This window comes from Chenopodium quinoa, unplaced genomic scaffold, assembly GCF_001683475.1.
Source record: "Chenopodium quinoa cultivar QQ74 unplaced genomic scaffold, ASM168347v1, whole genome shotgun sequence".
NCBI classification, from domain to species: domain Eukaryota; kingdom Viridiplantae; phylum Streptophyta; class Magnoliopsida; order Caryophyllales; family Amaranthaceae; genus Chenopodium; species Chenopodium quinoa.
The window spans coordinates 1,969,236-2,040,927 of NW_018742770.1; the positions used below are offsets into that span (position 1 = coordinate 1,969,236).

The following is a 71,692-nucleotide window of genomic DNA, read 5'->3' on the forward strand; positions in this document are numbered from 1 at the left end:
TAAAACAGTATGGAATAAACTAGGCGTTCGGGATGATGCGGAGAGACAAGGACTTGGTTTAGAATCATGGATTTTGTGGAACATTAGAAAAGGTAAAGCTGTTCGTGGGAATGAATGGTCAAGGGTATTTGGAGTGGCTTGTTGGTGGCATGGCGGTGGAGAAATGAGAGATGCTTTAGGGATAATCCGGAAATTCCAATCGACCAAGTTAGCTTTATTTTTGCAAGAGTGGGGCTGATAAAGCAAGCAGTGGAGAGGAAGCATACTCTAAAAGGCACTGGTACTGGAACTCGGGTACAAGTTTTCATAAGGTGGCAAGTTCCAAAGGTAGGATGGGTAAGATTAAATACGGATGGGGCTTCGAAGGGTAATCCGGTAAGAGCCGGAGCTGGGGGAATCATTAGGGGATGCAATAGAGAGGTTTTTGAAGCTTTTGCAATAAACTGCGGAGTGTGTACATGTACCAAAGCAGAGTTGCAAGGCGTGCTGAGAGGTCTGATCGTGGCTTGGGAAGCAGGGCACAGGAAGATACAAATCTTAGTAGACTCCGAGGTGGTAGTAAGATACAACTCACCATATATTCATATACTCCGGAAATGTAAGACACTCATTTTTGGAAGGGATTGGGAAGTGACGATTAGCCACTGCTATAGAGAAGCAAACCGCGCTGCGGATTGGCTTGCAAACTATGGGGTGGAATCGGTAGAGAAGGTTGTTATGTTTGAGGCAATCCCTTCGGATCTTCGTGTAGTTTTATTGGAGGATCTCAGTGGGGTGGCATGGTCGCGGATGGTGCCGAAAGAGGGAAGCAATTTCTAGCTGGAGAGATTGGCTTGATGGTCTATGAGTTGGAGTCTTTAGCCTTTTGTTTTTTATTTTAGCTTACTTTTACTGCTTTTTGTTTCATCTTTGTTTTAATCTTGGGGATTTTCCCCACTTGTCCACCAAAAAAAAAAAAAAAAAAAAAAAAATATCATTAATGTTACAAATGCTTTAAAAATGTTTTGGTCAACCTTGTTGCAGCCAGTTCGTTTTGGACTAGTACAAAATCCCAAATGAGACATCTTATTTGTAGATAAACTAGATACTAAAATCAATTAGAACATAGATAGAGTTATCCTTTTATAGAAGATAATCTGTCAATTTTACAGCATATTTTATAACAAGTCAAAGTGTCAAATTTATCCAAATAGTTACAAAGATTAATAATAAAAAAACAATTAAATACCCAAGGGAAGCTCACTGTTATCTTATGGCACTCCCTAAAAATAAGGCGATATGTCCTCCCTTCCAAGTTCATGGTAAATTCCACAAGCACCAAAATTGTATGCATTTTCTTTGATACGTTGAAAATTTCTTTTTTTTTTTTTTTTTGTTATTTTGACATAGAAATTCAAAAAATTATTCTTTGAACATAATTGTCATTGATTCATTAAAATATCAAGATATCTAAGAGGGGAAACAAAAGATTAAACAGAGAGAAGCAACAAAGGAAGGAAAAGATGCTGCATAGGGCAGCAACAAGTGCATATTCATGGTGGTGGGCTAGCCATATTCGAACCAAACAGTCAAAATGGCTAGAGCAAAACCTTCAAGGCTAGTTTCTTTCGCTTTATTTTTTTCCTCTTTCAAATGGCCATATTTGATTTCGGGTCAACTTTGATCATAAAATTGTCAAAATTTTATTGTATTATAATGCGAAAATGATTTTATTGTATTATAATGCGAAAATGACATTAATAAATTTTTCATTTTTTCCGTAGTTAATGCTCCGTATATTTATGGGATTTAATGTTATTGCTAATAAAGTTTTACCATAAAAGTTGACGTGGCCTATTATTGTAAGACGTAGTTTGAAATTGTTTATGGTTAATCTTAATCATCAATAATTTTTACCTTTCTAACAACTAGTTGATTAATACTCCGTATAATTTATTATCATCAAGGATTGCCTAATTTATAATTTAATATTGTTTCTTTTGCTTATCAAGAAGTTATTTTGAATTGATTGAGAATTAAAGCGGGTTAATAAGATAATACAATATTGTTTATAGGGTAATAATGGTAAAATAAATAGATTTTTCGGAATTTTAATTCTCATTGCACGGAATATATGTTGTCAAGTCTTTCAATGTGCATCCATTTCATCCTATTCCATAATTCGACACAACCTAGGTATCAATTCAACCAATTCCATAATTCAACACAACCAAGCGACCTAGGTTTTTTATTTATGCATTCCTCCAGTCCACTTACATAGCATAAAATTTTCAAGGTATTGTGGGACTTAAAAAAATCAAGCAAATATTGTTTGTTCTTTATTTTTCTTTTTGGTTATGAACATTAATTTAGTTTTTACTTGTACACATCGAAATGCACATTAAAAAAGTTACAAATATAGAATAGGGAGGAAAATTTACTGACAAGTGACAACTTTGTTGTTGTTTCAGATATGGAGGAGAAGGTACAGTTCATGTTGAAGATCATAGATCAAGAGGGAGACTCATTCGCGAAAAGGGCCGAAATGTACTACAAAAAGAGGCCAGAGCTTGTAGGTTCTGTAGAAGAGTCATATAGAGCATATAGAGCTTTAGCAGAGAGGTTTGATCACTTATCAAAGGATCTACAATCTGCTAACAGAACCATTGCCACTGCTTTCCCGGAACAAGTCCAACTATCTATGGAAAGCGACGATGAAGACAGTTTAGCAGGCTCTACTTCTACTTCTCCTTCCCCTGATAGCTTATCGATGAGGAACTCATCCCCTAAAAATTTGCCAAAACCTCCAAAACTTCCCACTCCTAGGATGGCTAATGCCAAAGCACAAGCTATGTTGGCCACAAGGAGAGAGCAGCTTAGAAAAAATCTCACTACTTCAGGCACTGTATTGACTGCCAACTCAGGGCTAAGCAAGGAAGAAGCATTCAAAGAAATCGACACCTATGAAAAAGAGATTTTGATCATGCAAACAGAGAAGGAATTTATGAAGAGCTCGTACGAGAATGCTCTGGCAAAGTTCTTAGAGCTTGAGAGTAAGATCACTGATTCACAAACCAAGATTGGCAATTTGCAAGATGAGTTTGGGTTTGGCGCAGTCATTGAAGATTATGAGGCACGTAATCTGATGGAGGGATCTGCCCTAAGGTCATGCGCCAAGGCCTTAGCCAAGTTGCAAGAGGAACAAGAAAAGTCAATATACGAGGTGAAGGATGAGTACAACAGAATCAAAGAAGCTCATGACAGGATTGAGGCTCTAAAAAAATACTGTGGACAGAATGAAGAGAGCTCCAAAGAAGGTTCGATAATGGGATCAAGCTTGAAAGAAACAATTGTTAGTATTGAGATAGAGGATGGAACAGATAATGTGGATGCACTACGGGAGAATATAAGGGCGCAATTGAAACTGGATTCTAGCACAGCTTTCACTGAGCCAGAGATGGCTGAGAAGATTGATAATCTAGCAGATAAAGTAGTTAGTTTGGAGGCTACAGTTTGTTCCCAAAATGCCCTGGTGAAGAGATTAAGACAAGAGATAGATAGGCTTTTGGGGCATATTGAGAGCTTAGAAGAGCAAAAACAGCGACTGCAGGAAGATTCTGTCATGAGAAATAGGTTGAGAGAATTGGAAGAAGAGCTTATCAAAGTTAAAAACTATAACAAAGTAGTCGCAGATAAAAATAGCAGCATTGATGCAGAAATTACAGGGGCTAGTTGCAAACTTGATCATCTTCAGGAGAAATTGCACGATGTGAAGCCATATGAAGGGGCTGAGTACTCCAATGAAGGAAAATCTGAACAAGAAGCAGAAGAAGAACAAAAAGAGATCAGAGAAAACAATTCTGAAAAGGAGAGTTATAGTAGTGATACCGAGCCACAAAATGAGATGAAAGAGGTGGAAGAAGAGGAAGAGAAGCAAGACATATCAAGGACCGCAGAAAGTACCATTGAAACTGAAATACAAATAGGCGAAGAAGATGGACTTAATTGGAGGCAACTCTACATGAACAATATGGAGGAAAGAGAGAGGATTTTGGTAGAAGAATACAGTATAATCCTCAGGGACTACAAAGACATAAAGATTAAGCTTAGTGAAATGGAGAAAAAGCACAGAGACAATATTTTTGAATTGGCAAGTCATGTGAGGGAATTAAGAAATACAGTTGCAGCTAAGGATGAGGAAATTCAAATGCTACGAAATAAGCTTAGTGCTCTTAAAGGAAACGGAGATGGAAATACGGATTTATGGCTGGAAGAACATGGTGGCATGAAACCGGAAGATCAGAGTGAAAATAAGGAGTTTCATCATTTGGGACCTTCCTCCCATAGCACTGAACCAGAGAGAAAGCCACTTTTCTATCATTTGTACGGAGAAGATGTTGTTATCAATGAAACAGTTGAAGATAACGAAAATGAATATGAGAATATAGCTTCACCTAGTAATGAATTAGTAAAGAAAGTAAACATAAACCTTGTTACTAAGACAAGGTCAGTTTCAAGAACTGAAGGCAGGCTTCGTTCAGAGCTTGATAATTTACTAGAGGCAAACCTTGATTTTTGGTTAAGGTTCAGCACCGCATTTCACCAGATTCAAAAGTTCCAGACCACGATCACAGACCTGCAAGCAGAGATAGCAAAGTTAAAGCAAACTCAGGAAAACGGAGTATGCGATAAGGCCCAACATCAAGCGAAATCAGATGCTAGACCTCTATACAAACATTTGAGAGAAATACAGACTGAACTTACTTTATGGTTAGAACATAGTGGAGTATTTCAGGAGGAACTACGAAGTAGATTCTCCTCATTGAACAACATTCAGAATGAGATTACAAAACTATGGAAAACCAATTCCAAAGAAGAGAATGGGTTAAGTGATTATCAATCAGCCAAGTTCCAAGGAGAGATTCTTAATATGAAGCATGAAAACAGCAAGGTTGCTGAGGAACTACAAGCCGGTGTTAACCGTGTCAAAGCACTCAAGTTTGAGATTGGGAAAGCACTGGTGAAGTTAGACAAAGAGCTTCGTCTCTCTGATTCAAAGGGTTGTGTAACAAATCCACCGATCAAGCCAAGAATCCCACTGCACACATTTCTGTTCGGAACGAAGCTTAAAAAGTATAAGAAACCACCAACACAATCAATGTTTGCTTGTGTCACAAACCGATCATTATGTTAACGTTCAACATAGTCCATTGCTAGATAATTCACAATAGAATACTGTGTAATTTCTTCAACATTTACAAATATCGACAAAGGAATTTTATTAATCTTTAAAAATCGTCTCTTATACTGTAATTCGAGCTTAAGATACTCCCCCAAACCTTCTTATAGCAAGAAATTATGATTAGTGACTTTATGATCATACACCAATGTACTTACAATGTAATGTTTCACAGAGAAGTATAGAACAGTTGCCAAACAGAACTTGAACCACTATTTATAAACACTAACACAACAATAAGCAGAGAAAAATGGCAGACATTTACATATATAGACCTAACCACAGTACTATAAGTTTGTTTGGTTAGATATTTTGACACTAACCAATACTTCTTTTGAAACCTCCATCTTTTCAGCACCCTCATCAACGATCCTACTTGGTGGAACTTCAGGTGTTCCTTCCACACCTGAGGTACCACTTTGAAGATTCTGAACAGCAGAGAGCTTCTCATTATCACTTTTTAGGGCTGAACCTTCAAAGATCTGCTTGCAAGCATCATCTTTAACTTCATTCCTGGCTACATTTGCAGATTGAGAACTACCAATATTGACCATACATTTACTAAGACCCACATCTGCAACAGTAGATGTTGCCCGGCACTTATCAAGTGATGAGTCTGGCAAACATTGGGGATGGGAAGCATTATCTTCTTGGACTCTGGTCAATTTAGTATCTGAGCCTTGAACATCTACTGCAGTTGAAGTTCTATTTTCCATCTGTTGGGTAGCAGTAGTTCGCTCCAGTCCTACAGCAGATGGGGTTCTTGCCTTCGGAAGCTGAGATACTGCAGCTGGAGGAACAGGGGGCTTTATTGCACCATTACCCTTGGCTTGTTGCCCTGCAACACAGGATGCAGTTCCAGCAGAAGCCGTGAAAGTTGGTGTTGAAGATAACCCAGTGCGTATAAAATGTACATTGGGAGGCAGAGGGCTTGAACACCCCACAGCAGAAGTCTTGATTAAAGAATCATCTCCTCTTATATGCATTGCTTTTTTTGACTGTACAGCCTTGAACATAGATGCAGCAGCTGAGGGACTGACAATTCGGGCCCCTGCAGCTACTGCAGTAGCTTGAATGGAATCAGTACTGACACTTGGTTGAGTTACCTTTTTCTGAGGCTGAGCCTTTGGCACAGATGATGTTACGCAGGTGACCGGAGAGGACTGTGGCTGAGATGATGGAACAGAAGCTCCGGTAATAGTTAAGTCCGTTTTTGAGCCACTTATTTTAGGTGAAGTAGTTACAGCAGGTTCATTGCCAACTACAAAATGATAAAAAGTGAGCAAGTTATCACCAGTCGGATAATATAATAAAATAAACAAAAGGAAGGCTATGACAGGAAGAGGAGGGTGGGGAAAAAAAGAGGGGGGGGGGGGGAGGAACACACAGGAAAGAGCATCTTTAAGGCTTTAAAATCATAGAGGGAGAGCCTGTCAAAAAAAATTAAAATAAAATAATAGAGGGAGAGGACGGGGGGACAGGGAGAAAAGAGGAAGAGAGGGGGTGGGGTGGATACACAAAGAAAGAGTATCTTTAAGGCTTTGAAAATCATCTTGTTTAAAGCTTAAAGGATGTCCTGCAACTCTGCAGGCATTAATAGTTTCATTTTTCAGCACAAATTGTATACTGATCGATGATACCTTTATGAAACATAAGACCTTACCCCTACAAAAATAGAGAAAAAAAAATAATAATAAAATAAAATAAAATAAAATAAAATTATTAACTAATAAAATAAAATCTAGAGAGGATTATATTAACACACACGAAGATATTCAATATACATCCCACTGTGTTTCGCTTGTTGGACCTTGGGGAAAGAGTAAATTATTCATTAGAAAAACACAGCCAAAACCAAGATGAATAAGACAAGTTCACCTAACCTATTATCAATAAGGCCCTTGGACAGAGAATGACGAAACAATAGATCAAGCATGATTTTCCAAAGGTAGAATAAATGGGGAGCCTGCGCTATCAATCATATCCCACTAAATTTGATGAAATGCTTAATCGTACCCCATGATGAAAAACATATGAAACACTTTGAAAAGGCTTCAAAAGTTGTTGATAAAGGAAATGAGACTCAAACAACAACAAAAATGCGAAGGAAAACCCGCTTCCTAAATTAACATGATAACTGAATGCTCCATAAGTCTATAAGGGACTTCAAAAACATTGTCAGATTGTTCAAAGTCTTACATGATTATGGTATTAATATGTATGAACACAAAGTAGGAAATTAGTGATACTGAAATAGCTACATAAGAAGTTCTCATAAAAAACAGTAGTAGATAATATAACAACACAAAACTGGAAGTTCCATATACTTGAGCAAAATAAAATGCACAAAAACAATAAAGATCATACCAGTGCTACAACCAGTTGATAGCTTGTCCTTGAAAGCCATATCAAGAGCACGACGGGTAGCCAGCTGAGCCTCCGTAGGTTGTGGGCTAGCTATTTTGGCCCCTCCAATATTTAAGCTGCCCTGTTTCTTCCTTATAATATTCCACCTCTGCACACACAAGGCAACTCTGATATACAGCATTTCAAAAAGACATTTGCATAGACAACAATTTAAAAGCTTGTTTGAACTATCCAACCTAATGTAAACAAATCTAGCAAACTTAGCAATGAAAAAAAAAAAAAAAAAAAAAAAAAAACAGCCAAGGTATAAGTTCACCATCCCACCATGAATGTCAAGTTTCAAATATTCTGCGCTTTGCCTCATCCTAATATTTTTGCTCTACACCTTTAAGTCTGCCTATGTGCAAAACCACACTTGATGACTGATATTCCTTTGAGACAGAAATCTTCCCAAGATAAGGGCTAAACATTTAAGAACAAACATAAAATTTTCTTGACACAAAACTAAAATTAAAATTCATCATTACTACTGGCAAAGCATGAAACAAAGCAGTGTAAAATACATAAATAAAAACAGGGTAACATTAATAAGACCTGAGCTAGCTGAGTAGCGTTTCTATTCCCCTTGAATTCTCCTTTTAAGATAGCCGCCCAACTTCCCTCACCAAATTTTTGAACGGCAGTAATCAGTTCTAGATCTTCCTCCTCCGACCATGGTTTTCTTCGCTTCCGATTGATTGGTAATCCATTTGCATCCAGCCCTTCGCCAAAGTTTCCTGAAGCTTCATGTGATGAATTAATATTAAGTGTCCTACCCTCCACACTTGAGCCATTGGGGATACTAGACTCGATAGCCGATCCAGAAGCAAGCACCTAAGCAGGCAAACTAATCAGCATATAAGACAAGCAATATGGTAATAATTTATGCATCGGACTTAGATATAGAAGCAGCATTACATATATTGCAGCAGAGATTGATGTTGCAATTAGTGACCCAGAACAAATCCATGAACTAGTCAATGAAACCAGAAACATCATACTACAATAGTCCATCAATCCACCAATAATATTCTCCTGGTCAGAGCTGATTAAAAAGAAATTGGTTAAGCACCAACCACCAAGTCTTTCACTTCTCGTGCTCCTGCCACAGAACAATCAACTATCCTCTGGATCTTGGAGACAAGTCACTACAGCCACAGTGCCAGGTGAGTCGGCTTTCTGATTAGCCCCATATTTCAGCAATCTCTTTCAGGTGCAATACACTATTTTAAAAGATCAGGTTGCTTGACAAGCTCCAGTTCAATTAAGCAGTTATGGCTTGAGGAATGAGGATCACTGTGTGGTCCATATTCCTGAATCCAGAAAGTGTTGTTTTGATTTTAAGTATGGAATGCAAGTCCTATACTCCGCTTTTGTTGGATCCCATAATGACAAGGAGACAACAAGTTTGATGATGAGTGAATTCTAAATATTCTAGAAAGTTGAGATTGCCCAACGAATAGGAAGGGTGAGGTTGAGCGTCCCTACTCCATATATAATACAGTTAGTAAGTTATCATAAAGCATGCCATGAACATGGAGATTGAATCCCCGCAACCAAGTTACATAGTTTGGCCTTTTCTTTGAATCTTACTCATGCTGTTTCCACTCTGTAACTTCATGAAGCAGATTCAAGTGATCAAATTACATTCATTTGTATTAGATTTAGATCCAGGAAACATTAAAAAATGCTGATGCAGGAGGGCCTTTGCTTTCTAAAAATTAGATGATTCAGTTTCAGCTAGGAATAACAAGGTTAAGATTGCTAATGTCCAACTTTTTGGAATATGTTTAACAAAATTGAATATTAACAAGAATCAGTTGGGTGCAGTAGAAAAACATATCAACACAAACGCCATTATTGCGGCTCCAATGACCATGGCTCTATTCTTTAAAGCAATAAGAGGGAAGCAAAATAAGATATTATCTTTCAGGATGTTTGGTTTTAAAATCCTGTAAGGCTGAAGGTGGTATTGTAGCTTGGAGAGAGAAGATTAAGATTTCAAAAGCTAGAACTCCTAAATGGCAAAAGCCAATTCAAGTGGCACTGTAGTGGTGCATGCGGAGTAAAGAATGAGTGGATCTTTACCAGGCAAGCGCAAAGCTTGCTTACCTGACCTTCTCGCAGTTTTTTATTTTAGTCCAGTATTTGTGGTTTGGGCACTTGGGAGTAGAAGGGACTAAAGGAGGGTAAGGGAATCCCTACCCACAAGGCCACAACCACTCTTGCTTGGCAAGATATGAACCCCAAACCCCAAGGGTATGAGGTAAGAACTTTACCAAGTGAGCCAAGCCCTGGTTGATAAGCAAAGCTTGCTTGGCTTCAAGAATTTTTATATTCTATCTTCAAACAACGATGTATCCTAAGAGCATGAGCCAATCTCCATATTATATTCGAATCATTCATTAACACATGGCCAATCTCCAAACTTAACTACATAGAATAAAGTTTGCATCATCTGTTTTAATAAACTAGAGAGGAGAATAGGAGATCTAAATTCAGACAGCTAAGCAGACATCTAGAAAGTAGAAACAGACGGTTAATATGGCAAGCGAACTTCCACTCAGGCAAAGACTTAAAAAAAGAATCCATTACCAGCATATAAATAGCTAAAAAAGACTCAAATAAAATCAAATCTGACATTACTCTCTTAAAATATAAATTATGTTGAATCTAACCTTTACACAGTTCAAAGCCTCCGTGGCAGCTTCATTGCTAACTGGGGGACGTGCTTCCAATTCATATTCCAGGTCACTATCATCATCCTGTATGCATTGGCATCTACATTAAGCTATAAAATGTTCATCTGAAACCAGGAAAACATGAAAAAATAGAATGCTTATGATGCTACATAGGGCATGTCATGCAATGTTACGTCATTTATTATTAACGCTTGCTGCCCATACAAATTAGGCACCCAGACATTACACTTTCTTATTCCTTAATTTATTATTAATTCTTATTATGTTTCAATGATTGACATATATTGGAGGAGTGGCTAATACAAAGGATTCACCAATCTATTTTTCCATTCAGTAAATTATTAAGGGTAATTTACTTTGAGGGTGTTGTAAATAGTACTCCCAGCTACCCTCTTAGAGAGCTAACAACCCTTGGGAGGTAGAGAATGTATGCTTTTGTCCCTAACCCTCCTTTCGCAAATGGTTGATACTTAATTCCTGTCTTTCCACTACATATCTTTAACTTAGCCAATAATATATCCAAGTTAAACAACACTACATCATCTATAATTAATCATGTCAACAACAAAAACAAAAAATTTCAAATAGTCTAAACACACGATTCTACAAATACAAACAAAACCTTGTATAGATTGGCGAAAAAATAAACCAAATCAATCCAAGTAATTTCCTTTTCACTTCAACACAGGCTCAAATTTTGCATTTTTGCACGATGAAGTTTACAAAAAACCAAGCAATAACCCAATTTCCTTTCAAGTAAGAAACACGGAAAAGCAAAATAAATGAATTACTGAAACAATTAATGAGTCATTTTTCCTATAAAGTATCATTTCATAATTTCAAAAAGAGAGAACTGAGTTTCTAATTTTAAGAAACCCAAAAAAAAACCTCTCACAAGATTTTCTATCCATCAAAACTCAAATCAATTACAGGCAAGTTTCATGTCCTAATTAGTTATTACTATTGCTCAAAACTCGGCAAAAACGCAATCATGATTTCATTCAATTCATCTCAAGATCTCAGTGCCAGTGCACATTCACCAAAAATAAAATCATAATCCAAAATCAATATACAAATCAAAAACTAACCGAAGGTTGATCCTCAGAATCAATATTCTCAATCAAGGGTTTGCGATAAGCCAAATGACGCCATAACATCTGATACTCCCTTGCAGTTTGATTCCAGTTTTCGTCTTCTCCACTAACGCCTGCCAATCAATTTTCACCTCTGGAAATTGCGCAACTTCTCTAAGTAGCGACAAAACTGTCGTCGCTGAATACCTAATTTTTCACCAAAATCATCATCAGAATTTCATCAAATTCAACAAAAATCATACAATTATGAAGAATTAGAGGACAGAGAAAGAGAAAATATACCTCTGTAAGAGTGTGCAAACATCTTCTTCAGTGACGGCAACTTTCTTGAGCTTAATCTCTGTAGCATCAACCATGGCTTCCGATTAATCAAAATTCGAAGCTTACTGCAACATGATTTGGTGAAGATGATGAGATTATTTAGAAATTTTCCCCATATTGAAGCTAAAACCCTAAGCTAGGGTTTAAGGTACAGTAATGGCGATGGAATTTTGAATGACTTGTTGTGAAATTTCAACAATGGAAGGAGAAAGGGGGAGGTGAGGAGGTGGGAGGAGAGAGAAAGTATCTGAGTGACAATGACAGAGCATTGAAGAGCGTAGACAAAGATTAGTGAATAAACAAATTGCGTTAAGCACTTAAGCTTGTTTATTAAATGTGGAGTTAAGTTAATGAAAGTGATTGAACAATCTTTGAAACTTGTTTAATAAATGAGTTTAAATATGAACATAATATTCATTTATATATAATTTTATGAACTTCACTTGACAAAAAAAAATCATATTTTCATGAACTTTTTATTTTTGTTCATGAATAATTTATAGGAAATGTTATTCATAGCCCTAATGTTTTTTTTTTTTTTTGAGGGAAGCCTTAATGTATAAGTAACTTACAATTTGCACAAAAAAAATAAGTAACTTACAATTAATCAATACAAACGCCAACAAAAATCTAAAAAATAGAAAGAAAAAAAAAATCGCAAGAAAATAAAAGTTTAGAACCATTGCGAAGACCGATGCTAGCTTAGTTGCATGTTGTTGTTGTGGGGATGCAGGTTTTGGTGGCTGGAAATTCAAGGGTTGCTCTACTTGTGGTTGGTGGCGATTGGTGGTCGATTTCGGGTTGTGGTTGGAGATGTAGTGGCTAACTGGTGGTTCTGGTGGATAATTACGGCGAGGTAGAGTGTAATTCAGTTGCAATATGCTGGTGCGAGTCACATGAGAGGTGCAATTGCAGGTTGCGACTGATGGAGTTTGTTGGTTGATAGTGGCTGGTTAGGCAGTTCTCTAGTGGAGTTCAATTCGCTGGTTGATTGTGACAAATTGGGTGGTTCTCTGCTAGTGGAGTTCAATTCGCTGGTTGGGCGGTTCTCTACTAGTGGAGTTCAATTCGTTGTTGATGGTGGCAGGTTGGGCGGTTCTCTGCTAGTGGAGTTCAATTCGCTGGTTAATGCATGGTGGCTGGTTGGACAGCAGTTGGGGAGCAGCGGTAGTGCTCTTGTTGGTTAGGCAATTGGGGGTGCAGCGGTAGTGTTGTTGTTTAAGGGTGTCCATTCGATTTTCGGTTTGGATTTAGCCCAAATCCAATCCGAATCGAAATAAATTTTGATTTTTCGAATTCCTTACCAAATCCAATCCGATCCAATCTGAACTATAATTTAATTTGGTAATTTGGATCCAATCTGAAAATTCGAATTAAAATACATTTCTAACTTTTTTAGGCCTAATGCGATTATAAAAATAAAAATACAATAATAAAAATTCTTTTCTTGAAAGTATAGGTGTGCACAAATAATACAAGTTTTGAAAACATAGGTTTACATGATTAATATTAATATAATCATAAACATGATTAACAAGATTAATATTAGCAATACTCCCTCCATTTTTAAATACTTGCTCAACTTTTTTTTCGACCGTTTTTAAATACTTGCTTCATTTCTTTATTTGGAAAGTTTTAGAATATATACGGAGTAATTAATTTCTCTCACAAGGTGAACCCATCAATATTAATTACATATCCTTTCTCCTTCAATTCTCTTCACAACAATATTAATACGGAGTAATCCGAGTTTTTTTATAAAAAAAAAAAAGGAATCCGATTTAAACTTCAGATTCGATCCGAATTGATAATTCGTTTTGGATAGGATTGAATTTCGATTTTTATCTGAATAATGGACATCCCTACTGTTGTTGGTTGGCTCTTGTTTGTTGTTAATGAGAAGGGAAACCCCATTGAGAAAAAAGAAAGAAAGGAAGAAGGGGGAAGAGAAAAGAGAAGTAAATAAAATACTCCGTATATTGTATGTTGTTAGGGCCTGTTCATATTTACTGAACTGAGCTGAACTGATTGGAGCTGAACTGAACTGATTGGAACTGAACTAAACTGAACTGAACTAAGCTGAAATGAATATCTTATGAGAGAGGGAAATTAAGAGCTGAACTGAACTGAACTGAACTGATTGGAGCTGAACTGAACTGATTGGAGCTGAACTGAACTGAACTGAACTGAACTGAAAATAAGTAAATATGAACAAGCCCTTAATCATATAAGCCAATAAAATGATGCATATAATCAAATAAAAGAAACATATTAGCTAATTAGTGCTTGATACTCCCTCTATCTTATAATAAATGACACAGTCAAACATTGCACATATGTCAATACACTAGTTTGACTTTATTTTTATATAATTAAATATTAATGAAAATTATTTAAAAAATTATAAACTTTATAAAACCATCTAACAACATATTTATGACAAAATATATTTTTATTAGGATTATTTGACTTTTACCACAAAAAAAATTCACAAAATTGTTTTTTACCACTAAAACTTTTACACGTTTTATTTTACTACCAAAAATAAATTTAAAAGTTATTTTTTTTAAGACCTGTCGTCAAAAACCTAACACAATTTTTTGAATTCTGCGATTTTCGTGTCAAACGCATGATCTTTGGAGTTTTTTTAAGGGCATTTTGGCTCTTTGGGCCAAATTTGATGTCAGAATTGACAAAAAAGATTAGAAATACTTCCCTTTCCGTGTTGACAAAAAAAAATCGAAGAATTTTGTTTAAAGCCTTTAGATTTAACGGTTTTTTTGACGGTAGTTGTTAAAAAACAATTTTTAGAAATTTTATTGGTAATTAATTATGAAAAAAATATACTAAAAAGTAAGAACACACCAAAAATCAATTATTGAATTATTGATTATGATTATCCGACTCCCTCATATACCATCTTTAAAATAAACATGGATTGTGTGTAGACTCACGTATGCAAGAAAATACAACTGCAAAATATCAATCTTGAACGCCTTTACCAATCATCAAATAAACCAGAACAAGATGAAAAGCAAATTGGTGAAGAAAGATACATAAAACTAAATGCCTATATAAACATAAAATTATGAATTTATAAGCTTTATTCTTCATCTTACATTAAACAAATAGTGCAATAAATTTCAAGTGTTTCCTAATGACCTACAATCTCTTGCGAGTATACTTGATAACTTCTGCAACTGCCACACGGCCTTTGATTGTAGAAACAATAAATGTATATAGATTCGACAATGTTATATCCTCTAGTCAGCCAAAAACGGTGACAATAGATACAGAAAAGTGGAGTAAGCAATGGCTTACTTCCCACCATCCACTATCATCTGCTATAGGAATTTTGAGTTTGGTTGGAAAATGAAACGACTGTGCTCAAAAAGCCCTGTAATTACTGCTCAGACGAGATCAAGGTAACTCCTAGATACAGCTTACCACACATCCCGAAGGTATCGTCCATCTGTCTGCAATTTCTTCACAACAGATTCTGCTTTCGAGGAGTCTACATTCTCCTGAAAACATATCACAAATTTGTCAAATCTGTACAGGTGTTATACTTCGTAAATGACTGCCATACAAAATTGAGTCAGCCAACAGGAACAGAAGCCCCTGATCATCTTCATCCGTTCACTATAGGTTACACACTACAGTGTACAAAATAGTAGTTTTGACAGCACTACAGACATTGGACAGATGGTCACAAACCAATCATTATAGATTTTCGATCTAAGAGAAGCCAAATCAAATTTTGGGAGGTGCTGCATTACCAAGGCATCTAGTAACATGTTCAACATGACTTGATTTTGAATTACAAAGCTAAAGTTTTCACAAACAAAACTAGCTGAAGGAAAAAAGATCAGAGTAACAATGGTAATGATTTCTGCAGGGTTTTATTGCAGTTAACTTCAAACAGTACTTCGTATGATTGACATAGGTATAAACATAGCTAGACGGGATGAAAATATGAAACATAAACTGCAGTACTCAACTACTCTTGTACAATAATGATAACAGTCAGACAGCCACCAGTAATAATGATTAACATGTACGGATAGTATTGATAATGTCAGGCAATAGCCTGTGTCCATTAGCTGTTAAATGCTTTGGTGGTGGTGGGGTGGGGGGGGGGGGATGGTGTGAGTACCTGGTCCTGAACAATATTGTGCAAAGTTCGATGAACATCTTTAGCCATGCCCTTGGCATCACCACAGACATATAAATAACCACCAGAAGAAATCAAACTCCACAAGTACGAGGCCTGTAAATCACAATTTTAAGGTAAATCATTGCTTGTCAAGATTATAAAGGAAACTCACTATTGAATGTAAAGCACACACCTTGTCCATCATCTTATGCTGAACATACTCCTTTTGAGACCCCTCCCTTGAAAATGCAAGAATCAGCTCTGAAAGAGCTCCTTCTTCGACAAACTTGTTCAGCTCTTCCTCATAGATAAAATCCTACAAATGAAGCATTATATAAGCACTAATTTGGCCGGTAAGCTTTCACTAAATTTACGGGTTTCAGAATACCATTCTACGATTTCTACATCCAAAGAAGAGTATAGCAGGACCAAGTTGGACGCCGTCCTGTTTTAAAGCCAGTCTTTCCTGCAAAATAGATGCACAGTTATAATTTGAAAATTCAGCCGTCTAAATAACACAAATGTGTGCAGAATAATAAAGGAGCATAAACCTGTAAAAATCCTCGGAAAGGAGCCAAACCAGTTCCAGGTCCCACCATGATTATTGGAACTGAAGGGTCAGCAGGCAACTTGAAGTTAGATGCTCTGATAAAGATAGGAGCCCAGCTACAACTCTGGCTTTTCTCTAAAGGAACTGAATTCTGGCCATATAAGAGAAAAATTTCAGAAAACTATCATGGTTTGACATACAAGTATGCAACGGCATGCTGTCACAAAATCTGCAATACAACACATAAATAATGGGCTACAAATTATATAACTAGTATAACAACATTCTGACAAGCAATATGTGTGTAACTCAATACTAGCATAAGCAAAATTTGTTACTATTACCTTCATCCAAGTTGAACAAACCCCTTTGTGGATTCTCCCTGTAGGGGTAGGACCATAAACCAAGGCACATGTGACATGAACTCGGTTTGGATATAGTCTGCAGACACATGTTAAGCAGTTTAGAATCTCCATATTCTTAATGAGAATCAATAATTCAATACCACTATAAACTAATACAAGCCCAAAGTTGAGCCACCTTGGTGAGGATGAGATAGAATAGTAACGTGGTTGTAACCGAGGAGCCACGGAAGCGAAAAATACGCCAAGAGGAGGCTTTGCTGATGGAAATTCAGACATGACCTCCAAAAGACTCCTTTGACTAGCAACAATCCAAGCTGAATACTCATCCTAAACAGATATAATTTCCAAAGAGAAAGATTAAAAATGATCAGGAAGAACCAAAGTACAAAAAAACAAAAGTTAAATTAATTTTTTGCAGAAAGACCATATGAAACATGTAGATATATGAACCTTGCCCTCAGGTGATGCCAAATGCTTCAATCTCTCTGCCTCGCTGGGTTCTGATACATGAGCAGCCAAAGCAAGTAGTGCAGCCTGAGTATCACAGCTAAATAAGAATCCATAATGCAAATGCTAATTCCCCAGTATGTCACCATAATAAACAATAAGCTCAGTGTAAGGGAAAAGAAAGATAATAACCTTTCTAGGAGAGGTTAAAACATCAGCATATCGAGCCAGAGCAGAGCGAAGTGTACAAGGACCAGAAAAAGGTGGTGGTAGTGAGCCACCCAACGGTGTACCATCTTCTGCATCTGTGTGAATTGAGAAAAGCAAATCCAGTGGCTGACCCAATAGCTTTCCTGCTTCTTCCACAATTTCATCACAATTCTCAGCATAGACTCCAACATGATCTCCAGTTTCATAACTGAAACAATAATGATAAATTTTTAAGGCTTTTCTCCTTCAGAGACCAGGACGAATACAGAACAATTTGATAATAGCTTACAAGCAAAGTTTTTCTTTTAGGAAAAAAAAAGATGGAGAAAAGACTAGTAAAATCTCTTTGAGCACCAACTTCATTCCAACTAGACAATACATGAAGTAGCAATGGGCAATAAAGAATAGTCAAACTCTTATATAGTGCTCTTGCACACTTGAACACAAATAAAAAAGAACATAACAGCATGATGAAATGGAATACGGTAGAGATGACAAGAAGGGAATTTGCCATATATCTAAATATACAGCAAGGTTAGTCAGTCAAAGAAATACTTACGTTAATCCAGTGCCTGCTATATCAAACTCCAAGTGTATACAGGAGCGGTCAGATTGTGGTTTATGAAGCTCCTTTTGCACCGCCACATTAGCTCTTTTGGAATTTCAAAAGAAAAGAAACTAGTTAGCCAGACAGATTTAGCAAAAACAGGAAATACAATGTGTGTCATCTACTAGGCAACCCATAATGTCCACTTAGATAACAAGTGCTTTATAATTTTATAGTCCCAATACTCTAGGACTCTAGGTACACATAAATGTAAGTAATAAAAGTGTGATATCATAACTCAAAAAAAATGGGGAAAAAATGATCTAGTCTAAAAAAATTAAATTTCAAATTATCAGCTGCAAGTCCAGGCGGTATTTGAATATACCTGCATGGATGATGAATATCAAAAGCTGCATTGCCATTTGCCATAGTGTTGTACTGATTTTCTAAGGTTGTGACAGCAGATTCATGAATGACTACACGATATTCAAGAATAGCAGCTGTGTATGGTGTAGACACGGTATTTGTATCATCTGCATCTTTCAAAATCTTGTCCAACTCTGGCCACAAAGATTCCCGCCTATATGGAAGATAAACATGTAATCAATAAAAAAGCAAAGATCTACCAATGAGCATAATTGCAGAATACCAGCATTAGAGTAAAAACCAACTGATACACACCAAGCAGTAAAATCGTCCTCAATACATTGATCATCATCGCCAAGACCAACAGGGACCAGACGCTTTGCACCTGACACATGGAGCACATTAGAAGAATTCAATATATATTTGTTAGTAAGCCGACCATATAATGATATAAATAAAAAATATGAGATCAAGAGAAGATGATACTCTACATGAAGAGCGCAAAGAATTTCACATTAAGAAGAGTAAATGGGTTTAAGTACATGAGTTAGTATTTGGCCTAATTTAGCTACACTTAGGGCCTAACCTGATTGACTGAATGAACTGAGCTGAACTTATCTAATTGGAGCTGAACTAAACTGAACTGAATATTTTATAAGAGAAGGAAATTAATAACTGAACTGAACTTATTGGAGCTGAGCTAACTGAAAATAATCTGAAGAAAACAGACCCTTAGAGTTGAAGTGAGATTCTAAAAATAAGCTAAGCATAGCTACTTGCAAAACTTAGCTAAGTACATACCTATGTACCCAACCTTATCAATCTTTACAATAAGTATTACAAAAAGATAATTTTTTCAAATGGTACTTCTCAAATAAGCCAACAAGATAAGGACTCATATAAAGCTAAGAGTATTTCCCAACAATACAATATATATTCCATACATAAACAAAAATCTGCTCTTCATAATTTTAGTTACTCATCTTCTTATTCCAATTTGTAATAATAAGATGTTTTGTAATTTAGTTCACCCTATTTAATTAAATGGATAAAACTTGATGTAACTGTAACAAGAAAAACTCAACACATTAGCTAAACTGGTATAATTTAAATAGAAATTAAGTGTGGACGCTTAAATGGGTTACGCAACTTAGGTATGTGGACCCAGTTTATTATACAGGTCAAGTTTGTGTTGAAGGTTTATCGCCTGATTTTAAAAAGAGTCGTGTTGGTGTTGAAGGTTCTCCAACCAGTTAATCTTCAATCCAAACACGATCCAACACAGCCTGTTTTCTCTATAAAGTAAAAAGTACCCAAATTCTACTTGTGGACATCATTGCAAGTGCTAGTATAAATCAAAATATCCCTACTCAATATGGCAGTTTGTCAGTATATTATTGACCATATAGAAGTATGGAATAAATGTAACACGATTTTTTGGTACCTTGTTCGATGAGCTTTTCGTCTAGATCCTTTCCAATCTGTTACAGAAAAGGGCATACCATTAGTTAGTAAGCAAATGAGTAAGAAGTGGTTGGCCATAAAAGATAATTTACCTTATTGAAGTGTTCATACTGACGATTTCCCAAGCCGAAAACACCATATGTCAATTGCTGAAGCCATGGTTCCCTCTCATTACCCTATACAATTTTCAAAAAAAAGACCCACCATGTTACAGAATGCTGTAAATGAACTTACCACTAACTTCCCCAAAGATCTCCTTCCCACCCCCCCCCCCAAAAAAAATGGACGGGATGAAAATGGTACAAGTCAATTGGTGGCAAGAAGCCAATACCTCTGTGAACCATTTGCAAAACCGAGCAGCATTATCAGTAGGCTCCCCATCTCCATAACTACAATGTCAATGATGTCTGTTTATAAATTACTTAACAATTGATAAACAACAAATGTAAGATATATACTCACAAAATAAGTGATCTTACGTGGCAACCATGAAGAATGCTAAAGTTTCTTTTTTTAGTTTTTCTTCATATTGGTCATCGTCAGCAGCATAATCATCCTATTTTAATAGGTGGCAAACAACATTTTTAGACAAATTAAAGAAAAATAGATCTAAATAGAAACTTGAAAAGAACACTCTCAATCAACAAATAAAAGCAGTAGTTGCCTAACTTACCAGGTCAACAACCTTCACTAAAGCCTTATCATATCTTGCCTTGATCTCTTCTGCTAAAGCCTGCAGACAATCACAAAAAATAACGAAAAATGACACTGATACTTCATATGTACAAGTCTACAAGAGAAAGGTCACTGAAAATACAGCAACAAACAGAAACAAGTTCAATGCTATTGAAACTCTGTAAAACCATTCCACACCCACTCTTTTCCAGCCTAACTAGCTCTTCTTATTCCATACATCTGTTGCTTTTTTAATCCACGACTATTTGTCTACATAAAATGTGAATGCAATGTTACTCGTCAGCTTTCAATATCGAAGCAATAACTTAAAGTATCTTTAATGTGAGTCCATAACCTTAAAAAACAAAAAAAAAAAATTAAAAAAAAAACAAAAAAAACTTATGATAGAGATATAGAACGGAGTAATTACTATTAGGATCTATGATGAGCAGAGATATTAAAGAAAAACATTATATGTACCATAATGATTTAACAAATTATAATGATTAAATGTTTTTTTTCAAGTTTTATCTCGTACAAATAAAGACTTGCATTTCCAACCATATCGGACTTGGAAGGAACGAACGTAAAGTTTCCAAATTTGATGCCAAGTATGCATCTGGGAAGCACCAACCTTTCCAACCATTAAGCCAACAATATGAGGATTGGTATGAGTATGACCTCTTGTCTCAGTCTAATTTCTATTTATTTTTCTAGGCTATAACAATGTATGTAGGGATTTCCCAGCGCCTTAGCGCCCCTCATTGGAATAAGGCACACTTAATAAATAGCGAAAAAATCCTGCAAAATAGCTGTGCACCTCAAGACTAGTATCAGTGCGCCCCTTTGCGCCTCACTGAAATCGCCTTGCCTAGACCAAAAAAAAAAGTCTCAGCACCTAGAGGTGTCTATACAGTGGGTTATAAGGAATCATAAATAGGACACCAAGGGGACGTCAAACCAACACAAACAGGAAGGCTACAAGTAATCAGCCAACAGTTTTCATTGCTCCAAGACATGTACATATCTCCAAGTCAAAAGAGATGTACAAACAAAATTGAAATATCCCAATCCATAAACATGAAAATTCTTGTCTGCACAATCATAGAAAGATAAACGACTTTCATATCAAAGCGCTTGACTCCAACTATACAAGAACGTTTAAAATTAAAGCTTGGAGTAATAAGGATTTGTCTTCCCTTCAGAAATCCGCCAATTCTCTGTCCAAATACACCAAATAGCCAATAGAACTAGTTTCAACAATTTGAAATTCATTCATCCTTTAAACTCGCCTTTCCAAACTACTTAAATATCTTTGATTAATCTCTCACTCCAAAATCATGGTTCTTTTAATTTTATTGAGAGATAGCTGAACAATGCCATACCATATGCACGTCCCACATTAAGTTCAATTATTAGGAGGAATAAACCATGAGGCAAGGTTGTAATTTCTAATTTGTGTAGAGTTGTCATCAGCCATGTCATAAAAACACTTCACCCATGTAGGAGCTGAATAAAGCTGCTCAGAAACAAAGCCTCAAATAACAATGTAAGTGAGCAGTGAACATACTTGCCTGGTCAGTCATACTCCTTGTGCATTAATTGCAGAGCTAGTGAAAGGAAAAGCACAATCAGTTGTACTCTGCAAATAATTTCCAGGGACAATTGAAAACTTGTCTATTGAAATAAGTCAAGAACTTCTGTTAAATAGGAAGACTGCAGACTTGAAGGTCACAAATCTCATTTTTCCTTTCATTTTTCTCTCCGTCTTCTTTCTCGGAATTCAACATGTAATTGTCTGAATTCAATTATAAGTTTCCAGACTTAAGTATGTTCTGCAGCAATTATCAATCCATGATTCCATGGTAGTTTTCATTATAGCTTAGTAGCTTACCACACATCACTCAAAACACAAGCATTTAGTAAATTTAAAAGCCTTCAACTGCAAAAATTTAAGGCTTGCTAAACAAATCAGGTGCTATCAACTAGCGTTGCATGGGTATATGACTTGATTTAAATCAATTTAATATGGAGTACAGGAGCAGGGATGAAGAGTGCAAACATCTAACAAGTATAGTCATACACACATGTGCGCGCACACATGTACAACACTTTTCAATATTTGCAGTATCGAAATTATAGAGAGAATAAAGAGAATGGTGGAGTTGTATTGTTTTCAAAGGATTAATTAGGAAAAATTGACGGGAACTACCCACCATTTAGTCAACAATTACTCCCTTCAACTTTTTATCAAAAAAAACTACCCCTTTAATTTAAAAAGTTTGAGTGTCACTACCCATTTTGATTTTCCAGCCACAAAATCCGACAAGTGGGCCGAATATTATTTTTTCCCTTCAAAACTTAATCCTAAGACTCATATACAACAACTAACCTCATCCTCTTTATAACTACTCAACCTAAAAATACAAAATTGTTAAAATTTCTCAAATTGAAGAAAGAGATATGTAATGTTTCTAAATTGATGTTCAATTCACTTATTTGGCTTCTTAATTGTGTGATTCCTCATTTTGTGCTCAAGTTTTAGAAGAAAAAGAAAAAGTGAGCTCCAGTCGCCGGATTTTGTTGCTAGACAATCAAAATGGGTAGTGTTGGTCAACCTTTTAAAATTTTGCGGTACCTTTTTTGATAAAAAATTTAAGCGAGTAGTTGTTAACAAAATGACCTATTAGGTGTGTAGTTCCTGACAATTTTTCCGATTAATTATTAACCTTTTCACTACATTTAGGGCATTAGGATATCAAATAGACTTCAAACATGGAAGTAAAAGGGTCGGTCGCTAGCCTCTCCTCCTTTTGTGAGACACTTGCAAAAACAATGGCCAGGTCAGCAAAAATTTAGACTAACCCTGACTACTCTGACCATCCACAAACCAGTGACCCCTAAGCTTTTGCAATTCTAATCTGGCAGCCATTGATGTAGCCTGTAATCCTCACACCAAACGATTTTAAATCTACCTAATCTGAAATCACTTCAATTGCATGAATTGTGGGACAAAATAAGACAATTTCGTGGCGGTTGCAAGCAATCAGAGTTGCATAAGACCCAGCTGCCGATGCATCCAATCTAAATTGCAATTTTGGGGTCCAACCACATTCTGAGAAACAATGTCATCTAGCCCCAAAAAACAAAAGTACCAGTTTAATTCTTTGCCAATAGAACCCTGCCTCTAGGAGGTTCATATCAGAAAAATTGCCTCCAGCCCCTCTAAGGATCAATGAAGTATCACATCTTTAGCATCTTTTAAAATACTACATCCTCCTTAAGATTATCCTCTGTTTCTTACTCCCTGCCAGCACCGTTCAATATTTCCCTCTACAAATATCCATTTCTATGGTTTACAATGAAGACAAGAAGCCTCAACAATATCATCTCCAAAGTATTTTCCTAAACTTTCAACCAAACCTTTTCAATTTAGTGCAAAACCTCATTTATACTAGCTTTATACTAATACTACAGCCAAATTTCATTCCATATTCCAATATTTCCTAGTTGATGATAGATAGTTTACATTGACGATGTCATGCAAATTAGATCTATTTTGTTGCTAATATCTATCTTTTTGGTAATTATTAAATATAATAACTAATTGTTATTCGTCTTATAATTTACTACAAATTTAGTTTAGGGAATACTAAAAAGTACGTTTATTTAATTGAATTGAAAGTATTAGCCGAGAAGGCTAGTTGAATTTTGAAGTTCAACCTAATTAACCGAGCTTTATCCAAGCATCTCAGCTTCTTAAAGTTCAGCTCTCAAACATCCATCTAATTAACAAGCTCAAAGTTCAGTTCTCAAACATCTATCCAACAAACACTTCTGCCTCTCAATTACACAATATTCCATCCAATTAACAATTCAACATAATCTCAACAAAATTAGCTCATCTAATTCTTCCACCACCAATTCTTCCACCAATCAACCAAATCACCATGAATTCGCTTTCATACATCGAACTTCATTTTACTCGCGGCAATTTACGAGCAAAGCACAATCTAATATCCAATTAACACTTCCAATCCTTAATAACCTACCCTAACACTCGAATTTTTACCATAAAATCCACAATTTCTCAACAATTCGAAATGCATGCAATCAACCAACAACAAAACAATCAAATTAACATCAAACTCGTAAAAATTCACAATTTAAAACCACAAAATCATTAAAATTACCTTAGCAAAACCCTCGGCAGTACCAGTTTGAGTACCAAAAAACACCGTAACCTTAGTTTTACCAGCAGCAATCTCAAGCTCATCTTCCTCAGGTTCAACCTTCAATGGTTTAGGAGCAACAAAAGCCGAAGAATCTCTACCTCGATCGTTCGATCTTCGCCATAGAATAACCACCAATCCGATAATCACTGCAATCGAAGTCGTCAAAATGACAATCGCAGAAGAATTTGACGGTGAATCCAATGAAACTCCGAGCATCGATTCGATGGATCGGATCAAATCCGAGCTCGTAGACGCCATTGATGAGAGGTGATTTTCTCTCTCCTCTAAGGGTTTCTCGAAGGTTCAGGAAACCCTAGGGATTGATTTGAGAGGGTTGGTGAAACTCACTGATTCAACACAACCTCTTCTCCCTTTCTTCCTCCTCCTATCACTGAATGGAAATGGGTGGACTTTTTTTTGTTTTTTTTTTTTTGTTTTTATTATTACATTTATTTATTTTTGTTATTATCTTTAATCTTTATTACAGAGAAATTAAAAACTTAAAATAAAAATATAATTAAAAAAAACAAAAGAAAATCATGGATTTTGAGATATTTAGGCAATTCTTATGTTTTGTGAGAGTGTGCAATAAAAGGTGATGGGGGATTTGATCATTTTTATCACTATGATATGAAAAAGGTTGCTTTTCTTCTTGACTTTTCTTGATTTTTGGTAGGTAAGATTTGTATATTCTAGTATCTTATCCAATCCTTTTCTCAAAAAATTCATACTTTACGATAAAAATATATGTACTCTTCCTCATTTCAAAATATGTTTATTAATTTCACTTTTATATTTGTCAATGGTTAACTTTGATAATTAACAATTTTAATTTTACGTTTATAAAGATAGTTAAACCCAAAAAAAAAAGTAAATATTTTGAGGATATATAGGATATATGAAGTATTAAGAGATTGAAATTAATTTAACAATATTTAACATATTTTTATATACTAGTAAAATAATTGAAGTCAAACTTAATTATATGCTCTTCATGTGACATACTTGACAATATTACTATAGATGTTAGCTATCAAGTAGTAAATGAAAGATGTTCAACACAAACTAGTAACTTACAATTTTAAGAGTGATGATATAATGTCATATTGATATTATATTGGTTCTTAACAAATTAAACACAACTTAAAAACTAGTTTTGTTAGTTTTGGTACAAAATTAATTTAAAAGTTAAAAGCTATCATTCATCGCATGCTAAAATTGTAGTCGTATGGAGTATTTTGGCTTAGTTATTCTGGAAGTTATTATTGATAGGGTATGGTCGTGCAAGTAACCGAATAACTTGAGCCAAATCCAAAGCCAAGAAATTTCGACCTACATATGTGGGTAACCAAACCAAATATCACTTGTACTACATGGTTAAGTTTATAGGAAACTCAAGAAAATTAATTAAAAATACCAGAAATGTTTATTGAACTATTTGTTTAACTATCTTACATTACTATAATTAAAATAATAAGTGATTTATTCTAACACTCTTAGCTTGAAAAATAATTAGGACGTTATTGAGATTGTGTAGGTAAGTAGAGTTTATGTACAAAGTACATACACAACAACAATAATAAAAACAGCAACAAACCCATAGTCATCTTCTCATCTATTGAAAAAATTTAAAAATAGAGTTAAAGTACGTGTAACAATACTAATAAACAATCAAGGAAGAATATATGAAATTGAAAAATGCAATTGTATATATAAATTGTGGTAATACATTTCCAAAGCTTGAAATATGAAGTTTGCAAAGCTCTTCATTTTCTCATTAATAAATTTATTTTATCATAACACTAATAAATTTATTTCATCATAACACTAATATATAATACATACAACAATATTACAAATAAATAAATAGAAGGAAAAAAAAACTTTAAATTATAATTATAATTATGCAATGCACCATTCTTTATTTAACTCATGTTTGAAGGATTCAATTTCATTTTCATCTAGATGTAGCACAACAAGTTTGCCATCTTTTGTGCCCGGAAGTACCAAAATTGATCCTTTATCCCCAACTCCATCAATAGTGTAACAAGCAAATGTTGGACGCTTTCCTTTTATTTCAAAACCATAAATATCAACTTGTTCCATGTCAACAAATGTTAGGTTTGTCCCATAAACAATGTAGTCAAATTTACTCACATCATGGTTCACCAATTCTTCAACCATGTTGCCCTCATCAACATAATTTTCAGCAATCAAATGTACTAGTGTCAAAGGATCAGCACTCGACACTGAAAATTTCGCCTCGACTGTGCCTAATACTTGTCCATTATAGGGCATCCCATGTTCCTTCTTGATTGTTTTTGGTCTACAAATAGTCACATTTTTGGTCTCCAAATCATTCCTAATTTTTGCTATGGACTTCCATATAATTGCTGTAATTACCTCAAAACATTGGCTTGAATCTTTATCATTCATTTTGGAACCATGCACCTTCAAATGCAATTGATCAAGTTGTTGTGGAGTAAGATGAAAAGTATGGGTACCTATCTTACAATTGGTTGGGTTAACCCAATGATCACCCACCGGGTTGACCCGTTTCACTGAAGTGGGCTCTTGAGTTGGGCTCAAAGGCTTGTATTTGGGCTGTGAAGGATGTTGAATGGCAAGAGTTTTGGGGTTTTGATGGTGACCTTGCATATATTGGGTCCACATGTTCATAAATTCTGTAGCTGAGAATGCATCACCAAGAATGTGAGCCCAACTTAGGCCCATTGAAATTCCTCCACACTTGAACCATGTCACCTACAATCAACTTGAGTTAGTATTAAGAGAACCTTGAAGTGTATTTAGGTAAATTGTAAATAATTTTAAAAAATTGGAGGTAATGCAAAGTAAAGGTAACAAGAAAGCATTTTTTATTTATTCGAAGCCCTATCTATTAACAATTTTAATTATATAGTCATATTCTCTTCACCTAATTTATACCAATAAGAAAGCAACGAACTTTATTGATTTAACCCCATTTTTACTCATAAAAACACTATACAAGGGAGTAAGGAAGAGATCTGCAGGCAGAAATCAATCTCGATCAAATCTAGAATATCATTCCTAAAGTCCTAAAGACATAATCAGGCATGTTACAGAGTAATTATATGCAATGAGGGACCTTCCACCGAGGCGAGTCAGGGGCACGCGCCTAACCCCTGTTAGATTATTTTAGTTAGTTGTTAAGGTTACAATACCCCATTCTACTTATAATAATTTGCGTATAGTGATTAATATTGAGTTAGGGATTCAAAAATGTTGGTTCCTCAAATATTTAAGGTCAATATTCGCCACAGATTATATGTGATAGTACGTATAACTACCCATGTCTGTGGACTGTACGTGGTACGTAGATTGGTAACAATATATGGAGTACTTAAATAATGATTAGAGCAAGTTGGCAAGTAGGGTAGTAATGAAAGTGTGTAGCTGTAATGCCTGTAAGTTAGATACAGAGTAATGGATGAACTAAGGAGTTACAATACGTATACATTGGACTATTGGAGTAGTTGGCCGTTGGAATTTAATCGTCACATGAACTGTTGTGTTTATGCAGTTACAAAACAGATACGATGTTCGTACGAAATTTGTTGCACTAAAACAATTCAACTAACTTTAGCTGTCAAAAATAGTAAATTAAAAACCAATCAACTAACCTCAACATCCCTATTTATAATTATTTGATGGAATGAAAGTGATACACTCATTCTTTCCTTTGCATGATTTACTTTTACGTTTTAAAATTTATACTCTCAAGCATATCTTTAATTAATTTTATAGATGTAAGTAAAAATTACATTAACTTGATGTTTTAAAAGTAGATATTGAAATAATTGTTAGGAAATTTTGACAATTACCGTCCATTTTAGCAATTACCACCTTGTATTTTTTTTTTTTTGAAAATTACCACCTTCTACTTTCAAAAACATCAAAAGTTACCATCTTCATTCTTGGCTTTTTGCCCTCCAACTACCACATGATGTCATTTTGGGTCCATTCTTTCCCTTCCCTCCCTATTTCCCTCACATTTCTCATTCTTATTTGGATTCTCATATCCCCTTTCACTTTTTTCCCCCCAAACCACCAATAATTGTTCGTCAATTTTGATTTGGAGGAGTGAATTGAAGTGTTTTTGATTGTTTGGGGGAAAAAAAGTGAAAGGGAGGGATGAGAATCGAGTTAGGAATGAGAAATGTGAGGGAAATAGGGAGGAAAGGGAAAGAATGAGCCCAAAATGATGTCATGTGGTAGTTGAGAGGCAAGAAGGTGGTAACTTTTGATGTTTTTGAAAATAGAAGGTGGTAATTTTCAAAAAAAAATATAAGGTGGTAATTGCTAAAAGGACTAAACAGAAGGTGGTAATTGTCAAAATTTCCTAATTGTTATAAGATTTCAAAATTTTGACTCAAAACAGGAGGCCGAGATTAGGGTAATACTCATATTTAGCTCTAAAGCTAGTTTGTATGAATTTAATTGAAAATTGAAGTATGCTTTAGTTGGAAATTGGTAGTTAATCGAAGGGCTACGTGTAAGAATTAAGTAAAGGATTAAGAATGTAACCATCAATTATACCGATTGAAGCACATTATTGGGATAAATTTTTTAGGAGAAAATAGGTTATGATAGGTGTAAAATAAGTTCAATTTTTTAGTAAAATAAGTTAAGTGAAAATGAATATGCACCCTAACTTTGGATAATTAATGTGCTTCTAATTCCATTTGCATTAATTTTAAAAAATCTCACTCAATTCATGAATATTTAGTCCATTTTAATGGCGTCAAATTATACAAATCATATCAATACTATGGTGTGTTCAATTGTGTTCTTCAACTATTCAAACCTAACGGATAAGATTAATTGAATTATTTAGAACTTATCAAAACTTAATTTAGTTTTTGAATTACTTGAGTGAACTTTTATATATATATATATATATATATATATATATATATATATATATATATATATATATATATATATATATATATATATATATATATTTAATACTTACGTTAATGTACTTAATTATACAAAGACGTCTTTTATACGAAACTATCAATTATGTGGGAAAATAAAATGAGCATAATAGGGCCTAAATTTCATGATTTAAATGATTGTTATTGATTCTGAACTTTCCAAAAGTGGCCAATTAGTTTTGCACATCAATGTAGTAAAGAAATTGACCTAGTATCCTAATTTACTCCTTGCTCAAAATATACTAATTAGAGTTTTAGAGTAATTAGTTAATTACATATCCATTAACATGTTATGTGGTCTCCATTACACATCTTATATCGTTAATGTCTAAAATTCTTTTTGTTATACTGGTATATAATTTTAAATAAAATACAAGTATGAGAATTCACTTTAAAATGAATCAATTCAAACAAGATTTCTCCTTGTACTCTGTATATAATTAAAGTAACAAAACGGTCAAAGATTTATAATTTCGATCTGAATAGTAATGGGTTGAACACTTGAACTACACAGAGCTGAGATTGCACCACCACTACTACTGCTACAAAAAAGAAATAACTACCTACAAATCTACAATATAATCATTGCCTCATTGGAAATTTGGTATTGCTATTTTGGTCAAGTGCACATTAATATAAATATAAATAAACCAAAAGAAGCTAATTTTGTATGTGTGGGTTAGATTAAAGATAAATCAAGAGAATACTTATATATGCATATACATATTTTGGTAAGGAGAAGGATCCAACTGGCAGGAACTTCTCGCAGGTTCTCCCTATTCGGATTAGCGGGTTAGACACTTTCAAAGTGGACGGGAAGGGTAAGGGTAAGGGTAAGGGTAAGGGTAAGGGTAAGAGATCAGAGTACTTATATGGGTAAATTCTCTTTAAAGTGAGGCAGGGCAATTAATGCATGATTACTGTAGTTAAGACACACTGCATATGCTAAGGTAGGTAGATTTAATTTATGGTAAAAAAAAATAAAATAAAAAAAAAAAAACTGAAAGTATTAGGCTATGATCCTATGGAAGCCAGTGAATGAGACATCTAAAACGTAATCAAGCATCGTTTTAGCTAGCTCTTTGCTAGAGGTTGTATCGATAGTAATTATTAAGGATAATGATGTACACGACATGACCCAATAGTCAATTCGAAATCACATCACTACTCGTTAATTGGACACTAAATCATGATCCAATCAAGATTAGACAAGCATATTAATTAAACAAGCAAGCAAGGAAGCTTAATCATACATAAAAATTACGTACCTGTAGACAAACAAGAGGAGAAAAGGGCAAGTCAGGACCAAGAGAATGGTTATAGATAAGTTGATCTTGCATCGACAAGAAATCCTCCATAGCAAGCAACTCGTCGACAGTCTTGTTCGACTGAGCCTCGACAACCCTTATACCGGCATCATTGAGCTTAATCGAGGGCCGGTCACCGGTCTCATCAGAAGAGGCCCGGATCCTCCCACAAGCCACAAAGTAAGAGATAAGCCAATCATACATATGCACACTCTTCATTTCTTTAACACTCCAAAAGTTACTAGTACCATTGTTATTATTAGTACTATTAGTAGTAGTAGTTGTTATGTTGGTGTTATTGAAGAAATAAAGGCCTTTAAGATAATGCAATTTCATGGCCAAATCTATGCCTTTTAACTCATATGTTTTGTTTTCACCAGTAATTTTTCCAGGCACTACTGTTGCTACTCTTATGTCAAAGACTAAATTTTTCTTGGATTCTTCCTTTGGAATTGGCATTTTTTTTTCTTTGTTTTTTTCGAATTTGGTGTTTATTAGTTTGGTGGGAGAAAGAGGAAGGTTTAGTTTAGTTTATGGGCATTCATATAACATGAGTTTATATAGCTGCTACTCATGCCTTTTTAATAGCTTGTTAGGAATGATTGCTGGAACAAGTTGAGTCTATTTACAGTAATTTTGAACAATTTTACACTATCGCAATTATTCTCTTCATCGTGGAATTTTGTTAGATTTGTCTTGATATATTGTCAATATATTTACTTTCGTTTTTTAGTTGACACGTTTTGACTTTGTGCACTATTCACATAATGTACTTTTGACTTTGTTTTATGATTTAGTGTTGAATAAAAACATAGTTATGTGGGATTTTGTTAGATTCATTTCAATGTCTATTTTCTAAATATCAAAATTTCATAATTTTTTCTAATACGTAACTAAAGATATTTATATTTAAATGTATGAGTTGACAAACGTGCCTAAATGTAATGCGTCAACTAATAACTAATAAAAAACCGAGGAAGTAATTTTTACTTTAAGATAAGTAGAATATTGATTTATTATAATGTATGTATATATGTATATCGACAAATGTGATACTTCAAATGTTGAACTATAAATGAATTTAACAAAGTATAATATTGTACATTATAATTTTCCCGACTAATTGGTGGTCCCTATAGACGCCTGTACGGTGCAACGTACAGTTTTTGTAAAAAAAAAAAGCGAAAAAAATTATACAATATAGTCGTGAACATATAGCTATAGTGAAATAACATACTATTAAAATTTAATAAACATATATTTAGAGTGAAAACAACATACTGCTAAAATGTACTTCGTAATAAGCATATACCTAGAGTGAAATCAACATAATTGCACCAAAAAAAGAGTATAAAAAAGTAAGAACATATGTCCATGTTCTTTTATTGTCAATTTAAGGTAATTTTATTTGTGACCTAATGTTCATTGCTTAATTATAAAAAAAAAAAAATTAAAAAAAAAAAAACTTAATGTTCATTACAAAACAATCATATGTTATTAACAAAACAACTATATGTTATTTACGAAATAACTACATGTTTTTTCCACGTTTTTTGTTTGCATGGTACAGATGCATGTATCTTAAAATTTTCATTCCCGGACAACATTAATAAAAGTTCTTTTAACTTTTTTTTATATGTCCCATAATTAAAGTCTTACATCAAATCAAATTTTTTAATAAAAATAATAATTTTGTAGTCAAATAAACAAAATCTAATCTTGACCTCCTTAAACTAAATGTCATCATGATAGTATTAAAAGTTAGAGATGAAGGGATTGATCGGTATATTAGAATAATAATGAATATATGATGGGATTGATTACTATAATATTCGGGTATACTAGAGTGTATCCGTGCTAACGCACGGTATATACGTAACATGTGTATTTAGAAAGAAAAACAATAGGAGATGGAAATTATTAGAAAAAATGAAGAAGTGGATGTTATTATTTTTAAAAAAATGGAGAAGTAAAAGTTATTATATTGGAGGTTATAGCAAATAAAAAAAAAAAAAAAATTGCATGAGATTAGAGAATTTGGCTTTTGGGGGATTGTAGTTAAATGACTCTGCAATTATATAAAAGATTATTATTTTCTAGTGTACCAACTTATTTACAAGAAACTTGTTGCTATAAACGAGTATTTTTCAGCCTCTAATAATTTAGGTAACTAGGTGTAAGCCCGTGCGATGCACGATTCTAGTAAATCATTCTATTTAATTTAAAACTTTGTATATTTATGAAGATCATTCATTAGATATATGGATAAATTTTTTTAATATCATAAGATAATTTTTTAATCTAACACTAAAGTTATCTTTTGTTGTTTTATTTATTTTACGTGATGCTTGAATTTAAAATTCCAAACCTTATTCACTAATTTTGCTTATGTGACAATTTAAATTTTTAATTCAAAAAAGAAATGAAAAATGTCGTTTTTTTAATCAAAATGAGTCTTTTGCCTATGCGTTTATTTAATATACTTGTTTTATTTAAAATATTAGTCTCATTTATAATCGTTTAACTATTAAAAATTATGGGAAATCAGTTATATGAGATTTACTTTTATTCGTCTTGAGTACATTATTAAAATTGAACTTTTATAATATTTGTTAGGGAGAGATTAAAGATACGTAGTATTTTCCATTGCATAAAAAATTTGCATCCATATATGTAAAAAAGACATTACTTAGTTTTTTTTTATTTAAATTTTAATTTTTCTCTATTCGTAAAATCAAACTTTTACAATATTTTTTAGGGAGAGATTAAAGATATTTGTGATTTTTTTTTGAAGGGGGGAGATTAAAATTCATTAATAATAAGCCATACGACACTTACATAAGAAATCGTAATCGAACAATACAAAGACAAAAGAACCAATTACAAATTCGAAATAAAATAAACTACAATTGCACGCGCAAAATGACTTTCTAAAATACCCTTGACTCATATAACGTTGTCCTATGCAGCCTCTTGCAAGGGGGTCTGACAATATGTTGTAGTTTTTGACGTGAACCTTCATTGGCTCAGAATCCTGTACTCCTCGACCTGAAATCAAAATTGGTGTCGTACACTTCACCATTGACAAGACAATCTCCGATTCAAACACGGATATCGGCATGGAAGCATAACCCTTTAGCCCAAACCAACAGAAGATCAAACCAAAGCCCCATAGCCAAAAAATCCGGCTCAAATCCTGCACCAGAAGATCGGCACACCGATCTGCACACCCCATAGCACACCAACACACCACACAAAAAGAAAAAATAACAAACCCAAATAAACCACACACACAAAGACGGAAAAAAGAGACCCAAACACCACACACACCACTAAAAGAAAAAACAGAAGGAAAACTAAAAACAAGAACTACGATCGTAACCCTAACAACCCACCCCGCAGCCAATCTGAGCACCACCACCAAAGCTCCGAGGTTCACCAACCCAACCCACATACCGCCGGACAGTAAATCCCGAACCGCCGAGACCCGCCCGAGAAGCCCAAACCCCACACACCCCTGAACCGCGGCAACGACGGCTGGAAACACCAGACTGAGAACGGCCCTACGCGAGGGACTCAGAGGGAGATAACTCTCCCTCCCCATTCTCCTACAAAACGTCGCGACGACGGGCAAAGCGATGGAGCAGAGGCACGACGGGGAAGCGGAGAAGAAAGACGGCGGCAAGTCGGCAGCAAGGCCGGTGAGGAAAAGAGGCGGCCAAAAAGGGGGAGCGGCGCACGTTGCAAGGTTGACCAGACAAAAAACCAAAACAAGAAAGGAAAAAAATAACCTAAGGAAGTAGATCGGAGGCTCGCCAAAGTTGTGGCATGGGCGGTGAGCCGTACGCCCGCCGGCGAGCCTCATGGCCGGAGCAAATTTTGAGAAAAACGGTAGGGTTTTGGGAGAGGAAGAGAGCGCTAGAGAGAGAAAGGAGAAGGGTACTGAGTTTTGTTTGTCTATTGTTTTCTCTTATTTAGATATTTGTGATTAAAAATTTGCAACCATATGTAAAAAAGATACGGAGTAATTATTACTTAGTTATTTTTTTTTGTTTTTTAGAATAGATAATTATTATTGGTTTTTAAAAGTGAATTAAATTTTAATTATTCTCTACCTATGTGTCAAAATTCTTAAATCCTATTCGTCACTTTTTCTTAGGTGGCGAGTAAAATTTTTAATTCTAAAATAAATTATTAATCTAATTTTCATTGGTCCAAATAATACCTTTTCTTATGTGGCGCGCCAAATGCTCCCGAAAAAGGCCTACTTTATTTATATATATTAGATTTTTTACTGTATTGCTCATTGAAATTAAGATATGTATTGGTGAATTGATATCCATCTTATTGTCGAAATACTTCTTCGATCAATATTAACAACAATCGCAAAATTTAGAATGTAACCCTTGGTATCAATAGACCTATTTGTTAAACCTAAGATAATATCATCGAAACATAGCTTAATAACAATAATCATCATTAGTCACTTATGTCCTATCAATATTAGAGCAACTCCAATGGTTGTAGCTAGAGATTTTCTTGCAATTTCAATTATTCCCTATCTATTAGCTTGGCTATTGGAGCTAGAAAACTCAATTAGCTTGGTTAAGCAAATTAGCTTTGCTGGGAATTAAACTTGCCAAAATAAATGTTCGTTGAACCAATACTGCTACTACTACTACTGCTGCTGCTGCTACTACTAATAATAATAATTTCTAGGTTTGGCAATTGGCAGTGGCGGCTTGCCACCTTACCATTTACGTTTGGCGGATTTGGTGTTTATTTCGCAAGTGATGTTCGTCAAAACCTTCTTTTTTATTAATAAAACAATCATATTGTTTCTAATGTTGGTGATCCACAATAAATTAGTGTGAACCAGGTCAATTTAAGAATTTGTATGGGTCGTGAAGCGAGTATTGATTGGCATTTATAGTTGCATAACTTGCATTTTATCATTTCATCGATTTCAATTATCATCCATTAGTTTTCCCTCAATCTCATAGTATAATGCCTTCTTTCTTTTTTAGATAAATATTAAAATACAATGCCTTTTTCTATTAAAAGGTTGCTGGTACTTTTGACATTATTATTAGTTTATTACCCTTCTTTTGATGGGTTGTCCTTTTATTATTATTATTATTATTATTATTATTATTATTATTATAGTTTTAACATTAATTTTCAACACTTTCTCACTCTATCTCATCAATTGTTCCAAATACTTCTTCTTTCTCTCTACCTCTCTCTAACCCCACCCACATGCACATATATACATCTAATCATTAGTTTTAAAAAATTACAACTTTTTTAAATCTCGGCTTACTGCGTAAAAACCCAAAGAGGCATTGTATTATGAAATGGAGGGAGTACTTTACTTTTATCTTTTATTGGTTTTGGAAACAATCTCAAAACTCTAAGTTAAAATTTATTTTCTCAAAAATTTAATCATTTGGTACTACTCATATGAACTATGAAGAGAATAAAGCTTACTAGTATATGAATCACACATGATAGCTAGAGCCATAAGTTAATATAAAATGTATTTCAAATAAAGAGCTAAGTACTTTATTTTTCAATATGAAAAAAGACTCTTAAGCAACCACACTTTCAACGTGAGATGTTGATTAAGAATACTTAAAATATACTATAAGAAGAGTGGACGCGCGCCGAGAAGTTAGTTAATGCCGGACTTCTCCTAACCACCTTTACAGGCCCATGTTTAATTAACAACATTCACATGTTTAATGGCATATTCTTTCTCTTCCGCCACCTTTTTTCTTTTTCTTGATCCGTTTCTTGTTTTTTGAGACTTAAGGTGTTGCCACAAGTTCGCATACATATTTGATAGCCGTTTTCCTTAAAAAAAAATAAAAAAAAAGATTTACTTATATATAACATATTTCCTCCATTTTATATTAATCGTCAGCCAAGTTGATTTTCGCATATGTTTGATCATCTATAACAATTTAATTGAAAAGTAGATTAATGAGAGCTTAGAAAGTACATGAGTTTTTTGAATGCATGAATGAATGAAATTAAAGAGGCCGGGTGCAGTGCAAGGAGAGAGTTGATTTATTAGTGAAACCATGAATAAAATTTTTGAATGAATAATAAGCTAAGTTAGGATGAGCGTAAATGAAAAGTGTAATATAAAAATTGGGAATTTGGGACACTGGAAAATTAAAATTCGCATACGTATCAACTAAAAAAACCCGAGAAATATATGAGATTTCATCTAAATAAATGTACCAAAAGAAAATCATGGGTTATTCCATTATTTTTTAAGCATCTCATTCATGCATAATAATTGTTTAGATAATTTTCAAAGCAAATGAATATATATCCTAGTTTCACTTACATTAAAAAAAAAAAAAAAAAAGATACATGAAAATCGGGTGAATAGAAAACATACCTTACATCATTTTGATCCAAAAATTGGCAGAATAAATACATTAGAGGTGTTAAAAAAAGTCGAGCTTACGTATAAAATCCCGTGCCTAAATCCGCAAAAGAAAGTTAGGCTTTTGGGTTTTTTGGGCTGAGATCAAGTTTTGATTGATGTAAAGATCGATACATTTTTAGGGTTGGATTGGACCAACATATAGGGCATTGTTGACCACCTCTAAAATATTGATTTTTTTTTTGTTTACACTCGAGTTCAAGGTGCACACCCAACAATATTTTTTTAAACTATTTGTTGCTTTTAAATCTCACATAGAAATAATAAGAAAATATTTCTTTATAAGTAAGAGCACATTTCTTTAGTATCACTTTTTTAGGTGACCAAAAAACAAATTCTTGTGAGCTAGTCCCAAAGTGAACATATCATATTAATGTGTAGTGGAAGTGTGGTTGCTGCAATCAGATTAATATATAAGACAATGAATCGGCGATCATATTCATGACTACACTAAATCGATATAGCCCAATGACAAAGGTAATGATTTTCAAGTAGACTATATCTCAATAGATTTGCCAATCCAAGATGACAAGAGAAAAAACTAATGAAGATTTTATTTTATTTTATTTATTTATTTTTTTTTCAATTTTTTTGTGTGTGTGTTTTGTGTGTGAATAGAATTAATGAAGATTGAAGTAAGGTCAAATACAACAAATTGACAACCGATTAACACATCCACCAATCAACTAATATATCCAAGAATTAATCGCTTGATACACAAAATAAGACAAGTGGCAATCATCTATAATGAAATCGAACCCAATAGAATTAAGATTTCAGCAAGAATTTAGCTGGCTAAAACTTGGAGGAAGTAATGAATTGAAGCAATAAACGTGCTCTAGTTATCATCAGGAAACAACGACCCCAAAAGGTAAGGCTAACCGTTTAACAACGACTCTAGGACATGTTTGTAGCCTGGTGGCCTGGTGGTTGATCAGCATAAAGTTAACTATTTAAGGAAGGTTGCCTATAACATAGGACAATCGTGCATAACTGCATATAAGAGTATTTTCAATGGTAAGTTGCAATACCTTGTAGCTTGTAACCACATCAATTTTTTTAAATACAACACTTTATTTTTTAAAGTATTTCAATGATGAATTTTAACATTTGCTAGGTAATAAAATCCGACCAGTATCCTACTATACAATCCAGATGCACCGTGCACCGTTTGGAATATGAGGTAAGGGAATTCGAACCCCAAAGTGCCCTCTATCCAGCCTTAAGCCCTTTAACTACTTGACGGCCTGAGCTTGGATTTTTGGGTCATATGTGATCAAATGATTATTGATAACTAATTTATCCTCCTCATTTTTTTTTATAATTAATTTAGCCTTAAGCCCGTAGACTTGAAGTATTATTTTGTATTTATGATTTCAATAAAGTTTACATTATTAAATACTTCATATAATATTGAAGGTATCATATCAAATAGAGTACTAGTTGATGACTAAAAAACAGAAAGAAGTATATTTCAATCCTATTAATTTTTTAGTCCATTTATAATAAATTTGCATGGTCCTATTATATTTAAATCGAAATTATATTGTTGACTGCATAAATATTAGATTATACATCACAATCTTATTAATATTTTAAAATGACATGTAACCGGACATTGATGATTTAATATTGAGAAGTGACATTTTTCTTCCTCTTATATTTCATCAATATATAGCAAAGTGACATTATTATGAATAACTACTCTTTTTTTTTTTGTTTTTTTATATATATTGTTATAATTCTTTTAAATATATACTCCCTCCGCCCCTTAATTATGTGTCTATTTCTTTCCTTTATTACTCACATAATAATAGACATATAATTAAAGGACAGAGGGAGTAGCAAAGTGACATTATTATGATTTTTATATATATATATATATGGATCTTACTAACATTAATCACGCGTTATTCGGTGTAATTAATGTTAGTTTTACTCTACTCCCTTCGTCCCTAAATTAAATTCCTATTTCTAGCATTTATTTCTCACATAATAGAGGAAAATAGTAATGTAGTTTAGGGATGGAGGGAGTAATATTTTCACTTTTAATTCTCTTATCTAACGCCCTGGGGGCACTCATTAGCTTTTGCCTTTATATATTGTTATAAATTATGAATAACTGTAAACGGTTTATAAGAGTGACATTATTATAAATTGTTACTAATTTATTATGATGATGACCTATAAGGCTATAATCATTTATTCTGAACGCATAATTTTGTACTTGGATTGAGAATTTAAGAGATAGAACTATATAGTAAAAATAATTCATCCGAGAAAAAAAAAAACACGAAAATCAATTATGGAGTATATAGCCTCAGTGTTTCGCTGATCATAGTGTTGTAGAAATTTTGGTTTGGTCTATTAAATTAGACTAGATTGGATTGGATTGAAATAAATCAATTCGATTTTCGAGTTGATTTTATTTTAATTAAACAATACTTGGAGTGTATAGAGATTAGTCGATCAGAGACACATAATGAACGGAAAGACTTGTGTGGACCTGGTCCACAATAATATTATTATGGACTCGAGATTTATACACATGTAACTAACATTATATTGCACATAGTGACCCTTATTTTTAACCTTTATTAATACTTGTATAACGTTTTAACATTATTGTGAATTTGAATACATGTTATGACCCTAATTTGAACATAGTGACCTTTATGATTCATATTAACCAGTATATAAAATATTTCATTAAAAAAATTAACCTCTTATAACCTATATATTACCAAAATGACTTTTATTTCAACATAGTGACCTTGTTTTTATTATAGTGCGTGACCTTTTTTTTTTTTTTTTTTATTTATTAATAAAACAATCATATTTTCTTTAATACTAGTGGTCCACAATAAATTAGTGTGAACCAGGTTTATTTAAGAATTTGTGTCCCCGTTAGGCCCTATTTGACAAAGGTAGCGGTAGCGAGTAGCTTTTAACGGTCGAGTAGAGAGTAGTTGTTAAGGTTGCGACTAACCGTCAATTAATAGTGGATAGAATTGAAGTTAGCTATCAAAGTATTGGTTAATAATATGAGTATTTGGCAAAGTAGCGGTTGCATTACTAAAACATATTAATAATAATATAAATTGTTACGGAGTAATAAAAAGTAACCAAAAATTAATAAACGTTACTATTTTTAACGTTTGAGAAAAGTAACCTAAACGCTACCGCTAATCACTATTCGCATCCCTACATTGCCAAACACTCTTAATTTTTATTTTATTTTTCTAGTAGTGTGTTTTGACTGGTCAAAACACTAACCACTACCTCAAACGTTACCATTAAACATGGACTTAGATTATAAACCGAATGGTACGGTATTGCTTTATTTTTAATGTTAGACAAACAATATTCAAACTTGCACTAACACATGAGAATATTATACTCCAGCCCGTCTTGTGTGTGGTTGACCAAGTAACCCCATAACATTGAACGAGTAACTCTTATAATACTGACGAATGTAACCCTTTAACACAATAACACTAACCAAGTAACCCCTATTACACTAACGAAATAATCCAAATATTAGATGGCCACATATAAGAATTTGTGAAAAACAAAAAAGCAACCATAACTTTTGTGTTGTGTCTCAGTCCACATAGTATTATTAGTTGCATTGCATACACCCAATGCTACGCAGACACATAGTATGACAAGTATATATATACGAGTATAACTAACTGTATAAGTAAAGCACTAGAACTAAATTATTGTTACGTAGTAGTACGAAGTACATGAGTACTGCGTCCACTGTGTCTCCGTTTATATATTGAGTTAATATTATTTTTCGTTTTGAAAGTTGATTTCCATTTTGATTATGTGCACTGTGTTTGTGTTGGGAGCCTTTGCTCATCAACAATTTTCAGGTACATAGAGGGGAATTACACTGGGCGAAACACTACAACTACGAGCAGTCGAGGTATGTTAACTGATATTGTATATGTATCAGCTATTAAGTGAGGGTCATGCCGAAGGCCAAGGCAGGCCAGAGTGTTGTCCAAGATGTATCTAATGTGGTGGCCGGTGGGGATAAATGGAATGTAAGGGGATGGGAATGGATCGAAAATGGTCCGAGAGGGCGGATTATATTCGATTTTTCGATTCCATGGTGGCTAAGAGTGAAGGCGTTACAGACTTACCAACCTTGCCATGCGTGAAATTATATACACCTTTGCTTACCAAAAAAAAAATGTACATATGCTAATGAAATTGATTTTCTCCTTGCAAAAATTAAAATATTGTAGACTATTGCAATTGTTTTAACTTGAACAAATTAAACCAAATATAGTTTATTTCGTCGTCTCACTGGTACATAACATATGATATAAATCATATAATATAACAATAAGTCAATAATACAAGAAAGATCAAGTCACATCCCCTTAATTGCTATTGTGAAGCCAGCAAGCAATAAGATAAGGGTATTATTCAGTGGCTTGGTGCACCACTTTTTTTACAACCACATTTCAATTCTAGCTTAGGCATAATCCGTGAATAATAACTTTACATTCTACTTCACGCTTATATATTAAGACAACATACATAAATTATTTTGAAATTAAATGATGAAACAATTATTAAATGCACCATTCTTCCTTCAACTCACTTTTTAAAGGTTCAATTTCATCTTCCGGAAGTTGTACCACAATAAGTTTGCCATCTTTAGGTCCTGGAAGTACCAAAACGACTCCTTTATCCCCTATTTCACCAATACTATAGCTAGCAAACCTTGGATTATTTCCTTTCATTTCAAAACCATAAACATCAGCTTTTTCTACGTCAACAAATGTTAGGTTTGCCCCGTAAACAAAAAAATCAGACTCACCCGTCTCTTTGTTCACTAATTCTTCAACCACGTCACTCTCATCAATCACACCTTCAATTATCGAATGTACCAATTTTAACGGAGCAACATTTGATACTACAAAATTCGCCTCAACAACACCTAATACTTGCCCGTTATGAGGTACTATTCCTTGTCTTTTGAATGATTTTGGCCTACAAATAGTCACAACATTTGTCTCCAAATCCTTCCTAATCTTTGCAATGGATTTCCACATAATTGATGTAATAACCTCAAAAAATTGGCTAGTACAATTGTCATTCATTTTGGTACCATGTACCATTGAATGCAATTGACCAAGTTGGTTTAAATTTAGATGAATAGTGTGGACACCTATTTTACTATGGTAAGGAAGGACCCAATGGCTACCAACCGGGTCAACCCGTTTCACGGAAACAGGCTCTCGGGTGGATTTCGAAAGCGGGTATTCGGATTGTGGAGGATCTTGAAGGGAAATTAAATTTGGTTTTTGTTTGTTACTATCTTGAATTTGAATATAATGGCCCAATGTGTTCATGAATTCTACAGCTGAGAATGCATCACCAAGTACGTGAGCCCAACTTAGACCGACTGAAATTCCTCCACATTTGAACCAAGTTACCTGCACAGTATTTATGTATAAGTTACTTTGACTTCATTTTGTTATTCATACTTACCGGAAAAAAAGTCTGGTCTTGTTAAATTTGCATTAGTGTATATTTTCGTATATGTATAGATCTAATTCAATTTATCTCAGTTTACAACATTAACTTTTAATAATCTTATGTAACACGGATATATTACTCTGAAGGTTCAATGGGCACTCAAGAGGGGGGGGGGTGAATTGAGTGTTAAGTAATCGTTGGCTAATTTTGCTTCTTTTCGGATTATGTGTGAGGAACCAGTTGTGCTGGTTCCCGTACGCAGCGGAATATAAATAAGCAATAAAGAAGACAACAAATTTAACGAGGTTCAGCCAACTCAGGCCTACGTCCTCCTATCCTAAGTTCTTTATTAATCTACTCCGAAAAACAAAGACAAAGAACACTCTGCTGTTTCCCTACTCCGGGAACCAGTCTACCCCACACTCTACTCCGAGTGTGCTCTCGACTTACACTCGTAAGCCCAATGTGTTTGAACTCACAAACACTCACCCAGCCTTTAACCCCTTTGTTAAAGACTCAATACAAGAATCAAGAACTCTCCTTTGATCTCACTTCTACGAAGCTAATTAAGAGAAAATATTTAAGTACTAGAATGCTCTTGTATATAACTTGATGAATGGGATTAGTGCTTAAGTATATGCTCTCAAATAATTGCTCTTTTAATTTCTGGAGAGGCACACAAAATATGTGAAATAAGATGAGTTTATATAAGCTTAGATTCCTAAAACCTAGTTTCCTTAAATCACACAATCTTAGAGAATAAGATATATTGTAATTTTAGGAAAGTATTTATCTTATTTGATTTAATCACAAAGATAGAATCAATTAAGATAAATACTCCTAGTTTTTAGGTAACCAAGAATATTTCATCTTATTTCCAGCTGCACAAAATATTTTCAAAATAATCTTTTCGAAAAAATCTTTTTGTAAAATCTTTTTCCAAAACGGCAGCTCGAATATTTCGTACAGTGAACCTGGTTCCCCGACCTGGTTCCCTGAATTGAAACATGTTATGAAACCTGTTCCAACTTTGTACCAGATTTCATATCATACTTCAATATACTTTTAAGCACTTATATAACCCAAACATGCAAGCATACTACAGAGCATATTACATGAAAACCTAGATAACATATTAAAGCATAAATCGTCTTTTCTTCATGTAATCTTCAAGACTTGAATCTTCCTTGAATACTTCTATTATGAGCAAACAATCTTTCTTCGAAATATCTTCGAAAGGCTTCTATGCTCCAAGTCTTGGAATCAACTCAACTACTGCACATGTAACATGGTTAATGCACAATAAAGAGTATGTGACTTCTTTACCACGTAGCAACCATGGAAACAGTACATACTGGTTCCCTACCAGTACATAACACTTTTATCATATAACTGTTCCCTGTATAAAGACAAGTTAGTTCAATAAGAAAACTCATGTAAGTAATAACTTGTCTGGGGAAACAGTGTTCTATGTTAGCTGGTTCCCCCAACTGTATCGAACACTTTCAAGGACCTGTTTTCCCTTAGCTGTTTGTCATCATTCAAAACTATCAATCAAAACCTAAGGGACTCAACATACTCTATATTTATTATCATACAACAAATAATACCTGAAAGCAAACAAGAGGGGAGAAGGGCAAGTCAGGACCAAGACCATCATCATTGTACACAAGTTGATCCTGCAAAGAGAGGAACCCCTCCAAAGCAAGCCACTCTTCGACAGTCTTACTAGATTGAGCCTCGACGATCCTTATACCGGCATCATTGAGCTTGATCGATGCTCGTTCTCTGGTCTCGGAGGACGACACCCGGATCCTTCCACAAGTCTTGAAATAAACTACAAGCCAATCAAACATAACTTTTTTAATATCAAGTATACTTACAAAACTAGTCTTTTTTCCTTCATTATCACTAGTACTATTGGGATTATTGAAGAAATAAAGACCCTTAAGATAATGTAATTTCATTGCTAAATCTATGCCTTTTAACTCATATGTTTTGTTTTCTCCTGTGATTTTTCCAGGCACTACTGATGATATTTTTATGTCATAGACTAAATTATTTTCTCCTTCTTTTGTAACTGCCATTATTTTTTTTCTACTTTTTTTTTTTTTTTGGTGCGTGGATGAAATGGGATTTGGGTACGTGACATGTATTTATATTATGTTACCCGTACAATCTAGAAATTCGGAAAAAACCCAGGATTTGCTATAATCCAACATTCCTAACCTGATTTTTGAGCTTATAATATAAGTGAAATTTGATAGCCCAAATAAAAATTAAATATTTGAATTATCATAAACGCATCGCTCACTAACCCAAATAAAAAATTACGATTTTTTTTTTTTGAAAGAAGTCTTAAACGACACTAATTTTCATTGATTAAAGTCATTCGACATCTACAATTGACAAATAACGATAATGAAAACGAATTGAACAAAATCAAACAAGAATTAATTATTGCAACACTTTTCTAGCATATTGGTTTGTTATATTTCTATCTCCCATTTTTATAAAATTCCCACTATAATTAATTTCTAAGCTTTCTTCAAATTATAATTAATAAAAGGAAAAATTAGAAAAAATAATCCTAACTTTCATCAATTTTGGTGGAATAATCCCAACTTTCTTTTATTCTGGAATAATCCGAACTTTGGGGGTGTTTTTTTTCTTCGATTCCAAACCGGTCAGCGAAAGTCAATGACTTGTTATAGCAGGTTATATGCCACGTGTCAAGCAGCAGTTGGTCCAAAAAAAATAAAAAAAAAATTAATTTAAAAAAAAAAACAGAAAACCCTTATATCCCCTACCTGAACACCGTAACCCCCCCCCACCACCACCAGCCACTGCAGGCCGCGCGTACCCCTCCCTTTCCTTGGCCTAAAAGTGCACCACTATCCCCCTAAACCCTTGGTGTTATCGTTGCGACCCACCTCCACCCTCATTCCCCACATGAAACCACCAATGAAACCCCTCCCCACTTTCAAAAATCCCATATCGCTCCTCCCACCACCTCGAAATCCTTGCGGCTAGGGTTTTTAATGGTGGCGGAGGCGTTGGTGGTGGTTTTCGAGAGTGGGGGAGGTGGTTTTAAGGGTGTTTCGAGTGGAGGAAGAGGTTTCAAGGGTTTTAGAGATGGGGATTTCGAGTGTCACCGGAAAACAATAAAACGAAAAAGAGAGGGAGGGGGAATCAGCGGCGAAAGGGGAGGGGGAATCAGCGGCGCAAGGGGGAGGGGGAATCAGCGGCGAAGGGGGTGGTTGTTGGGATTATTCTGGTGGCAGGAATTGGAAGGGGTTGGCTGGGTTTTTTTTTTTTTTTTTAACCACTCAATTTGTGACACGTGTCACTTTAAACAAAAAAAAAACATTCAACCGGTATCCGACATTTGGGATTGAAGAAAAAGAATAACCGCCAAAGTTCGGATTATTCTAGAATAATTCAAAATTGGGATTATTGTAGCAAAATCCATAAAAGTTGGGATTATTTTTTCTAATTTTTCCTTAATAAAAAAAGAAGGAAGTAAAAATCTTTATGAGCAATTTTGTATCAGGTGGAGATGTCATGAAAACTCATGATATCATTCAATTCTCTGACCATTTTTTTAAACTTCATTAACTTTCTTTGCACTTCCTACAATAGTTCTTATATGCAAGTCATACAACACTATGCCACTATCATTTCACACAAAAAGTACATATTGTAGAACCACAAATCTAAAAGTAGAAAATAGCCTTATAACAATTGATTACAATTGCTTGATTCATGCATTTAGGTTTTAAAGATGATAATTGACATCCAAACACGTAATTTTCTTAAAAGTTTTATAATTAATTCATGTACAAATCTTGAAATTCTCTAGTGCTTCTCAATTGTAGGAATGACAATGACTAAAAGTGCTATAGATGCCATGCCACCAGAAATGTAGAACAACACTGAGAAAGGCTTAAGGCCGACACTCGTGCTCATACTCGTGTTGTTTGTTGATGAGGCTGAGCACTTGTAGTGAGCCAACAACTCTCTCTCCAACATCACAATCTCTCCAATTTCTATCGCTTTTAACATTGCTTGTGACATGTCTATTGATAGCGAAGAAACCTTTGGAAATGTCTGTGAGGGACTAAATATCGTTAGTGATAATTACTTTAGATTGACACGTTTTTTTTCACGTGAATCTACTAAATTAAACTACTACCTCTGTTTCATATTATTTGCAACGATTAGACATTTTCCCTCTGTACTTTATGTCAAATTATTGCAAATAATATGAAACCGAGGTAGTAAGTTACTAACCAAAAATTACTACATGGAGGATAAGGTCAAAGAGAAATTAAATTGTTTCCGTACCAAACATTTTGTTTGATATAGATTTTAATTGTTTGAGGGGCATTAAAGTTGAAAGGTAGTACTCACAAAACTTAAACCACCAAAGTAGTAGGTTGGACCAGCAATAGTGTAATCCTTGCAGTATTTTGCTAGAAATACTTGAGCATGTGATGTAACAAAGAAAGCAGCCTTAATTTCACCTCTTTGGAATGCTGTATGATACTCGTCAATCGATCGCGTTGGCCTAATGTTGCTAGATTTAAATTGCAAAACATCAACTAAGTAAGGGCATAGGAATGAATTCCAATTGCACCCAACAGGTGCATTTTCGCTTCATAGTGTATCGACGTCTTTCACAGATGGTGGTAATTGGGAAATTGTCATTAGAGATGTAAGTGCAACTATGAAATATATGGTCAGCATCAATATTAGGAATTGCCATGGTGCTAGAACAGTTTTGGACGATTTGCTCCTTGGCGATTCATCTACAAAAGTAACGGTGGGTGTCAATATGGTTTAGTTGAAGAGCTGTCAAAAACTGATCCGACTTTAGAAATCCCGGCCTAAACAAAACAAATCGGATCACTAGACTGGCTATTAGCATACAATTAAAAATTGCTCATAACCTTAAAATTTCAATTCAAACCATTAAAAATTTAAAACCCAACCTTATTACAGCTATCCAAAACTCTACTATCGAACAGGGCCTACACAAAGTTAAATTGATTGATCAAACTAAAACAGGACCCGACCTGACCTACCAATTTATACATCATTACTAAATCAAGGATGCTTACTGCTTTGTGCAAATAATAGCAAACTGAAGGAGAACCAGAAAATTGTACCAACTTGTTGGAAGAATGATGAGTCTACGAATTCTGGATCATCGACGTGTTCTATCAAACACACAACAAACCCCATAAAGAGTCCCATTAATGGAATGAGGATCCACATCTTCCTGTCAAAAACCTTCAAAACATCCACATCTCATTTGTGCTGTCATGTTTTACAGTGACAACCATAACCATACCAGACTTAGCATATGGCTGTGAAAAGTCTGCCCACTTGTATCTTTCTTCGAGTATGTTAATGTCCCCAACTGCTGCATCAAAGCCCTTAACACACGCAACAGTCGGTTAATAAGTGATAGAGAATATCCATAGAATATTCTCATCTTAGGTTTAGGGTATATTTTGTATAAGATTATCTTTGATATCTATACATATCTGGTTTCTCATTGTAACCCTATAAATATTGATCAATGGAAATCACTCTAATCAAGGATTTTATATTATCTGACATGGTATCACAGCCGGCGGGATATACACAAATTTTTTATGCTTCAAACTCCTTGATTAGAGTGATTTCCATTGATCAATATTAATAGGTTTCAATGAGAAACCTAATCATATTAGGTAACATAAGATATGTATAGATTTCAAAGATAATTTTATACTAAATATATCCTAAACCTAAGATGAGAATATTCTATGGATATTCTCTATCAATAAGTACTGAAGCCCAGGATCGACTTATATACTCTATCAGAAACTGATCCATTCAAAAATTATGTACACGGTTACATGGACAACTTGTAAGTAATTTAACTGAAAACAGGACAACATTGCTGACAAGAATAAAAATGATGCAGAAAATTGTGTTAATTGTAAAGAATTATATTTTTGTTAATTGTGTTCAGATATATTTAAATTTAGAGTTACCTTCAGATGGATCTCGTGTATCAGTTCATCATATATGCCGTAAAATGGAATCAAAGTAAAAGGCAGATCATAAGGTAGGTACTTCAGAGAGGCTCTGAACACATAAGCAGCAAATCCTGTGATAAAAGTTTTGTTATGTACTTCGTCGAAACTTACATTGACAAACGGATGAAAAGCACCAGAAGCCGGAACACCAATCCTCAGGGGCTTCTGACTGATAACACCAGAACTGAACCCTCCTGAAACTGTCTGTTGGCTGCCTGGCCAATATATAGGACCAAATTTAATAAAATGGTTTTTCCTGCCACTTTGTGTAAGGGCTTTCGTCGAAAATCCATCTGCAGCAGACCAGAAGGCTAAATCGCGGTACCCATTTCCCATTGATAATTTTGAAGGTTGGGAGTTGATCTATCATGCCATTTCTGAAGCTTATATTCCCACTCAAACCCACAAAGTTACTGGTGTTAGAGTAAAACTTTCCTACTGAATCCTTTTTTCGCGTTGCCAATTGCCTGTACTGCATCATATGCTCTTAAAGCGTATATACTAGGATATGGATTTCCTTGATCATTGGGATGTTTTGTGAGATAACTTCTCTCAAATCTAATCTTGAACTTTTTGTATAATTTACTGGTATCAATAAAGCTGGTTTTATATCCTATGACACCTTGCATAGAAGCAATGACAGATGAATCAACAGAATCGAATAAACTGGCAATTTCATCTGATATTATCCAAACAAAACCTTTCTCTACCAACCCCATCTGGTGTGCTTTTTGGAAAACACAAGTGGCTAGTTGAAGAGAAGATTGCAGAACTACAAAGACGCGGTTTCTTCTTATACTGAGCTTTCGGAACTCTTGCTCAATGGCAGCTTCAGGGTCAGACAAGGAGTTTATAGGAGGGAAAGCCAAGTGTTGCTCTACAGATGAATCAACTGACTTCAGTGAATCTGACAGAACAGAAATAATATCAGAATCCAGGGAAAAGTTGTTGCTTCTTTCATATATAACAGTCACTTTTCGCCACTGGAAATAGCTGACTATGGAGGTAAGGCATTGCATGTCAATCGATATATTGCTTGACATTCGGATCAAATTGGATGATGGCATTGGTAGTGAATAGTGATGCAGCAAGAACAGCAGTTGGAGGCAAGAATATGACAGGAATGTCCAAGAAGTTCTTGTGAACTTCAGATAAGACTGCAGCTTCAGGCAATGAAAATGTTCCAATAATTGCTTGAACTTTGTTTTTGTGCATGAGTTTTAGTGCTGCAGGCATAGGTTAATTAGACTAAGATAACCGACATCTTCAAATAATCGAATGATGACTAATAATACTACAAACTTCAATTTCATCATCGCTTATACTAAATAAAAACGGGCAGAAATAGGCAACTGAGGAGGTATCCTGCCCTGGCTTCATCTCATCAAAGCAACTGAAAATGAAATGTTCCAAAAAATAATGTTCTAGAAGGACTGCTGAACTGCTGTGCCCCATCAACATGACACAACAGAAGTTACTTATATGAAGTTTCAAGAATTAAGACCATATATATTTGTCTAGATATTCTCAGATTTAAGACTGCTTTTTATTTGCACCTTCTTTGACGAAAGTAGCCAAAGCTTAGGGTCATTTGAATCAGGTTTAATTCAGCTCGGTTCAGTCCAAGTCATGTTCAGGGGACAACTGGTCATATTCAGGTTTCATCGTATAATAGCTTATTTCTGTGACAATCTGACCAAATAAATATTCAAGGTAGGTCAATTTGGCTACTGTTAATAAGCTAATGTTTACAAGTCTCAATTCATGAAAATATTGATGCATGATATACTATGTAGGTTTGTAGAGTAATGTGAAAATGCAGAGATTGAAAATTTTGAGTAGTTAATGAGATTAATTTATTTTTGGTTAATGAGAAAACAGTACAAAAGACACCCACTACTCCCGGCTAACAGCCTTTTCTTATTTTACACAGACATTTGACTCGACACTACCATCTACAAAGAGCTTCCGAAACATGACTAACAGATTGTACCAAATGCCCAAGGAAAAAGATTTATGCTAGTGATAAGTATTTAGTTAGTAGTGTTGAGTAGGTAATGTGTTATTCATATAGAAACACAAATACCGAAACTTTTCCTTGGAACGGAGCAGCAATATCATACCAGTGGAAGTGGCAGAATTAGAACTCTCAGAATATCTGAAATGCAGTGTCAGCTGAATGCAGCTGTCTCTATAAACATCTTGAACTGCAATCTTCATTGCTATTTCCTTTTCCTTTCCCAAACGAGTGCTGCGATCAATTATCACACCAATGCTAACCGCGACATTCTTGTTTACTAAGCAGTTTTATCTTCCTTCATTGGCGCTACTTGTGTAGCTTGGCATCAGAAGCAGAACAACCACAAGTATGTATACAGCAGGAAGCATGATTTACTTAACTTATAAAAGTTTGAAGTTAATTAAGCTGAAAAAGGAACACCCTATTAATGATCAAGAGGAAGTTGCCTTGGCTAATTCGTGCTAAAAATTTCGTACACTGCATAGAATTAAGACATGTATAAGGGAAGATTCGAAAGTAAGGTCACATTTAAGGTTGACAATCTTGACATATTCAAGCTATGCTACTGTAAGCCTGATTAAAGGTTTTTTTGGTTGTTTGACTGACATTTTTTATTTACAGGACATTTGTTCATCAACAAACTTATGGAATCTACAACTTAAAAATTCACCTAATTGTTTGTGGGAAAAGCTACTTAATCTTACATAAGGACACAATGATGAAATCATTTACAAATCGTTACTATTTTAGAATATGTCACTTTCTTCGGTCCAACTAAAATAGTACATGTGACTATTATTTTCAAATGGTTACCTGTGGATTAATTAGGTGATAGTATAAATCCCTTCAATGGTAATTGTTTATAATTATGTCTACAATTCTTATTGATGCTAATATTAAGCTCAGCCCTACACAATTCTGGTCAATATAACTGAAAAATAAACTAGACGTGTTGATGTAACTGAAAACCAAACCACACATATTATAAGCTTTTCTCTAACTAATTAACCTGTCAACTTCTGTCACTGATTGAAACATCTTGATCTACAAGCTGCAAAAAATAGCAAGTTAAATTTCGAAGTATTGTCCCTGCGATACTTTAACTTAAACTACTTCTGATTCTTATTCCTTATATAGAAGATTGGAATCTTATTTATTCATCATTGTCATGGTTGAATGGTCTTTATATACAAGGATTTACAATCACGATGACAAAACTTATGATGGAAAACAATATTTCGGATAAAATTAGTCCAGATAAAATATATTCAAGTTGTGTAAAGTTCAGAAAAAATAAGTCTAGACAAAACAATATTTCAGATAAAATTAGTCCAGATAAAATAAGTTAGAATAAATAAGTTACTTTTACAGTGTAGCAGTTTATAATGTTTTGCATATGCTTATGTAGTGGGATATGGTCTCAACCATGGCAATCTAAACCTGGTTTGGTGTCTCAACATCATTGACAACCATGAACATATTCTACTTCTTAAAATTGATTCTTTAACAACACTGAAAATTCGCGATTGCAGCTCTACTGAAGGAATTACAATGACTAGAAGTGCTACAGCTGCAACGCCACCAGAGATGCAGAACAGCCCGGAGAAAGGCTTAGGGCCTACAAATGTGGTGCTGTTGTTTATTTTTGATGTGGAGCACTTGCAATGAGTGAACATATCATGCTCCAAACCTTCTATTTCTCCCTTTTCTGTTGCCTTCAGAATAGCCTGTGAAATGTCTGCAGACAGTACAGAGCCCTTTCGAAATGCCTGAGATGACAAACAATGGACCAACATGGAAATAAGTTATGGCATTCGAGTTCCAAACTATGAAGAATTAAAACGACAAGTTAAATCATTTAAGCCACTCACAAAGCCAAAGCCACCAAAGTTGTAAGTTGGTCCTGCAAGAGTGTATCCCCTGCAGTACTTTGTCAGAAAAACTTTCGCGTGTAAGGTAACAAAAAAGGCAGCCTTGATCTCACCCCTTTCAAAAGCAGGAGGATAATCTTCAACAGCTCGCATTTTCTTAATGTTTTCTGGCTTAAATCTTAACACGTTTTCTAAGTACGTACAGACAAAGGAGTTCCAATTACATCCAACAACTGCATTCTCTGCCCTCAGAGTCTCCACATCTTTCACAGACGGTAATAGTTGAGAAACTGTCATTAGGGAGGTGAGTGATGCTTGGAAATATATCGTAAGCATCAATATTAGGAGATACCATGGTACAAGGACCATCTTGGAAAGATTGCTCCTAGGTGACTCCTCTACAAAGGTAACATAATATATTAATAAAACAATACAAATGATGTCTTAAATAAACTTATCAAACTTATCAGGCCATTTCTGACAAAAGTGTGCTTACTTTGTGCAAAGAATAGCAAGGTGAAGGAAAACCAGAAAATTGCCCCAAGTTGCTGGGATACTGAACCATCAGCAAAGTCTGGATTTCTTCGACGTTCTACTAACCATACAACAAATCCTATGAAGAGGCCCATTGACAAGAAAAGAATCCACAATTTCTTTTCAAAGACCATTGCAAATATCCATATTTCCTTTGTATTATCTTCTTTGACTGTCACAACCATGTTCATTCCAGATTTCACAAAAGGTTGGGAGAAGTCAGCCCACCTGTATCTTTCATCTAGTATTAAAATATCGCCAACTGCAGCATCAAAGACCTAAACAAAATACAACAGAAATTCAATGTTCACTGCTAATTCTTATTATCAATATGCACATCTTATAGTTGAGGTAACACTAAATAGGACTCGAAAGCAAGAAAGAAACTATAGACGTGCAATTAGATGAAGAAAAATAAATTGATGCTTACCTTCTTATGGATTTGAAGTACCAGATCATCATATCTGCCATAATATGGAACCAACTTATGAGGAAGATCATAAGGAAGGTACTTAAGAGAGGTATTGAATACGTCGATGACAAATCCTGTGATGGATGTCTGGTTAGGTGCCACAATGGTTACATTGACCAAACGAAAAGCACCAGAAGCAGGTACACCTATTATCAGCGGCTTTTCACTGGTAGCACCAATATTCCAACCTCTTGGAACTTCCTGCAGACCGCCTGGCCAGTAAATAGGGCCTAATTCAACAAGCATGTCATGATTCTGGCTATAATTCCTGGTTTCCTTTGTACCGGTTTTTGAAGATTGTTTGTTATAGAATCCAAACTCAGAGGACCAAAAGACTAATTCCCGGTAGCTTTTCCCAACCACATTGATAATTTGGAAGGTCGGTATGTCTTTTAGCTCGCTGTTTCTAAAGCTTATATTCCCACTCAAACCTTCAAAGTTACTCAGCAAGAGGTTGGGGAACAACTCTGTAGAGTTAGACTTTACTGCTGCATTTTTACTTTTAGTAATCGCGTGTATCATGTCATATGCCCTCAAAGCAAACAAGGTTGGGTTTGGATTTCCTTGATCATAAGGAAATTTAGCAATATAACTTTGCTTGAATTTGACCACAAACTCTTTGTAGGATCTACTGCTGTCAATAATATTTGTTCTGTATCCAAGTACTCCTTGCATAGAAGCAATGACTGATGGTTGAACAGAATAAAGTAAACTTGCAATCTCATCTGATATTATCCAAACAAACCCTTTTTCTACCATTCCCATCTCATTCGCCTTTTGGAAAAGACGCGTGGCTAGTTCAAGGGAAGAATGCAGTACTACATAAACACGGTTACCCCCTCTTTTGAGGGTGTAAAGCTCCTTTTCAATTACTGCATCAGGTTCTGACAAGGTACTTACAGAAGGGAAGGCTATATGCTGCTCTACGATTGCATCAACCGACCTCAGTGAATCAGATAGAACAGTAAAATGTGCAGAATCCATGGCAAAAAGATTGCTTCTTTCATATAAAATTGTCACTCTCCTCCATCGAAAATGACCAACAATAGCAGAAAGGCATTGCATATGAACAGAGAAATTATGCGACATTTGGAGCAAATTAGATGGCAGTGGCACTAAGGGTTGAGGCATTGCAGTAGGATTTAGGAGAAAAATAGGAACTCCCAATAAATTCTTATACATTTCTGACAAGAATACAGCTTCTGTTAACGAAAACGCTCCGATTAAGACTTCAACTTTCTTACTTTGCATAAGCTTGGATGCTGCAGGCACAGACAGACATATTAACATACTTATTTTCATTGCAGAAAAACATATAAATAAAAATTGTTTACTTTTGAAAAGAGGGGATATATTCTTACCAATGTTAGTGGCATGCACAGAGCCTTCAGAAAAATCTCGAACATGCAGAGTAACAGGACAGCAGCTGTTTCTGTAAATATCGCGAACTGCAATCTTCATAGCTATTTTCTGCTCCTTTCCCACACGAGTATTGCCATCGATAACTACACCAATGCTGGTGACAGCATTTCTGTGCATTGAACAATTGTGTCGTCTTAGACTAGCACCGCCTTTCATGCTTGGCATCAGCAGCAACACTACTAATATGTAGAATACAGAAGACATAGTTATGTAAGAATATAACCTTCAAAAAGTTCTTTTTTGTAAATCAGTGATCAAGTTAAATTCCTAGACTAATCATATATATATACTGCATCTTAAGTTCTTAATATCTAAAAAATATGTTAAGGGATTTTAAAGTGAAATTATAATAACAAAAAACTTTGACTTTGACTTATTCAGACATCCTTAATTGATCCCAATGTTTAAGTTCCAATTTTTCTGATTTGATTTAATCATTCCCCTAATCCCCTGCAACAAGTAAAGCACTTGTTGTCAAGATAATCTCCAAATCTCTCTCTTCTCATTCATCCTAATCTCCAATCAACAAGTAAAGCACTTGTACTGCATGTGCCATGCAACCATGTACTGCAGTTCTTACTTGTTAGTAAAAACTTACTTGGATGTAGACTAAGCTATAAACAGCAGTGTCTAATTTACGCTGCTTATAAATTAGAAATCTTGACTATCTCTTTCATTTACCAAACCTTCCAAGTATATGTAATAACCTATGTTACTCATGTTCAACTGTCATACCAATGTCAAGTCTTCGACTTTAGACACAACACATGAGGTGGCGGGGGGTGGTCCTTTTGGGGAAATGAAAAGTCAGTGTAAGGTCTGTTCACTTCACCTTACAAAAATAATATTCAGTAAAAATAAGTTCACTTTAGTAAAGTTAAGTTCAATTCAATAAAAATTAGCAACATCAAAGAAAAATTCAGTTTAGCAAAAATGAGGTGAAGTGAATAGGGTCTAATATAGGTAGCGACTTATTAGATCAAATAATAGTAAGAGCAAGTTTAGCCCGTCTTTAGACTTGGGGTGACATCATCAAATTGAGTTTTAAGATTTATACTTAAGACTTTTTCCATTTTTCTTCAAAAATCTCAAGCAAGTCTCAAGTTGAGTCTTGAAATTTCAACACTCAACTTAAGACTTGCTTGAGATTGGAACCCACTTCACCCACTTCACTTTTATTTTTATTATCCTTTTTTTTTACACTTTTCTACATATAATATGTCAAATATTTAAATCTTAGGGCTAAAGTGATAAATTTGTGTAAGTTTTAGTGAGTTTTAACAAGAATTTGATGACATCATTTTCAATGAGGACCACCAAAAATGATGTCACGTCCAAGTCTTAAAACTTGGGGCTAAACTTGCTCTAAGCCATGTCATCCTCAACGAAATTCAAACCGGTATGCTGAACTTGTGACTAGAATATGACTCAACTTATGCAAATTCTACAATTTGATCAGCACATTTATATAATAAATCAAACTAAGGAAACACTCAACAGATAATAAGAGATTTATATATCTTACTGGCTAGTTACTAATTGCATAATGTCATAAAATAATAATCTCACACATGTAATTATAATAACAAGTCAATGGGTATACATAAGTGTATTATTATGTATTGTAATCAACTTATAATAATCTAAACTTGTTGACTGACTGATTTTTACATAAATTAAGTATAAAATTTATTCTTGCTCTTAAACTGTTGGGGCCCTTAGAATGATAGACGACTATCAATAACCATATAAAATTTTGTTCTTGTCACCATTTATCAACAACCAAATCGCTGAAAATCATTGGCACTTTTAGACCAATCTACATATTACATGCATTTCTTCTAAAGGATCTCATAGTTGATCTCAAGGTTCAACATAATACTTCAGTTGCAAATTTTAAGAAGAATGGTACCATCCCTTAGCGAAAATTCCTTAGTAGTCGGAGGAAAATCTAACCACATAGCATTTAGGTCATGTTCTTTTGAGCTTTTGAGCAAAGCAGAACAGAACAGCTCAAAAAAAAGGATCTTAGTAGTATGTATGAAGTAGTCCATCAAACTTATATGTAAGTCATTCTCCCTCTTGTAATAGTCTTAATTCACGTGTGGATTATTATACCTTTAGCAAATGGACGCGATAGTAAGGGTACAAAATGACTCTCATGTAATTAAGGGGCTTATGGTAGTCGAGATCAACATAAAAATCAGTCTACCATTATCTACCAATTAGTCCTCTTTCTCCAACAGAAAAGTCAAGTCCTTTTTCTTTCCTTACTCATCCTAATAGTATAATTTCGAAGAATTTTGAATATTGCTAACGAAACAAGGACCACTAGCAAATAAACAAAAAAAAAGGGACCATTTCTTTAGTTAAAAACACTAGCATTGTCAAATGTCAATCTCCCAAAAAATACTTCAATTCGTATTAATTAATCTTGAAATTTGATGAAACTTCAAGAAAAATTCATACGATTAATTACATTTACAAGTACGTACATTGTACACATTAGCAAAATGACTATTAAAAGTTTGAACTTGAATTAGGAGAAGCTACCTTGTAATTGTGCTAGGAAATTAAGACACTACATACAATAATAATTAAGTATATATTACCATGTTAAGACTATGACAGGAAAATAGAGGAAATTTGACTTTGTCTTATTCAAACTTCATTTATAGTATATAGTAATGTACTCAATCTTCCGTAATTAAGTTTTTTTTTTTCTTGTACTTTTCCTTTTGGTTTTTTTTTTTACACAAACTATGAACCTAAATGAGTAAATCAAAGGATTACACAAACTATAAACAGTAAATAATAATAATAATAATGATATTATTATCCTTTACATAAAGCGAGTAGATTTCCTTTAGCAATGTACGAGTAGCTGCCTAAGAAAGTATTCAAAAAATCATTCATTGGGACAATTCTAATACTATACGATCCCACATAACTATAGTTTTTTCTTATGTTTAATTCACCCATATTGGTCAAAACTAGTGAAGTGTGTGAATACTGAATAGTGGAAGCGGAATCATTAATTCATTATCACCTCCTACATGCACAAAATGGTAACACAATCATACAAAGTTTGATAAGCTCTAATGCAGTGTGCTTTCCTAAGCACAAGCAGCATAACAACCAAGTGACAGTAACTAGAGAACAGTCATCATCAAGTATGCCAAGAATCTTGTCCGATATCAATTGTCACATAAATCAAGATCAATTAGTTAGCAAACACACATCAATCAATTAATTTAAGCATTAGATTGCTAAAATTGTGTAGCCGTTGGGAATTTTTGAAGTTTCTTGTAAATCAATCAATAACTTAAAGCCCTCTCCATTAACATTTAACATTACCTCTCCACCAATTTTGATCTTTGTTGTGACTTGTGATTATATAGAGTTTCAACTCAATGGTTTGGTGGGCCCCAAACCTAGAGTTGATCACCAGTGGCCTGACCCATTGGCTCGGTCTTGTCCTAAAACTCGACCTCAGCTAACCTGATTTATCCTTCCTACAACCCGACTTGAACCTAACCAACCTAGTTTTAGCAATTGTTTGTATTGAAATTTTTGGGCTTTTGTGGTTGTTTGCTTGCTTCTTAGGCCCATGACAACAAAGGTTAAACCTTTATGTAAGCTTAATTTTTGCCTAACAAGGCCCGATCCTAGTGTGTCTAACTCAACCCGCAAAATTATGTTACAACACTATTCTATCTCAAATTTAAAATGGAAAAATACAAGTTTATCTTCTTGATAAACAAGATATGTATATGTTTATCAGAGCACTCACACTAGTGAGCAAAAATTTTTTTGCTCATTCTCTCTCAAACCACTTTCTCTCTCTTGCCAACCATGAGCATTTTTTGGGAGCAAATTTTATTCCACTAGTGAGCAAAAATAAAAAATGTTCATCAATCTCTCTTCTACTTTTTCACATACCCACCAACATCTCCCAACATTTCTCTCTCTTACACATCGCCATATTATTATTAATTATGTTTTGGTTAAATGAAGTTTTAGTGCTACTAATTACATTTATATTATTATTTAACTTAATACAATTATTAAATATTAATTAATAATATTGAAATTTTAATCGCTAAACAATTATAAATTATAAATCTCACTAGAAATGGGAGTAAGAATAATATAGTGTTTTTGTGATTTTTGAAATTATACCAGAATATGTCAAAATGGATCTCTATTTGTAGAAAAAAAAAAATTATAACCGTTGATGAATTATTTTTTTAATTATAAATCAGCCAAAATAGCAGTTTTAAATTAATTACCGTTTAAAAACGGTAATATTTGCTGATTGGAGGAAGAAGCTGAAAGGACATTGGAGAGTTGCTAGGCCCCACGTAGTTACTGTTCATCCTCAAATATACTCATTGATGGGGAACCATTTTTAACAAATTTGCTCACCATTTTTGCTCATGAGCAAAAAAATGCTCACTGATGTGAGTGCTCTCAAGTGGCAAAATTGTAAATAAATTAATAACCTTTTTTTTATTAAAAATGGGCACGTAATTGTTGATTTATTTACAACAAATATGCTACTATATAATATTGTTGATATATTTACAAATTTGTCACTTGAGATAAATTGGGGCTTTCTCATTTAAAATACTCTAAAAATTAAACATTTATTAGATGCAATAAGCTGATGCCCATCTCTTCATTTATTTATTTGAACCAATTCCACCCAATATGACATTAAATTGATCCATAGTTTAAATGAACTCAGCTTCAAATCCCACAATCCTCGACCAAAGAAACCAAATGATTATATTTTTAAGATTTGTTTTATCATTTACAAAGCTAGTTGTGGATTGCGTTGTCTACGCAACTTAATAAGATTTTAGACCATACGAAACAAGCAAATATAATCATATTCTATGGTCTCGCAAAATAAAAGGTCAGACATAACACAACACACGATAAGCAGTCCACATACTCCGCTTAATTTTATAAGCCCCAAAAAAGCAAACAAGAACAGAGGCGCGTGGGGCATTGCCTCCCATGTAGTTTATCCATCACAACATAAAATATAATCTTATAATTAATCAACATAATTAACCTCTAAATTATACTCAAATCAAAATTAAGCCAAATAAAAAAAAAATTTAAAAAAAAGCTCCAATAAGAAGGAAAAAACAACACTTGATTACACAAGCTTTGGGTTTGGCCCCTCCTCTTGATTCGGTTCTCGATGTTAACCCCATTTTTCCTGAATTTTACAAACACCCACCGAAACTCACACAACACACTCTCTCTTTACATTCTCTCTCCTCTCTTTCTCTCTCTTCTTTCTCTCTCTTCATCACCTTCTTCCTTTCCACTAACAATGTCTAACACCTCTAAACTCTAAAGGGTCTTCTTTATATTTTTTATCCTTTTTTTTCTGTATATTTTTTATTAATTTTACGGCATGGAAGCGAATCTTAAAGGTGAAATTTTTTTTTTGGTGTTTTTTACGCTTTTTTTTTCATCTTATATTTTTTTGGGTTAATTTTGATGATCTGGCTGTGGTTTTCGTCGCTTTATTATGTTTTTTGACAATGTATGTTAATTGATGATGAAATAATTCTGGGTTTGTTGATTTTTGCGCCTTTTTTTGTGGGTTTTTTTTTTTTTTTTTTTTTTTGGGAAATGAATGTGTTGTTTGTGTTTTGTGGGGTTTTGTTTGCTGTTTATGTTTGTTAAATGCATGTAAATGGTGTTTAATGGGTGTTAGTTTTTTGGGATTATTGTAATTGTATGTTTTCTAAACTTTCATTAGATAGAAATAGAAATAGAATGCACAATGTTGACAGTTCCAAAAAAAAAAAAAATATTTGATAGCGTAAAATGTTGATGTGAGAGAAGGAAAAGGGTGTTTTTAAGGTGATATATGTGAGATGTTTTTTTGGAGTAGATTGTAAAAGGATAATGGAAGAAAGGGTGTGTTACTATTGATTTATCATGCTTTGTTGTTTGATTGTTGCTGTATTATGTAGCTTTGTATGGTAATAGAATTTCTTGTCAATTTTTGGGAACTGTTGATCTTTAATCATGAATTGGAGCGCGCTAATTCGAGATGAATGATTCTATGGTGTAAAAGTGCCTCAATTATGCATGTACTTTTAAGAGAAAAGATAGAATATGGTGTAATTGGGTGAGAAAGGCAAAGATGGCTCCCATGATATAGACAGTTTTGTCCTGTGAAGTTTGAAATTATTTGTAAGTTGTTGGCTAATTTCATTTGGACGAGCTCTTATTAAGCTAGCTAATGGCCTGGATTTGTTGCAGAATGAAGGAAAAAAAATTCAAGCTTAACAAAATATGTACTATATGGTGAACAGTTTATAAAGTAATAGGTTATTATCAGGATGAAGGGAGATTTTTAGTTCTGGCATTTGTCTAGGCATGTAGTTGAAGTTTCTAAAACAAGTTCCTTGGGAAAAATTGCTCTGTCTAAGTTGTGCTCGAAAATTTGAGAGTACTACAAGCTTTACTATATATATGTGCATATACGTTCTCCATTGGCAGTATTTATGAAGCCTCCATGTCAGTGAATTTGACTTATATTCCACAATGTGCTCTAAAATTTGCTCACTTTCTAATCATGGTGTCACTCTTTCACCACCCTTAAGGACTCAAAGCCTTTTTCTTAGATTATGTTCCATTTAGAAAACAAATGATATAGGTAAACTGGCAGGGCGGTCAGTCAACGATTATGCTTTCATCAATCATGTAGTGAATGATTACATACTTCAAATGTCTTATCTGGTCAAATATCAGTGTATTAATATCATTATTTAGTATAATTATTATGCTAGCAGTCTAGGACTACATTTTTAGTGTTTTTCTGGATTTGATTGGTCAAGACTCAACGTAAGTTTTGCAGCTCAAGTGGTACTGTGCTACTAGGTATCCAAAAGTTGTCAATATTCTTAAGAGCTCATATGAATCACCTCTTTCCTTGCTGGACTAAAATTAGGAGAATACTGATGTTATGAAACTAGCTTTGCTGGAAGCATCCATGGCAGATGGAAGCAATTTGTACTTGAACTATGTATGCCCAAATTGGTAAAGTAAATTTGCATGAGAACCTGATTGCTAATCCTCGGTTAAGCATATTATATTTGAAACTTTAGGAGAGGTTCCTGTTTACTGCCCATTTTAGAGAGGGTTTTGTGGTGAGGTGAGGGGGGATGCTGAATATGTTGGTCTTGTGGGATTGTTTGATATGTTGAGCATTCACCACTTTACTCTCTCTGAACAGGTTTAGTCCTTGACCCTGCAAAATGTGGTGGTCTTCCTTTGGAAGAAAAGAGGGAGCTAGTTCGTGAAATTGCACAGTGTTCAGAAGATGCACCAGAGATTCTTAGTTCTTTTAGCCGCAAAGAGCTTTTGGAAATTATCTGTGCTGAAATGGGTAAAGAAAGAAAATATAGTGGGTTTACCAAACTTAGAATGATACAGCACCTTCTAAATTTAATGTCTAAAAACATGAAGAGGAAAAATACTGATAATGATCTTGATTTATCTCTGGCCAAAAGTTCTAATGGAGCTAAGAAGCAGAGAAAAAATGAAAGCCCTGCACAACTACCCACCAACCAGGAATGTGTGCAAGGTGTAGGTTTAAACAAGAGTGAAGTAAAAACCTTATTATGTGAAAATCTAGCCTGCAGAGCTACTCTTAGTCAAAATGACGGTTTCTGTAAGAGGTGTTCTTGTTGTGTCTGTCATCACTATGATGATAATAAGGATCCAAGTCTTTGGTTGACCTGTGACTCTGATCCACCTAATGAGGGTGGTTCATGCGGGATGTCTTGTCATATAAAATGTGCACTGAAGCATGAAAGAAGTGGCATAATGAAGAATTGTAAGCATGGAAAAGTTGACGGGAGATTCTATTGTGTTTCTTGCGGAAAAATCAATGACCTTATGAGGTAAGAGCCCACTGAAAATTCCACTAAAATGTACAGGTTTCAGGTGCTTTTGGATCTTGAAGTTGGAATTACATCAAGATGCAAGATTATGCAAGCATAACATAGGAAAGTAAAGATTAACAAATTTTGTCCTATATAAATTCCATTCATCTACCTTGGTGATCTTATTTACCATTTGCAAACACTTCTTATTTTATGGCTTGTATGTGGTGGCAAAATCTTTTTTTTTTTTTCTTCTCCATTCTATCGATCTGTGCAACAGCTAATGTTAAGATATTTATTACAGTAAAGATCTTTTTGCCTTCATGTGTGCACTAGTATGTAGCATGAGTGATTGAAAGCTGCTCAGCTGAAACCCCTCTTCATGTTCTTGATTTTGGACCATTTGTTTCTGCCGGTATCCATGCATATTTATCTTTTGTATTTCATTGAGGCGTCCAAAATGACATGTTTCTATACTATAGTATGAAGTATTTTTCTACTTCTGTTGATTTATGCTGCTTGCTGTAAGATGTAGTGGCATGCCACATTATGTGAACAGATGCTACTAGGTGGTAAAATAAACGTTCATTAAACATTACACATATAGGAATAAGGTAACTAGTATATTCTCAGTATTTACCTGGAGAACATGAAACACTTTACAGCTTTTTAATTCTGCATTACTTACAGAATTTATATTCTGCACAGAGCAATGTTACTAGTTATTGATATAGTTATGTTGATGATTTTTGTTTGTGTTAAATGTCATTGACATCCAGCACATGGAGAAAGCAGCTGTTGGTTGTCAAGGAGGCTAGACGTGTTGATGTGCTATGTTTGCGAATCTCCTTGTGTCACAAGATCCTTGATGGAACTGAGCGATACAAGGATCTACATAAGCATGTGGATACTGCTGCAAAGAAACTTAAGAAGGAACTTGGGCCTCTTGATCGTGTATGTGAAAAAATGGGCCGAGGAATAGTTAACAGACTTGCTTGTGGTGCTGAGGTTCAGAAGCTATGCGCCTCTGCTTTGGATGCTTTTGATAACCAACCATATAAAACCTCTGTGAATCAAAAGAACACTCTGAGTAAGTCCTAAAAGGAAATTTTAAGCTAAATGTTTTTCATATTTTGTCCCAGATAAAAATATGTTTAAGAACTGTGTTATTTTACAAGCAAATGTTTGTGTAAAACCACTATAACTATAGTCTCACCCCCCAAAAAAAAGAGGTAAGCTAAACTTTTCACTTCATAAAACTAGTCACAGAAGTATTTCAAAAAAAATAAAAAACTTCATGCACGATATAGTATGCCACAAAGCTCTTTCAATATAAAACATATATAATAAAAATCACCTAGACTTGACTTCTTTTTTACTGAAATGATTTTAAGTGCTTAAGATTGATTGATTCAATGGAACCCTGGCGAGTTTACTGTTACCAAATGAAAGCACATTGTCAGTTTTCATATATACATCCTCTTCATCCTTGACCTTTTTATGTATCTAATATGGTTTTATAGCTAATCCATCTTGTTTCATACAGCATGTCAAATAAGCTTTGAAGAATCTTTCCCAACATCAGTAGTCATTGTATTGGACTATGATAATAGACTTCTTGAAGAGTTTTTGGGATGTCGGATATGGCATCGAAATTCTAACTTGAAGGATTACCCAGAAAAGCCCTCCTGTATTGTTCTTAGGCCGGAGAAGAAATTCAAGATTTGTGACCTTCAACCATGCACAGAATATGTATGTAGGGTTTCTCTGTTCAGTTGCACAGGTGTTTTTGGGACTTGGGAAGCAAAATGGGTAACTCCTCAATCAATTGGAACGTGTGCTCTAGTTTCCGATGAACATGATGGAATAATTGATGAGACCCCAAGGAATTTTTTTCAACCCTTTTCTGAATGCAACAATGCCAACAAGTCAGCTACAGTTGACCATACTGCAAAGCTTCGATCCCTTACTGACATCAATGCCACTCATATAGTGAACTTAGGATCAATCCCCACCACACCATCAAAAGTAGACACAAGGCAAGATTTAGTTGGCGCGAGCACCAAGATGCTTGAAGCATTGAATAGAAACTATGAATTCTGTGTTAGGGTGATCAAGAGTTTGGAGCAAGATGGTCACTTGAGCATAGATTTCAGGGTGAAATTTCTCACTTGGTATAGCTTGAAAGCCACGGTACAGGAGAGAAGAGTTGTCAGTGCATTTGTGGATACTATGTTAGATGACCCGCCATGCTTGGCTGAGCAACTAGTTGATGCCTTTGCTGATATAATTTGCAGCGAAAAATCCACTTCCACAGCATACATTCAGCCTTAAAATTACAATCCTTTTTACTCTATTCTATTCAACCAGAAAGAAGAAAGAAAAAAAAAATTAACTTATTTTAGGGTCTTTTAAGCAGGAAGATTGCTTTGTTAGTGTTTTGCTTTTGTCTAGAATCTAGATTGGCATTGATATTGGTATATGAGCAGAGATTTTAGATTCTGTTTTTCAGCAAAAGGCTTGTTTTCATCAAGTGGATATGATGAATACTCTAAATAGTGTATAGTTTGGAGGAATGCATTATTCCTTTTTTCAGGCTTTTCCACTGTCAATGTATTTGGTGCCCTGTTTTGAACTTTTCTGATGCACTTTATTTGAAATAAGTACTTCACCTTTGTCCTATTGTCCATAACAAATTAACAAGTACATCAATGTAATTCCCTCCAAAAAGAAAGAAAAAAAACAATCATTACAAATATACTACTTTTTCTATTTCTAAAAATTCGACTTATTTACTAATAACGCAGTCAAAATTAAATCATATTGACATTATTTTACACTTTATACTCCTTTTAAATATCTATCAAAATAAAATAGCATCTAGGCTTGTTGAATTTATATAAATATAAAATTTTAACTTTTAATATTTTCAAACACATTGGAGACATAACACAAGTCAAGTGAGTCAAACTTTCATATATATAGAGGAATGCCAAAAGTTGCAACGGTTGGTGGCTATTGTATTGGTGATAATTTGAGATTGGTGCAGTGGTCTAGTACTCTAGTGGACTTATTATCGCCATTGTAGACAGCCCCAGCTTACATTGGCTAAAGCAAGCACAACGGATTAAAGAATTTGGAGCACAAAGCTTAAAAATGCATCTTAGATCAGTGGAAACTAGAGAACTATAAAAAAAAAAAAAAAAAAAATTAAAAATTAAAAAAAAATACACATCTTTATCATTCAACTCATTTACTCATCAATGAGATCAGAACCATCATTGATAATTAACTGTTGCCACTAGCCAGCATTCTTCCAATAACTTTGAATGGTTAATGCATTAGATTTTCGTACATTGCTTATGCTAATTGTTACTGTATATTTATAAAAAAAAATTTAAAAAAATCTACTGAAAAATACAGTACGAGTACAGTTTATCAAATCCTATCTAGTAGGAGGAGCCAAACTCAACTACCAAGACACCCCTGTAAATGAAAAAATAAGAAAGCATTATAATATAGTGGCTGCTGCTTCTTCACCAGCTTCATCAAAAGATTCAGCTAAGTACTCAGCCAGGCTCCCACTCTCTTTTGAGTTGGATGAATCGAAAGAATTAAAGACCCGAGGTTTTTTTGCACAAGGAGTTTTTTGAAATGTCTGAGTTTTCTGAAAATAACCTCGGTTATTAGCGAAACTTTTAACCTCATTCTCCTTCTCCCCTTGCCAAATAACAGGCGTTAATGATGCCCAAGGGTCCTCCACCATGGACTTGTTGTAGAAAGACCGTGCTTGACCATAATCGTAGCTTCTTCCCCTTCCTCTTCCACCAGAATATCCTGAACTAGGACTCATCCTACTGCCATCCCATCGACCCCTCCCTCTTCCTACGTTAGGGCTAGGACCACCTCCACGTCCAGGACCAGGGCTGGGAGGCCAGGGACTATTGCTGGACCAGTGACCCCTTCCTCGAGGAGGAGATCTAAAATTAGGGCTACCTGCACATTCAATATTCATAGCCAACAATGAATAAAAATCATTCCTGAGAACAAATACAAGCAACCTCATACTTCATCAATGACCACAAAGTACCTTGATATGGAGGATAAGGGCTACCTCCACATGTACCAGGAGGACCAGGACTAGGATTATTATTAAACCAGTGACCCCTGCCAGGTGCAGCACCGAAGTTTGGACTACCTGCACATTCAATCTAGCTATAAGGGAGCTTGAAAAATTCTTCCACTGCATAAAATCAAATCTTTCAAAGAAATAGAAAGTGTATCCAAGACTTTTAAGGGGTACCTTGGTGCATAGGGTATGGGCTCCTAATCCCCATTGGACTTGAAGTCGGACCAGGTCTGCCTGGGTTATAATAGGGATCTCCACCTTGATACATACCCGGACGAGGAGCAACATTATGTTGGAATTGAGGGGCACCAGGATGCATTTGAGGATTCATTGGTCCTGTTAATTCCACGTAAAAAAACAATAAATCATTTTCATGCAGAAGATAACAATTTAACAGAACAGTTGGCTTAATAGCTTAATTGGAAGGAAAAAAACAATTTGATGGGGTTAAATGTCTCAGCAGATCCAAGCTCAACTATTTATCAGTGAAGACAATACTTTGACGGGATTCTTAGTTTTAAAAGGCGCAAATGGTCCTTGCAGCCTAGGCGCAAGGCGAAGGCACGCACCTTTTGTATGCAAGGCGCATGTATTTATATATTTATTTCAAATTATTTTTTACTTTGATTGTACTTAATACCAATTAAAAAGATTCATAATAAATGAAATAATAATTTTTCTTTTTTTTTTGAGGAAAATAAATTAAATAATGTTATATGTAAAGCTAAGGTAGTCTAAATTTGAAAAAATGTCCATCATTCTTTAATTTATAACTTAAATCTTAGTTATTTTCCTTGAGGCGCAAAGCGCTTTGAGGCACTGGGAGACCGAGGCACGCTTTTTAAAACCAAGACGGGATTAACTAGTGCATTATCAATGCAAAAGAAACTATGTACTCCCTAAGGATTTCGATGTCCAAATAACGACCTTTCCCAAAGAACAACCTTTCTTATACAGCTAACTACCCCATGATATTTTCCCTTGATAAGCTACTCCCAACGTACCAGTAATTTTTTACTGCCTTCACTTAAATCAGAAAACAATCACTTTGCTTGCAACTTAGGAGGTCGAAGAAAGCATATACAGACCACAACAGTATCCAAATCAACAAGTCCATCTAAATTAATTCGGGCCTAAGACTATACGGGAGTGGACAAATTCAACAAAATTCAACCTTTAAACGCATATTCGCAATGCATCACTATTAAAGAAGACGAATGCAAAAGATAATTGAACAATAACAAGTTGCACCTAATCATACAGCTAATCAGTAATCACTTCTTAAACCATCACTATGATTTAGCAATAGATTATTATCCCTTCTTTTTGCAAGAAGATATAATATTGAATTATTACAACCATACAAAATATAGCAACCCAATAAAAGTAACTAGTAAGATCAAATTATAACCCATCATTCATAGTTTCATACCCACCCAAATTCACAATTTCATCAACAACATCAAAAATCAGTAACAATAAACAAACAACAAACTTGCCAACAAATATACACCAATTTGATATAAAACCCATAATTATACATAATCAAGTAGAATTTCTAACCTTTCCCAGTTTCCCACATCCCTAATCCCCAATTTCATCAAAACCCAAGTAACCCATTTAAAAAAAATAATCAAAAAAGATAAAAAATTTACCTTGAGGAGAGGGCGAAACATGTGGTCTAGGAGTGAAAGGCCGCCGTTTGTCGGTGGAGTAAGCGGCCATTGGATCGGTGTAATAATCAAATCGCGGTGGAGGAGTAGCAGCTGCTGCGGCGGCGTTGGAATCTTCGTTATTGAGTAATGGTGCTGGTAAAATTGAATTTAGGGTTTGTTGAGGGAAAGATGATGGAACAGCATCAGTTGTTGCTTCTAATCGCATTGCTCTTAGTCTTTCTCTTCTCTTCTCTGATTCCTCCATCTTCAAGGAAGATGATGAAGATTTTTGGGGAAATTTTTAGGGATTTTTAGGGAAATTTTGGGGGGTTTTGAGTTTGGTTGATAAGAAGCTTAATTGATTGAGAAATTGGGGGTTTACGTCTTCACGAGTTCAATTAGGAATAGGAGAGGGAAAGTAGATTATACTCCGTACTTTTTTTCTTTTTTTTTTTCTTTCTTTCTTCTTTTTTTTTTTTTTTTGTTTTTAACAATAGATTTTACATTTTCTGTACAAAAATCCGTATATTTTTTTTTTTAAAACAAATTAATTTATTAATAAAAAAATCATCTACTCATAGAATAATAAATAAAATTTAAATTAGCAAATAAAAATTGTTTGAATAAAAAATCATATGACAAATACAAATGAAATATTTGATAATAAAATTACTTGTATGATGAGAAAAATACAAATGGTTTGAAGTTCACTTTTATCCGATCAATGTTATGTACTCCGTATAATGTTATGTATCAATTTAGTACAATTTGTTTAAAGTTCACATGCATTGTTTTATTTTGTGGACTACACCATATTATATAGGATGGCTTAAGGTGATCAAAATAACTTTGATCTCCTTTAAATTTTCATCATAGAACAACATTGAAAATGCTAATTACTACGTAGGGGTGTCCGTTCGGTTTTCGGTTTGGATTTAGTCCAAATCCGATCCAATCCGAAATATAATTTCGTTTTTAATTTTCTACCCGATCCGATCCGAATTTCTCTCTTGATCTAATCCGAATTAAAATTCGGTTATTTGGATCCGATCCGAAAATCCGAATTATAATACATTATTTTTTTAGCGCCTAATACAATTATAAAAATAAAGCTTTAATATAAATAAAAGTCTTCAAAATCATGATTAAAATAAATAGTTCAACGTCAAGTCATTAATTAATTAATACAAAGTCTCTCTAATTTATTTTATATAGTATTAAGTATTTGAGTTAAACTTCAAAATATACAGAAATCCATATTTATACAAGCTTAGGGCATGTTTGGCATCATTTTTGGTTTTCAGTTTCCTGTTTTTTTGAAAACTAAAAACCAAAAACAGAAAACAATAAAAAGGTGTTTCCACTTTTTTGTTGTCAGTTTTTAAAATTATTATAATTTTAATAAGTTTAAATAATTTTTGATTAATTATGTGACATAAATCATATACTTTTATACAACAAAAAACCAAAAAACAGAAAACCACAACAGTGTCAAACGAACCCTTAATTTTACAATTCGATTTTCGGTTTGGATTGGATCCAAGTAGGGTCAATCTGATCCAATCCGAAAATCCGAATTTCCAAAAAATCTCAATCCAATCCGATCCGATTTAAAGTTCAGATCCGATCCGAATTGATAATTCGGTTTGGATTGAATTGGATTTCGATTTTTATCCGAATTATGGACACCCCTATTACTACGTATGATATTATAAAATTTTGCCTAAACAAAGGCAAGTTCACAATTGTGAACATAAAAATTTTACTAGCTAATCCAGTGAGTTTCAAGTCTTCCAACTACCAATCCTAATCCCCATTATCCAACAATGGTTGGACCTATGTCCAAAGTATCATTTTACGAGTAAGTTTCAAGTATTTTATTCATTTAGGGTCTGTTTATATTTACTGAACTGAGCTGAACTGAATTGATTGGAGCTGAACTGAACTGAGCTGAAATGAATATTTTATAAAAGAGGGAAATTAGGAACTAAACTGAACTGAACTGGAGCTGAACTGAATTGAACTTAACTGAGCTGAAATTTAGTAAATGTGAACAGACTCTTATTAGACTTAAAATCCATCATTTTAGACTAATCTAAATCCCAAGCTTGGATTAGATTGCCCTTGGCAAAAGTCTAATCTAACCCATCATTAATTAGACATGGTAAAACTAATTATTACTCTATAATCAAATTAAACTCTACTTAAAATAAAAATTGACTTGAACCAATGTTAGATTGGCTTAAATTAAATCAACCCAACCCCATAATAATCCCAAACAGTTTTCCATCCCACACTCAACCACATAAAATATAACAAGTTCCAAACTCGATCCAAACAACCCAATTACTACCTTATAAGAATTTGACCAAATCCGGCATAGGCGTTGACCTTCTAGTACATCAATCTTTCTAGTACAGCAATCTAACCAACAATGAACCATTCAATCCCCCACCATTCCTCCAGTCAACATTTTCCAACCCATAAAGCAAGCCAAATTTGACTCACCATTTAACAAAATTCCCAATTCCTCTTTCCTTCCCCAAAAAACTCAATACCCAATTTCAT

General features: G+C 34.3%; 7 protein-coding genes across 8 annotated transcripts; 2 read left to right on the forward strand and 5 right to left on the reverse strand.

The window, feature by feature from the left end:
- The first annotated feature begins 2,452 nt into the window (after positions 1-2,452).
- On the forward strand, positions 2,453-5,173 carry LOC110724491 (protein NETWORKED 2A-like). Its single transcript, XM_021903912.1, has one exon. It carries the CDS (start codon positions 2,453-2,455, stop codon positions 5,171-5,173), a length of 2,721 nt encoding a protein of 906 aa, XP_021759604.1.
- Positions 5,174-5,241: 68 nt separating this feature from the next.
- On the reverse strand, positions 5,242-12,084 carry LOC110724641 (endochitinase A-like). 2 transcript variants are annotated; one of them, XM_021904068.1, is made up of 6 exons: positions 11,703-12,084; positions 11,415-11,606; positions 10,303-10,389; positions 8,180-8,458; positions 7,586-7,733; positions 5,242-6,479 (listed from the first exon to the last, which is right to left on the reverse strand). In XM_021904068.1, the coding sequence occupies exons 2-6, from the start codon at positions 11,481-11,483 to the stop codon at positions 5,506-5,508; spliced, it is 1,557 nt and encodes a 518-aa protein (XP_021759760.1). In that variant the 5' UTR covers positions 11,484-11,606; positions 11,703-12,084; the 3' UTR covers positions 5,242-5,505. The 2 variants fall into 2 exon arrangements, with proteins under 2 accessions (XP_021759760.1, XP_021759761.1); XM_021904069.1 differs by lacking the exons at positions 10,303-10,389; positions 11,415-11,606; positions 11,703-12,084 and adding an exon at positions 8,543-10,277.
- Positions 12,085-14,794: 2,710 nt separating this feature from the next.
- On the reverse strand, positions 14,795-25,211 carry LOC110724642 (NADPH--cytochrome P450 reductase-like). The gene is made up of 18 exons (XM_021904070.1): positions 24,715-25,211; positions 20,520-20,579; positions 20,326-20,402; positions 20,178-20,235; positions 19,939-20,022; positions 19,827-19,863; positions 18,698-18,767; positions 18,402-18,596; positions 18,029-18,121; positions 17,452-17,677; positions 17,263-17,346; positions 16,988-17,139; positions 16,792-16,888; positions 16,449-16,598; positions 16,286-16,363; positions 16,091-16,213; positions 15,898-16,011; positions 14,795-15,265 (listed from the first exon to the last, which is right to left on the reverse strand). Exons 1-18 carry the CDS (start codon positions 25,012-25,014, stop codon positions 15,185-15,187), a joined length of 2,079 nt encoding a protein of 692 aa, XP_021759762.1. The 5' UTR covers positions 25,015-25,211; the 3' UTR covers positions 14,795-15,184.
- Positions 25,212-26,447: 1,236 nt separating this feature from the next.
- On the reverse strand, positions 26,448-31,887 carry LOC110724643 (protein ECERIFERUM 26-like). Its single transcript, XM_021904071.1, has 2 exons — positions 31,007-31,887; positions 26,448-27,519 (listed from the first exon to the last, which is right to left on the reverse strand). The coding sequence occupies exons 1-2, from the start codon at positions 31,502-31,504 to the stop codon at positions 26,659-26,661; spliced, it is 1,359 nt and encodes a 452-aa protein (XP_021759763.1). The 5' UTR covers positions 31,505-31,887; the 3' UTR covers positions 26,448-26,658.
- A 9,906-nt stretch (positions 31,888-41,793) lies between these two features.
- LOC110724644 (protein ECERIFERUM 2-like) lies at positions 41,794-46,014 on the reverse strand. The gene is made up of 2 exons (XM_021904072.1): positions 44,618-46,014; positions 41,794-42,964 (listed from the first exon to the last, which is right to left on the reverse strand). The coding sequence occupies exons 1-2, from the start codon at positions 45,092-45,094 to the stop codon at positions 42,098-42,100; spliced, it is 1,344 nt and encodes a 447-aa protein (XP_021759764.1). The 5' UTR covers positions 45,095-46,014; the 3' UTR covers positions 41,794-42,097.
- Positions 46,015-60,656: 14,642 nt separating this feature from the next.
- Positions 60,657-66,070, forward strand: LOC110724645 (VIN3-like protein 2). The gene is made up of 4 exons (XM_021904073.1): positions 60,657-60,871; positions 62,689-63,358; positions 64,120-64,430; positions 64,887-66,070. The coding sequence occupies exons 1-4, from the start codon at positions 60,853-60,855 to the stop codon at positions 65,672-65,674; spliced, it is 1,788 nt and encodes a 595-aa protein (XP_021759765.1). The 5' UTR covers positions 60,657-60,852; the 3' UTR covers positions 65,675-66,070.
- Positions 66,071-66,576: 506 nt separating this feature from the next.
- Positions 66,577-69,653, reverse strand: LOC110724647 (formin-like protein 20). Its single transcript, XM_021904074.1, has 4 exons — positions 69,125-69,653; positions 67,644-67,805; positions 67,431-67,538; positions 66,577-67,336 (listed from the first exon to the last, which is right to left on the reverse strand). Exons 1-4 carry the CDS (start codon positions 69,387-69,389, stop codon positions 66,852-66,854), a joined length of 1,020 nt encoding a protein of 339 aa, XP_021759766.1. The 5' UTR covers positions 69,390-69,653; the 3' UTR covers positions 66,577-66,851.
- Positions 69,654-71,692: the final 2,039 nt, after the last annotated feature.

Bases quoted from the DNA above. Each gene is read 5' to 3' on its own strand.
- LOC110724491 (XM_021903912.1), top strand. From the start codon at position 2,453: ATGGAGGAGAAGGTACAGTTCATGTTGAAGATCATAGATCAAGAGGGA.
- LOC110724641 (XM_021904068.1), bottom strand. From the start codon at position 11,483: ATGTTATGGCGTCATTTGGCTTATCGCAAACCCTTGATTGAGAATATT. The intron at 7,734-8,179 runs GTCTTATTAATG...TTGTGTGTGCAG, and splicing joins ACGCTACTCAGCTAGCTCAG to AGGTGGAATATTATAAGGAA. The intron at 6,480-7,585 runs GTATGATCTTTA...ATCATTTTGTAG, and splicing joins ATCAACTGGTTGTAGCACTG to TTGGCAATGAACCTGCTGTA.
- LOC110724642 (XM_021904070.1), bottom strand. From the start codon at position 25,014: ATGGCGTCTACGAGCTCGGATTTGATCCGATCCATCGAATCGATGCTC. The intron at 16,599-16,791 runs GTAATAGTAACA...TTATATGGCCAG, and splicing joins TTTGTTCAACTTGGATGAAG to AATTCAGTTCCTTTAGAGAA. The intron at 16,012-16,090 runs GTGTGTGCTTTA...TGTGATTTACAG, and splicing joins AGCATAAGATGATGGACAAG to GCCTCGTACTTGTGGAGTTT.
- LOC110724643 (XM_021904071.1), bottom strand. From the start codon at position 31,504: ATGCCAATTCCAAAGGAAGAATCCAAGAAAAATTTAGTCTTTGACATA. The intron at 27,520-31,006 runs GTACGTAATTTT...AGTTGATTGTAG, and splicing joins CTCCTCTTGTTTGTCTACAG to GTGACATGGTTCAAGTGTGG.
- LOC110724644 (XM_021904072.1), bottom strand. From the start codon at position 45,094: ATGGCAGTTACAAAAGAAGGAGAAAATAATTTAGTCTATGACATAAAA. The intron at 42,965-44,617 runs GTATTATTTGTT...AATACTGTGCAG, and splicing joins CCCCTCTTGTTTGCTTTCAG to GTAACTTGGTTCAAATGTGG.
- LOC110724645 (XM_021904073.1), top strand. The intron at 63,359-64,119 runs GTAAGAGCCCAC...ATTGACATCCAG, and splicing joins AAAATCAATGACCTTATGAG to CACATGGAGAAAGCAGCTGT. The intron at 64,431-64,886 runs GTAAGTCCTAAA...TGTTTCATACAG, and splicing joins GAATCAAAAGAACACTCTGA to CATGTCAAATAAGCTTTGAA.
- LOC110724647 (XM_021904074.1), bottom strand. From the start codon at position 69,389: ATGGAGGAATCAGAGAAGAGAAGAGAAAGACTAAGAGCAATGCGATTA. The intron at 67,539-67,643 runs GTACCCCTTAAA...TTGAATGTGCAG, and splicing joins CCCATACCCTATGCACCAAG to GTAGTCCAAACTTCGGTGCT. The intron at 67,337-67,430 runs GTACTTTGTGGT...TTGAATGTGCAG, and splicing joins CCCTTATCCTCCATATCAAG to GTAGCCCTAATTTTAGATCT.